Here is a 72,089-nt window from a genome sequence, read left to right on the forward strand (position 1 = left end):
AGGAGCACAGGGCTCAGGGGACACAGCCCAGGATCCGACCTTCTCCCGGGACAGGCAGAGGCCAGGAAGGCCCAGGACAGCAAGGACGCTCCTGCCCCAAGCTGAGCAGATCAGCGGCCCGCCCCCGAAGCATCCAGGCCCCTCCAGACCATGAGCTCTGTAGTTACAGCGGGATCTGAATCCAGGGCTCCAGACTGTCCGACGCCACTGTGGCTGCTCCTCCTGGGGCCTCACGGGGTAAACAACCCCCACTGAGCCCTGCACCAGGCAGGGGGCAGAGCAGCTCCCCCAAGTGCTAACACCTGAAAATCAGCACAACAGGCCCCTCCCCCAGAAGACCAGCTAGACGGACAAGTTCCAGGGGAAGTCAAGGGACTTAAAGTACAGAAAAAGAAGATACTCCCCCGTGTTTTTTTTCTTTTTTTTTTTTTTTTTGCTTTTTGATTTCTGTTTGCTTCCCCCACCCTTTTTTTCCTTTCTTTATTTTTCTTTCTCTTTTGCTTCTCTTTTTTTCTTTTTTTCTTCCTTTTTTCTTTTTTCTTTTACTCTTTTCTTTCCTTCTCTCTCTCTCTTTTTCTCCTTTTCCCAATACAACTTGATTTTGGCCACTACGCACTGAGCAAAATGACTAGAAGGAAAACCTCACCTCAAAAGAAAGAATCAGAAACAGCCCTCTCTCCCCAGAGTTACAAAATTTGGATTACAATTCAATGTCAGAAAGCCAAATCAGAAGCACTATTATAAAGCTACTGGTGACTCTATAATAAAGTATAAAGGACTCAAGAGACTTCATGACTGCAGAATATAGATCTAATCAGGCAGAAATTAAAAATCAATTGAATGAGATGCAATCCAAACTAGAAGCCCTAACGATGAGGGTTAACGAGGTGGAAGAAATAGTGAGTGACATAGAAGACAAGTTGATGACAAAGAAGGAAACTGAGGAAAAAAGAGACAAACAATTAAAAGACCATGAGGATAGATTAAGGGAAATACATGACAGCCTGAGGAAGAAAAACCTACGTTTTTTTTTTTTAATTTTTATTTATTTATGATAGTCACACACAGGTAGAGAGAGAGAGGCAGAGACACAGGCAGAGGGAAAAGCAGGCTCCATGCACCGGGAGCCCGACGTGGGATTCGATCCCGGGTCTCCAGGATCGCGCCCTGGGCCAAAGGCAGGCGCAAAACCGCTGCGCCACCCAGGGATCCCCAGAAAAACCTATGTTTAATTGGGGTTCCCGAGGACGCCAAAAGGGACAGAGATCCAGAATATGTATTTGAACAAATCATAGCTGAAAACTTTCCTAATCTAGGAAGGGAAACAGGCATTCAGATCCAGGAAATAGAGAGATCCCCCCTAAAATCAATAAAAACCGTTCAACACCTCGACATTTAATAGTTAAGTTGCAAATTCCAAAGATAAAGTGAAGATCCTTAAAACAGCCAGAGACAAGAAATCCCTGACCTTTATGGGAAGGAGTATTAGGGTAACAGCAGACCTCTCCACAGAGACCTGCAGGCCAGAAAGGGCTGGCAGGATATATTCAGAGTCCTAAATGAGAAAAACATGCAACCAAGAATACTTTATCCAGCAAGGCTCTCATTCAAAATGGAAGGAGAGATAAAGAGCTTCCAAGACAGCGAGCAACTGAAAGAATATGTGACCTCCAAACCAGATCTGCAAAAAATTTTAAGGGGGACTCTTAAAATTCCCCTTTGAGAAGAAGTCCAGTGGAACAATCCACAAAACCAAGGACTGAATAGATATCATGATGACACTAAACTCATATCTTTCAATAGTAACTCTGAACATGAACGGGCTTAATGACCTCATCAAAAGGCGCAGGGTGTTAGACTGGATAAAAAAGCAGGACACATCTATTTGCTGTCTACAAGAGACACATTTTAGACAGAAAGACACCTACAGCCTGAAAATAAAATGTTGGAGAACCATTTACAATTCAAATGGTCCTCAAAAGAAAGCAGGGTAGCCATCCTTATATCAGATAAACTAAAATTTACCCTGAAGACTGTAGTGAGAGCTGAATAGGGACACTATATCATACTTAAAGGATCTATCCAACAAGAGGACTTAACAATCCTCACAATATATATGCCCCGAATGTGGGAGCTGCCACATACATCAATCAATTAATAACCAAAATTAAGACATACTTAGATTATAATACACTTATACTTGGTGACTTCAATCTAGCACTTTCTACAATCGATAAATCTTCTAAACACAACATCTCTGAAGAAAAGAGAGCTTTAAATGATACACTGGACCAGATGGATTTCACAGATATCTACAGAACTTTACATCCAAACTCAACTGAATACACATACTTCTCACCTGCATACGGAACTTTCTCCAGAATAGACCACATACTGGGTCACAAACAGGGTCTGAACCGATACCAAAAGATGGGGATCATCCCCTGCATATTCTCAGACCATAATGCCTTGAAATTAGAACTAAAACACAACAAGAAGTTTGGAAGGCCTTCAAACATGTGGAGGTTAAGGACCATCCTGCTAAAAGATGAAAGGGTCAATCAGGAAATTAAGGAAGAATTAAAAAGTTCATGGAAACTAATGGGAATGAAGATACAAGAATTCAAAATCTTTGGGATGCAGCCAAAACAGTCCTGATGGGGAAATATATTGCAATACAAGCATCCATCCAAAAACTGGAAAGAACTCAAATACAAAAGCTAACCTTATACCTAAAGGAGCTCGAGAAAAAACAGCAACTAGATCCTACACCCAGCAGAAGAAGAGAGTTAATAAAGGTTCAAACAGAAATCAACGAAATCGAGACCAGAAGAACTGTGGAACAGATCAACAAAACCAGGCGTTGGTTCTTTGAAAGAATTAATAAGACAGTTAAACCATTAGCCAGCCTTACTAAAAGGAAGAGAGAGAATATCAAATTAATAAAATCATGAATGAGAAAGGAGAGATCACTACCAACACCAAGGAAGTACAAACGATTTTAAAAACATATTATGAACAGCTATACACCAATAAATTAGGCAATCTGGAAGAAATGGGCGTATTTCTGGAAAGCCACAAACTACCAAAACTGGAACAGGAAGAAATAGAAAGCCTGAACAGGCCAATAACCAGGGAGGAAATTGAAGAAGTCATCCAAAACCTCCCAAGACACAAAAGTCCAGGGCCAGAAGGCTTCCCAGGGGAATTCTATCAAACGATTAAAGAAGAAACCATACCTATTCTAATAAAGCTGTTTGGAAAGATAGAAAGAGATGGAGTACTTGCAAATTCATTCTATGAGGCGAGCATCACCTTAATTCCAAAACCAGACAAAGACCCCACCAAAAAGGAGAATTATAGACCAATATCCCTGATGAACATGGATGCAACAATTCTCAACAAGATACTAGCCAATCGGATCCAAGAGTACATTAAGAAAACAATCAATGTGATACATCATATCAGCAAGAGAAAAACCAAGAACGATATGATCCTCTCATTGGTTGCAGATAAAGCATTTGACAAAATACAGCATCCATTCCTGATCAAAACTCTTCACAGTGTAGGGATAGAGGGAACATTCCTCAACATCTTAAAAGCCATCTACAAAAAGCCCAGAGCAAATATCATTCTCAATGGGGAAGCACTGGGAGCCTTTCCCCTAAGATCAGGAACAAGACAGGGATGTCCACTCTCACCACTGCTATTCAACAAAGCATATTCTAGGACTGCTAGAAGTCCTAGCCTCAGCAATCAGACAGCACAAAGACATTAAAGGCATGCAAATTGGCAAGGAAGAAGTCAAATTTTACCTCTTTGCTGATGACATGATACTCTTCATAGAAAACCCAAAAGCCTCCACCCCAAGATTGGTAGAACTCATACAGCAATTCGGCAGTGTGGCAGGATACAAAATCAATGCCCAGAAGTCAGTGGCATTTCTATACACTAACAATGAGGCTGAAGAAAGAGAAATTAAGGAGTCATTCCCATTGACAATTGCACTCAAAAGCATAAGATACCTAGGAATAAACCTAACCAAAGAGGTAAAAACCCTATACCCTAAAAACTATAGAACTCTTCTGAAAGAATTTGAGGAAGACACAAAGAGATGGAAAATTATTCCATGCTCATGGATTGGATGAGTTAATATTGTGAAAATGTCAATGTTACCCAGGGCAATTTACACGTTTAATGCAATCCTTATCAAAATACCATGGACTTTCATCAGAGAGTTAGAACAAATTATTTTAAGATATGTGTAGAATCAGAAAAGACCCCAGATAATCAACGGAGTATTGAAAAAGAAAACCAGAGCCAGGGGCATCAGAGTGCCGCATTTCAAGTTGGACTACAAAGCTGTAGTCATCAAGACAGTGTGGTACTGGCACAAAAACAGACACATAGATCCATGGAACAGAATAGAGAATCCAGAAGTGGACCCTCAACTTTATGGTCAACTAATATTCGATCAAGCAGGAAAGACTATCCACTGGAAGAAAGACAGTCTCTTCAATAAATGGTGCTGGGAAAATTGGACATCCACATGCAGAAGAATGAAACTAGACCACTCTCTTTCACCATACACAAAGATAAACTCAAAATGGATGAAAGATCTAAATGTGAGATAGGATTCCATCAAAATCCTAGAGGAGAACACAGGCAACACCCTTTTTGAACTCGGCCATAGTAACTTCTTGCAAGATACATCCACTAAGGCAAAAGAAACAAAGGCAAAAATGAACTATTGTGACTTCATCAAGATAAGAAGCTTTTGCACAGCAAAGGATACAGTCAACAAAACTAAACGACCACCTACAGAATGGTAGAAGATATTTGCAAATGACATATAAGATAAAGGGCTAGTTTCCAAGATCTATAAAGAACTTATGAAATTCAACAGCAAAAGAAACAATTCAATCATGAAATGGGCATAAGACATGAACAGAAATCTCACAGAGGAAGACATAGACATGGCCAACACGCACATGAGAAAATGCTCTGCTCACTTGCCATCAGGGAAATCCAAATCAAAAGCACAATGAGATCCCACCTCACCCCAGTGATAATGGGGAAAATTAACAAGGCAGGAAACCACAAGTGTTGGAGAGGATGAGGAGAAAAGGGAACCCTCTTGCACTGTTGGTGAGAATGTGAACTGGTGCAGCCACTCTGGAAAACTGTGTGGAGGTTCCTCAAGGAGTTAAAAATAGATCTGCCCTATGACCCAGCAATTGCACTGTTGGGGATTTACCCCAAGGAGACAGATGCAATGAAACGCTGGGACACCTGCACCCCTATGTTTATAGCAGCAATGTCCACAATAGCCAAAGTGTGGAAGGAGCCTCAGTGTCCATCGAAAGATGAATGGATAAAGAAGATGTGGTTTATGTATACAATGGAATATTACTCAGCCATTAGAAATGACAAATACCCACCATTTGCTTCAACGTGGATGGAACTGCAGGGTATTATGCTGAGTGAAAGGAGTCAATCGGAGAAGGACAAACATTATATTCTCTTTTATTTGGGGAATATAAATAAGAGTGAAAGGGAATAGAAGGGAAGGGAGAAGAAATGGGTAGGAAATATCAGAAAGGGAGACAGAACATGAAGACTCCTAACTTTGGGAAATGAATTAGGGGCGGTGGAAAGGGAGGAGGGTGAGGAGTGGGGATGAATGTGTGACGGGCACTGAGGGGGGCATTTGACGGGATGAGCACTGGGTTTATTCTGTATGTTGGCAAATTGAACATAAATAAAAAATAAATTTATTATTAAAAAAAGAACCATAAAAAATAAAAATAAAACAATAAAAGGAACAATCTTTTATATGATAAATCCAACATCATCATATGTAAACCTCATTTACTATGGAATGTGTCTGTTTCCAGCTCATTAATTGAATAAAACTTATTTTCTCATTCTTGTAGGCAGTACTGTTCTGCAACTAATGAAATAATGTCTTTAGAAAAAATTTAAAAAAGATATAATGTGATAAAATAATTCCCTAAAACAATGGAATGACAATATGCTGTTAAAAAGATCAGTCACCAAAATATGAAGCTAAATTAGGAAGGATAAAACTAGGATGAGTAAGTGGGTATTCTTAAGATACCAAATCATTTGTTTACTAATATCTAGGTTGTTTTCTGTCATCTAATTAAATGACCCTAAAATTTTCAAGAAAAATTTTATATTGAAATCAAATAAATATCTAGATACTCTTTTTGCCTTTTTCCGTGTGATGGGAAACTCAACTAGTTTTGTTCTTTACAAAATATTTTACTCATGGCATCCTATGCCATTTTATTTATCTAAGCACTTATCTTGTATTATCTTCAAGGTTTAAGTAATTTACAAATTTTTATTTCAATTATTTAATCACATTAGTTTCAAGCGTACAACTCAGTGATTTGTGAGGTTTATACATTATGCTCCTTTCATCACAAATGTAGTTATTGCAGTATCATTGGTTTTATTCTGTGCTTTTTATTCTGTGACTTAATTTCATAACTGGAAGCCAGTATCTCCCTCTTACCTTCACCTATTTTGGCCAACTTTCCAAACTTCTCTTCTTTGGCAAACATTAGTTTACCTGTATTAAGAGGTCTGATTTGGCTCTTTGTTTTCTTATTAATTTGATATGTTTTGTTTTGTTTTTTGCTTTAGATTCCACTTATGAGTGGAATCATATGGTATTTGTCTTATTCACTCTGATGTATTCACTTAGTGTACTATCCTCTAGGTCCATCTATGTTATCTTAAATGGCATGATTTCTTTTTTTCATGGCTAAATAGTGTTCCACTGCATATATACATATTATATTTTCCTTATCAATTTATCTGTTGAAGGAAACAGGTTGCTTCCATATCTTGGCTATTGCAAATACTAATGCTATAAAATTAGTGGTGCATATATCTTTTTAAATTACTATTTTCATTTGCTTTGGGTAAATATCCAATAGTGAAAATATTGGATGACTTGGTGTTTCACTTCTTAATTTTTTTAAGGATCCTCCATACTATTTCCTATAGTGGCTGTACCATATTACATTCCCACAAGCAATGCACAAGGGTTAACTTTTCTCCACATCCTCACCAACTTATTATTTCTTGTATTATTTTAAACATTCTAATTGTTGTATGGTGATTTTAGCCATTCTGATAGGTGTGGGGTGATTTGTTAGTGTGGTTTTGATTTGCAATTTCCCTAATGATTAGTGAAGTGACCATCTTTTCATATATATGTTGGCCATCTGGATATCTTCCTTAAGAAAAGTCTATTCAGGTCCTCTCCCCATTTTTTAAATAAGATTGTTCATATTCTTGGTGTTGAGGTGTATAGGTTCTTTATATATTTTGCATTAACCCCTTATTAGATATATCATTAGGAAATTTTTCTTCTCACATTCAGTAGGTTTTTTTTGTTTTGTTGATGGTTTCCTTTGCTATGAAAAAGCTTTTTTTGATGTAGTCTCAGTAGTTTATTTTTGCTTTTGTTTTCCTTGCATTAGGAGACACACCTAGGAAAATGTTTCAGTGGCTGATGTGAGGAAATATATGACTGTGCTCTTTTCTAGGATTTTTATGGTTTCAGGACTCATATGTAGGTCTTTAATTCATTTGGAGTTTATTTTTCTGTATGATGTTAGAAAGTGGTCCAGATTAATTACTTAAATGTAGACATCCAGTTTTCCCAATACCATTTATTGAAGAGACTGTCTTTTCCCAATTGTATATTCTTGCCTAAATTGTAAGAGATTGACCATATAATTCTGGGTTTATTTCTGTAATCTATATTCTGTACAGTTGGTCTATGTGCATTTTTTGTGCCAGTTCTATACTATTTGATTACTACAGCTTTATAGTATATCTTGAAATTGGGGATTGTGATACTTCCAGTTTTGCTCTTCATTCTCAAGATTTCTTTGACTATTTAGTGTTTTCTGTTTCCATACAAATTTTAGTATTATTTGTTCTAGATTTGTGAGACATTCTGTTGGTATTTTGATAAGGCTTTCGTTGAATCTGTAGATCACTTTGAATAATACAGACATTATAACAATATTAGTTCTGTAAGTGAACATGGAATATCTTTCTACTTGTTTGCATCATCTTCAATTCTTTCATCAGTGTTTTATAGTTTTCAGAATATAGATCTTTCATCATTTTGGTTAAATTTATTCCTATGCATTTTTTTTCTCTTTGGTGTAATTCTAAATTGTGTGTGTGTGTGTGTGTGCATGTGTTTAATTCCTTTCTCTGCTACTTCATTGTTAAGGCATAGAAATTCTCCCAATTTCTGGGTATTAATTTTGTATCCTGCCACCTTTTAAATTTGCTCTTTGCATCTAGCAGTCATTTTGTGAAATCTTTAGGGATTCTATGCATTTTTCATGTCATTTGCAAATAGTGACAGTTTAACTTCTTTATTGATGTGAGAGCTTTTTATTACTTTTTTCTGATTGCTGTTCTAAGACATTTATCTTGAATAAAAGTGACAAGATTGGATATCCTTTCTCTCAATTTTTCATCATTGAGCATGATGTTAGCTGTGGATTTTACATATGTAACTTTTATTATATTGAGGCATGTTCCCTCTAACCATACTTTGTTAAGAGTTTTTATTATTAATGGATGCTGATTATAATCAAGTGGTTTTTCTGCATCTATTGGAATTTTTTTTGAGATTTTTATCTTTAATTTTGTTGATGTGGTGTATTATGTTGATTGACATGTAAATGTTGAACTATCCTTGCATCTCTGGAATAAATCTCACCTAATCATGGTGAATGATCTTTTTAATATATTACTGTACATGGTTTTCTAATATTTTTGAAGATTTCTGCATTTATGTTTGTCTGTAGTTTTCTTTTTCTGTGGTTTCTGCTTTTGGTATCAGGGTAATGCTTGTCTCATAGAATGTATTTGGAAGCTTTTCTCCCTCTCCTATATTTTCTGGTAGTTTGAGGAGAATAGGTATTAACTATTCTTTAAACATCTGGTGAATTCCCCTGTGAATCTGTTTGCTCTTGGACTTACTTTTTGATAGTATTTTTTATTACCAACTCATTTTTATTACTTGTAATCAGTCTATTCAGATTTTTTCTTAAATTTCTGGTTCAGATTTGGAAGATTGTAATTTTAGTTACTGTAATATTCAACTTTGATTGGTTTATTTTTTATTTTGTATCTCGTTTTGAAGGTTTTACTGAGGCCTTTTATTCTTTCTTCCAGCTCAGTGAATATCTTTGTGATCATTAGTTTAAACTCTTCTTAGGCATAATGCTTATCTTTTTTTTTTCATTTATTTGTTGTTCTTAGTGATTTTTCTTATTATTTTGGAACATATTCTTCCTTCTTACTACTTTGGTTGGCTTTTTTTATTTCTACAGTTTAGGTGAAATGGCTACTTCTACTAAAATTGAAGTTGCACTCTTGTGTCTAGTGTGTCCTATGTAGAATGTGTGTCTTTGGTGACTTTTGCTGGTGACCTGGAACTATAGCTGTATATACTAGCTACTTTTCTAAACTTTTATGGCTTTTTATAGAAAGAAGATAATAATAATAATAATAATAATAATAATAATAATAATAATTGACAATAATAATAACATTTTAAAAAGGAAAATAAAATAAGAAAAGAGAGAACAGAAATAAAATAACAAGAGAAAAGGAAAAGAAAACAAAACCAAAGTACAAAAATTAAAACAAGAAAAATTATAAAAATTTTAAAATAAATAAATATTCTTAAAAATATTTTTAATTAACACACACACACACACACACACAAAACACAAAACAGAACAAACAAATTAAACAAAAAGCAGCTTATTTTCTGTGTCCCAGTACCACAGAAGCTGTTGTGTTCTTGAAAAACCTAAGTTTGCTGATGTTGCAAGCTTAATACAAGGTGGACATTACACTGGTATCAGCTTTTATTTGAATGTATGTATTTATTTATTTATATGCAAAAGCGTTTACATTTTATTTAATTTCAATGCATTATAGCTAACACATAGTGTTATATAAGTTTCAGTTAAACAATATAGTAATTCAACAATTCCATACATCACCCAGTGCTCATCACAACAAATGCACTCCTCAATCCCCATCACCTATGTCACCCACTGCCCCCAACTTTCTTTTGATAACCATATAAATCTCTCATATCTTCTTTATCTATTAATCTATCAATAGACCCTAAGGCTGCCTCCATATTTGGCTATTGTAGATAATGCTGCTATAAACATAAGGAGATGAATGTATCCCTTGAATTAGTGTTTTCATATTTTTTGGGTAAATGTCAAAAAACAGAATTACTAGATCACATGGTAGTTCTATTTTTAGCGTCTTAAGGAACCATCATACTATTTTTCAGACTAGTTGTGACAGTTTTCATTCCCATCAACAGTGCATGAGTGTTCCTTTTTCTCCACATCTATACCAACACTTGTTGTTTCTTATGTTGTTTATTTTATGCATTCTGACAAATATGAAGTTGTATATATAGTTTACAAATAAAACTATGTATATGTATAACTGTATAATTTCATAACTATATCTAAAGTATAAATATATAATATTTGTGTTTAAATAATATAAATATATATATTTTATGATTTTCATTTCCCTGATGCTGAGTGATGTTGAGCATCTTTTCATGTGTCTGTTGGCCATCTGGATGATGTCTTCCTTGAAGAAAAGTCTGTTCATATCTTCTGTTCATTTTTTAATTCCATTATTTGTTTCTTAGGTGTTCAGTTGTATCTGTTCTTTATATACTTTGGAATAATAACACTTTATTTGATATGTCATTTGCAAATCTCTTCTCCAATTTCATAGGGTGCCTTTTAGTTATTTTGATTATTTACTTTATAGTGCAGAAGAAACTTTTTATTTTGATGTAGTCTCAATAGTTATTTTTCTTTTTATTTCCCTTGCCTCAGGAGATATATCTAGAAAAACGTTGGTACAGCTGATGTCAGAGACCTTACTCCCTGAGCTCTCTTCTAGGATTTTTATGGTTTCAGTCTCACATTCAAGTCTCTAACCTATTTTGAATTAACCTGTGTGTAGTATAAGGCAGTAGTCCAGTTTCATTACCTTGTATATAGCTGACCAGTTTTTCAATACCATTTGTGACTGTCTTTTTCACATCAGATATTCTTTCCTGCTTTATCTAAGATTCAATGTTAAAATTGGCTTCTAGGTTGTAGAGAAAACAGGATTCTCACTGCTCCTCCACCCTTTTTAACCCCTGTTTTTTCTTCCTTTTCTTCTTTATTTTCTGTGTCCAGTTGCAACCAGGGCTGATGTGGATGTGTGGACCTTGAGGATTGCTAAAGTAGAATCTCCTGGTGGTGACTAGACCACCAGTTTTGACATGGAGAACTGCCTGTTATGGCAGATCCTCCTGTTACAGCATCAGGAAACTTCTCTGTTTCTGGGCTTTTAAGTAGAGTGAGAGAGAGCATTTCCATAGCTTCTCACTTTTAAACCAAGCATTTTTAGTGTGTCCCATGAGACTGGGGCTGTTTTGGGTTTATGGACCCTGGGCTTTCTGAGGTCACAAGCTCACAGTGATGACCATATCTGAATGTTATAGGGTCTCAGTCCTGCTCCAGTTTCAATTTGAAAATGGAGTGGGGGTGTAGCTGTTCTGAAGGAAAGATTCTCGTCAGTTCTAAGGGGGAAAAACATCTTATTAATATAAAAATCTATTAGAAACAGAAAGAAAAAAGAGAAATAAATCTGCACATAGATAAGGGCAATAATAACCAGTAAAGGAGAATAAGACAAAGTTAAATCAAATAAGGTACTTATAACATCCAACCATATTAGCTGGGAAATCCCCTTGGAGAGAGCCAGGATGAAATCGTGATTGAGAAGCTTGGGTGTCTCAGTGAATGGGGGGGCAAGATGGTAGAGGAGGAGGGTCCCCAAGTCACCTGTTCCCACCAACTTACCTAGACAACTTTCAAATAATTCTGAAAACCTACAAATTCAACCTGAGATTTAAAGAGAGAATAGCTGGAATGCTACAGAGAGAAAGGTTTTCACTTCTAACAAGGTAGGAAGGTGAAAAAAATAAAAAAAGAATCAAGTGGGGGAGGGGCCTCCGGGAAAAGCTGGGCTAAGGCTGCGTGGCAAAAGCCTCCCAGTACAGGAAAGCCCAGTCCCGAGGGAAGAAGGAAATTTAAAAATCCACACCGGATTCTTTGAGAATGGAAAGGCACTTAGCAGGGAACTCAGGCAGAATCGCTGGAAGGGCAGTGGAGCCTCCATTTTCCTGGAGTCACTAATAGAGGAGGTACACCCTGGGGACAGCACACCACAGACTGTGGGCCGAACTCCATAAAGGGCTGAAGAAGAAGAAGAAGCCCAGGCGGCAGCTCCAGATGGAGGGGGCTGTGCCCTGCTACCTTCAGGAGCCAAGGCCCCGGAAGTGCGATTCCAGCCCCACAGGCTCTAGATCCCAGGGTGCCAAGTGGACACAGCCCAGGATCCTACACTCCCCCCCAGGACAGGTAGAGGTGGGAAGGACCCAGGACAGCGAGGACTCTCCTGCCACTGGGTGCCCCCAAGCTGTACAGATCAGCATCCCGCGCTCCCAGATCATCTAGGCCAGTACAGACTGGGAGACTGCAGTAGTTACTGTGGGGAGCTGACTCCAGGGCTTGAGAGCTGGTCACCGCCAGTATTGTTGTTTCTCCTTGTATCACCCTGTGCCTGGGATGCAGTAGGGCTGCCAGGGAACAGAGACCTCACAAGAAAAACAGCTGCCACTGAGCCGTGCACCTGGCAGGGGGCAGGGCAGCTTCCCGAGGTGTACACACCTGAGAATCAGCATAGCGGACCCCCATAAGACCAAATAGAAGAACAGGGAAAGAGCAAGTTCTTGAACCAAGCAACGCTGGAAAGCTCCAGGGTAAGTCAAGAGATTTACAGTATAAGGAACCAGAGAATACCTCTCCTTTTTTTTCTTCCCTTTTCCAGTACAACTTATTTTGATATCAGACTGTACATTTCCAATTTTTCTTTTGCTTTTCCCACCTTAACTACAATATTTTACCACATCTTCATTTTTAAGATTCTTCCTTTACGACTTTCATAATTCTACCATTACAGGTCTTGGGTCTAGGTTCCATTCAACATACTCAGCTTAATTTTGGGAGATATACAAGATATGTCTTTGTTTTGTTTTGTTTTGTGTTTTTTGTTTTCTCTTCCTCATTTTATTCTACAATGGCAGAAGTTAATACCTTCTAAAACATGACCAGCATGCACCCAGAACCAAGTGGTATACCATGCTGGTTCATTCTGAGAGATTCCTCATTCCCATTCTGCCCCCTCTTTTGTCTCATTTATGTTTTGGTGGTCAATGTTGGGGCCCTCTGCAACTATTTCTGGTTTATAAAAATTTTGGACTGAGCATCATCTAATACACAGAATTTAATATACTCAGAAACAAGGGGATCACTCTCTAAAACCCCTCAGATAGACTACATTCTCCCTCCACTACAACTTCTTCACCACCGCCATCTCCCAGTCCCCCGGTTTTTTTCTTCTTTTTTTTTCTGTTTTCTTTTACTTCTCTTCTTTAGGATTCTTTAGGATTCCGAGGCTTTTATTTTTTTCTATTTGTTTTAAAATTGGTTTTTCACTTTAGTGTTCCTTTTGTTTTACATTATTCTTATCTCTCTTTTCAATTTCTGCTCTCTGACCTCATCAGAATCATCTAGGGTGAAATTTACTTAGATCATGGTTATTATTCTTGATGCAAACCACTAACACAGCCACTCTGTACTGAGCATGATGACTAGAAAGAAGAACTCATAACAAAAGAAAGAATCAGAAACAGTATTCTCTGCCACAGGGTTACAGAACTTGGATTACAATTCAACATCAGAAAGCCAATTCAGAAGCACTATTATAAAGCTACTGGTGGCTATGGAAAAATGCATAAAGGATTCAAGAGACTTCATGACTACAGAATTTAGATCTAATTGGGCCAAAATTTAAAAACAATGAAATGCGATGCAATAAAAACTAGGGGTCCTAACGACGAGGGTTAATGAGGTATAAAAACAGTGAGTGACATAGAAGACAAGTTGATGACAAGGAAGGAAGCTGAGGAAAAAAGAGAAAAACAATTAAAAAATCATGAGGAAAGTTAATGGAAATAAATGACAGCCTCAGAAGGAAAAGTCTACATTTAATTGGGGCTCCAGAGGGCTCCAAGAGGGTCAGAGGTCCAGAAAGCATATTTGAAAAAAGTTATAGCTGAGAACTTCCCTACTTTGGGGAGGGAAACAGGCATTCAGATCCAGGAGATAGACAGGTACCCCCTTAAAATCAATAAAAACCGTTCAACATCTTGACATTGAATAGTGGAACTTGCAAATTCCAAAGATAAAGAGAAAATCCTTAAAGCAACAAGACACAAGACATCCCTAACTTATATGGGGAGAAATATTAGATTAACAGCAGACCTCTCTACAGCGACCTGACAGGCCAGAAAGGGCTGGCAAGATATATTCAAGGTCCTAAATGAGAAGAGCATGCAACCAAGAATACTTTACCCAGCAGTGCTGTCATTCAGAATAGAAGGAGAGATAAAGAGCTTCCAAGAGAGGCAGAAACTGAAAGAATATGGGACCAACAAACCAGCTCTGCAAGAAACATTAAGGGATCTATAAAGAACTTATTAAACTCAACACCAAAGAAACAAACAATCCAATCATGAAATGGGCAAAAGACATGAACAGAAATCTCACAGAGGAAGACATAGACATGGCCAACATGCATATGAGAAAATGCTCTGCATCACTTGCCATCAGGGAAATACAAATCAAAACCACAATGAGATACCACCTCACACCGGTGAGAATGGGGCAAATTAACAAGGCAGGAAACAACAAATGTTGGAGGGGATGCGGAGAAAAGGGAACCCTCTTACACTGTTGGTGGGAATGTGAACTGGTGCAGCCACTCTGGAAAACTGTGTGGAGGTTCCTCAAACAGTTAAAAATATACCTGCCCTACGACCCAGCAATTGCACTGTTGGGGATTTACCCCAAAGATACAAATGCAATGAAACGCCGGGACACCTGCACCCCGATGTTTCTAGCAGCAATGGCCACGATAACCAAACTGTGGAAGGAGCCTCGGTGTCCAACGAAAGATGAATGGATAAAGAAGATGTGGTTTATGTATACAATGGAATATTACTCAGCTATTAGAAATGACAAATACCCACCATTTGCTTCAACGTGGATGGAACTGGAGGGTATTATGCTGAGTGAAGTAAGTCAGTCGGAGAAGGACAAACATTATATGTTCTCATTCATTTGGGGAATATAAATAATAGTGAAAGGGAATATAAGGGAAGGGAGAAGAAATGTGTGGGAAATATCAGAAAGGGAGACAGAACGTAAAGACTGCTAACTCTGGGAAAAGAACTAGGGGTGGTAGAAGGGGAGGAGGGTCGGGGGTGGGAGTGAATGGGTGACGGGCACTTGGGGTTATTCTGTATGTTAGCAAATTGAACACCAATAAAAAATAAATAAAAAAAAAAGAAACATTAAGGGGAAATCTGTAAAAGAAAGAGGAAGTCCAAAGAAATAATCCACAAAACAGGGACTGAGTAGGTATTATGATGACACTAAATTCATATCTTTCAATAGTAACTCTGAACATGAATGGGCTTAAAGATCCTATCAAAACATGCATGGTTTCAGACTGGATAAAAAAGCAAGACCCATCTATTTGCTGTCTACAAGAGACTCATTTTAGATGTAAGGACACCTACAGCTTGAAAATGAAAGATTGGAGAAGCATTTACCATTCAAATGGTCCTCAAAAGAAAGCAGGGGTAGCCATACTCATATCAGATAAATTAAACTTTATCCCAAAGACTGTGGTGAGAGATGAAAAGGGACACGATATCATACTTAAAGGATGTATCCAACAAGAGGACCTAACAATCATGAATATTTATGCCCCGAAAGTGGGAGCTGCCAAGTATATCAATCAATTAATAACCAAAGTTAAGACATACTTATATAATGATACACTTATACTTGGAGACTTGAGCATGGCACTTTGTACAATTGATAGATCTTCTACACAACATGTCCAAAGAAATAAGAGCATTAAATGATACACTGGACCAATGGATTTCACAGATACTTGCAGAACTTTACATCCAAACATAACTGAATACTCATTCTTCTCAAGTGCACTTGGAACTTTCTCCATAATAGGCCACATACTGGGTCACAAATCAGCTCTGAACCAATACCAAAAGATTGAGATCGTACCCTGCATATTTTCAGACCATAGAGCTCTGAAACTAGAACTACACCGCAAGAAGAATTTTCAAAGGATTTCAATCACATGGAGGTGACCATCCTGCTAAAAGATGAAAGGGTCAATCAGGTAATTAGAAAAGAATTAAAAAGATTCATGGAAACTAATGATAATGAAGATACAACCATTCAAAATCTTTGGGATACAGTAAAAGTACTCCTGAGATTGAAATATTTCGCAATACAAGCATCCCTCAGAAAACTGAAAAAAACTCAAATACACAAGCTAATCTTGCACCTAAAGGAACTGGAGAAAGAGCAGCAAATAAAACCCACACCCAACAGAAGAAGAGACTTAATACATATCCGAATAGAAATCAATGTAATAGAGAGCAGAACTGTGGAACAGATTAACAAAACCAGGAGTTGGTTCTTTGAAAGAATTAATAAGATAGATAAACCATTAGCCAGCCTTATTAAAAACAAAGATAAAAGACTTAAATCAATCAAATCATGAATAAAAAGGGAGAGGTCACCACCAATACCAAGGAAATACAAATGATTTTAAAAACATATTAGGAGCAGCTATGCACCAATAAATTAGGCAATCTAGAATAAATGCACGCATTTCAGGAAAACCACAAACTACCAAACCTAGAATAGGAAGAAATAGAAAAACTGAACAGGCCAATAACCAGGAATACAATTGAAGCAGTCATCAAAAACCTTGCATGACACAAAGTCCAGGGCCAGTTGGCTTCCCAGGGGAATTCCATCAAACTTTCAAAGAAGAAACCATACCTATTCAACTAAAGCTGTTCTGAAATATAGAAAGAGATGAAATACTTCCAAACTTGTTTTATGAAGCCAGCATCACCTTAATTCCAAAACCAAAGACCCCAACAAAAAGGAGAATTATAGACCAATATCCCTGATCAACACAGATGCAAAAATTCTCAAAAACATACTAGTCAATAGGTTCCAACAGTACTTTAAGAAGATTATTCACCATGACCAAGTGGGATTTATCCCCAAGATGCAAGGCTGGTTCAACACTCAAAAAGTAATCAACGTGATAAATCATATCAACAAGAGAAAAACTAAGAACCATATGATCCTCTCAATAGATGCAGAGAAAGCATTTGACAAAATACAGCATCCATTCCTGATCAAAACTCTTCAGAGTGTAGGGATAGAGGGAACATTCCTTAGCATCTTAAAAGCCATCTACGAAAGCCCACAGCAAATAACATTCTCAATGGGGAAACACTGGGAGCCTTTCCCCTAACATCAGGATAGCAACAGGGCTCTACACTCTCACCGCTGCTATTGAGCATAGTCCTAGAAGTCCTAACCTCAGCAATCTGATAACAAAAAGAAATAAAAGGCATTCAAATTGGCAAAGAATAAGTCAAACTCTCCCTCTATGCAGAAGACATGATAGTGTCCATAGAAAACCAAAAAGACTATCCCAAGATTACTAGAACTCATACAGCAATGCAGCAGTGTGGCAGGATACAAAATCATTGCCCAGAAATCAGTAGCATTTCTATACACTAAAAATGAAAATGAAGAAAGAGTAATTAAGGAGTCAATCCCATTACAGTTGCATCCAAAAGCATAAGATATCTAGGACGAAACCTAACCAAAGAGGTAAAATATCTATACCCTAATAACTACAGAACACTTCTTTTTTTTCTTTCACTTTTTTCTTTATTTTTTATTGGAGTTCAATTTGCCAACATATAGCATAACACCCAGTGGTCATCCCATCAAGTGCCCCCTCAATGACCCTCACCCAGTCACCCCCACCCCCTGCCCACCTCCCTTTCCACCACCCCTTATTCATTTACCAGAGTGACTACAGAACACTTCTGAAAGAATTTGAGGAAGACACAAAGAGATGGGAAAATATTCCATGCTCATGAATTGGAAGAATTAATATTGTGAAAATGTCAATGCTACCCACGGCAATTTACACATTTAATGCAATCCTTATCAAAATACCATGTACTTTCTCCAGAGAGTTGGAACAAATCATCTTAAAATTTGTGTGGAAACAGAGAAGGCTCCGAATACTCAGAGGAATATTGAAAAAGAAAACCAGAGCCGGGGGTATCACTATGCCGGATTTTAGGTTGTACTACAAAGCTGTGATCATCAAGACTGTGTGGTTCCTGCACAGAAACAGACACATAGATCAATGGAACAGACTAGAGAACCCAGAAATGGGCCTTCAACTCTATGGTTAATTAATATTCCACAAAGCAGGAAAGACTATCGACTGGAAAAGGACAGTCTCTTCAATAAATGGTGTTGGGAAAATTGTACAGCCACCTGCAGAAGAATGAAACTAGACCATTCTCTTACACCATACACAAGGATAAACTCAAAATGGATGAAACATCTAAATGTGAGACAAGAATCCATCAAAATCCTAGAGGAGAGCACAGGTAACACCCTTTTTGAACTTGGCCACAGCAACTTCTTGCAAGATACATCCACGAAGGCAAGGGAAACAGAAGCCAACATAAATAATTGGGACTTCATCAAGATAAAAAGCTTCTGCACAGCAAAAGGAACAGTCAACAAAACTAAAAGACAACCTACAGAATGGGAGAAGATATTTGCAAATGACGTATCAGATAAAGGGCTAGTTTCCAAGATCTATAAAGACCTTATTAAACTCAACAACAAAGAAACAACCCAACATGAAATGGGCAAAATACATGAATGGAAATTTCACAGAGGAAGACATAGACATGACCAACAAGCACATGAGAAAATGCTCCGCATCACTTGCCATCAGGGAAATACAAATCAAATCCACGATGAGTTACCACCTCACACCAGTGAGAATGGTGAAAATTCACAAGACAGGAAACAACAAATGTTGGAGAGGCTGTGGAGAAAGGGGAACACTCCACTGTTGGTGGGTTGTGAACTGGTACAGCTCTTGTGGAAAACTGCGTGGATGCTCCCCAAAGAATTAAAAGTAGAACTACCCTAGGACCCAGCAATTGCACTGCTGGGGATTTGCCCCAAAGATACAGATGCAGTGAAATGGCAGTACACCTGCACTCCACTGTTTATAGCAGCAATGTCCACAATAGCCAAACTGTTGAAGGAGCCTCAATGTACATCGACAGATGAATGGATAAAGAAGATGTGGTATATGTATACAATGGAATATTAATCAGCCATTAGAAATGACAAATACTCAGCATTTGCTTCAACATGGATAGAACTAAAGGGTATTTTGCTGAGTGAAGTTAGTCGGAGAAGGACAAACATTTTATGGCCTCTTTCATTTGGGGAATATAAAAGTAGTGAAAGGCAATAAAGGGGAAATGAGAGAAAATGAGTAGCAAATATCAATGAGGGTGACAGAAAATGAGACTCTTAACTCTGGCAAAAGGACAAGGGGTAGTGGAATGGGCGGTGGACGGGGGGTTTGGCTGACTGGGTGACAGCAACTGAGGGGGGCACTTGATGGGATGATCACTGCGTATTATACTATATGTTGGCAAGTCAAACTCCAATAAAAAATATACAAAAAATTAAAAAAAAAGAACGAAGCCTGGGTGGAGTTTCCTCCCTTCAGTTGTGGCTTCTGACTGATAATTCCCATAAAGGATGTATTTATAAAGCAAATGACAGGGCTTTGAACTTAAACATTAGTTTGTCTACATGCAGTTTGGAGTGAGGTGCATCTCTATGTTATCATGTCTTTAAATATTCAAGGAGCCTGGGTTAGGCATGCTTGCCTCCCCTCCCAGATTCCTTGGTGGGTTGGTCAGCCCAGCCTGGAGCCAGAGGGGAGGTAAAGCAAGTTACAGCTCTTGGTTATCAGACAAGAAGGACCTATTTTGACCTGTAGGCCAGCTAATAGCAACTAATCAGACCCCAATGGTCACTTATGCAGCACAAGTTGCATAACAACTTGCTTTAAACAACATTCTTTAGCCTATCTGTATATATGGAGGTCATTGTTGTCATTTATGAAGACAAATCACTGAATACTCCATGCATACAATATGGTAACCTGTGACATTTCCTAGTTCCTCTGACCTAGAGATTGTTACTGCAGCAACTCCACTTTTTTGTGGAGTTCTAATGTTTCACTTATATGCCAGTTGCTCTTTTAAACCATGGCTTTTTTTTCTGAGTTCAACAACAAAGGAATTTGTTCCTAGTCCCTCAGTACTATACCTCCCCACTTACCATTCACAGAGGAGGACATGGAGATTTCCTTTGGTACCATGTCTCCATCTCTCTTGATGTTGTCTTGCCATTCTCTCTATCATTGGTTATGCAATAGCTGTTCGGTTAAGCCTCAGTTCTTCAGGAGGAATTGTTTTACTAATAGGTGTAACTTGTGTTCTTAGAGGAGGTGAATTCACAGTCTTCCTACAGCATCATCTTGGACTGAAACTCCCGGATTTTACAAATTTTGCAACAAAATCCCTGTGCATATATCTTTTTAAACTTGATTATTTCTTTAGGAAAATTCCTATAAGTAAAATTATTAGGTCAACTGATATGAAAATTCTAAGGCTTCTGATTTATACTGTCAAAGCACTTTCCAAAAATACAGTACCCAGTTATTTTCTCAAAATACGTGTTTTATTTTTTCCAAAATTTTCTATTTAAATTCTAGTTAATAAGCAAATGCAGTAATTTTTCAAACAACTAGCTCCTGGTTTCATTGATCAGGATTGGGATTCTTGGGATTCTTGTTGGTTTCCTTTTTTTCAATTTTTTAAAAAAATATTAATTAATTAATTTATTCATTCGTAAGAGATACGGAAAGAGAGGCAGAGACACAGGTGGAGGGAGAAGCAGGCTTCCTGTGGGGAACCAGATGTAGGACTTGATCCTGGACCCTGGGATCATGCCCTGAGCTGAAGGCAGATGCTCAACAAATGAGCCACCCAGGCATCCTGCTTTTCTTCACATTTTTATTTAAATTCTAGTTAGTTATCATAGTGTACTATTAGTTTCAGGAGTAAAATGTAGTGATTCATCACTTACAAATAATACCTAGTGCTCATCAAAATAAGTGCTCTTCTTATATCCATCAACCAATCTCTGTCACTTTTTCCCTTTTGTCTCTTTTTTTTCCTTCCTATATGTTCATCTGTTTTGTTTCCTAAATACAAATTTGAGCGAAATCATATTCTATAGGTGTTTCTCTGACTGACTTATTTTGCTTAGCATAATACCTTCCAGCACCATTCATATTGTTGCAAATAACAATTATTTCATCCTTTTTTAAGGCTGAGCAATATTCCAGTGTGTGTGTGTGTGTGTGTGTGTGTGTGTGTGTGTATCACATATTCTTTATCTATTCATCACTCAAAGGATACTTGTGCTGTTTACATAGTTTGGCTATTGTTGATAATACTGCTATAAACAATGGAATGGATATACTCCATCAAATCTGTATTTTTGTATCCTTTGGGTATATAGCTAGTAGTGCAATTGCAGGATCATAGGGTACTTCTATTTTTAAACTTCTAAGAAACCTCCAAAGTGTTTCCCAGAGTGGATGTACCAGTTTGCATTTGCAGCAACAGTGTAAGAGGGTTACACTTTCTCTGCATACTTGCCAACATCTGTTGTTTCAGATGTTGCTAATTATAGCCATTCTGATAGGTGTGAGGTGGTATCTCATTGTGGTTTTGATTTTTATTTCTCTAATGATGAGTGGTGTTGAACATCTTTTAATGTGTCTGTTGGCCATCTGGATTTCTTCTTTGGCAAATGTCTATGCATGACTTCTGCCCATTTTTTGACCATATTATTTGTTTTTTGGGTGTTGAGTTTAATCTAGTAAGAAGCACTATGGCCAAAGGGTGCCTTTATGGTTCAGTTGATTGACTCTTGATTTCAGCTCAAGTCATAATCTCAAGGTCTCTCTCTCTCTCTTTCTTTTTCTTTCTCTTCTCATTCTCTCTCTCAAAATAAATAAATAAATCTTTAAAAAATAACTGCTATGGACCAGGTCAAACAGATTCTGCCTGTGTTGTCCTCTGGGATTCTGATGGTTTCCTGTCCCACATTTAAGTCTTTCATATATTTTAAAATAATTTTTCTGTATGGTGTAAGAAAATGGCCCGGTTTCATTTTCTGCATATTGCTGTCCAATTTTCCCAACACCATTTGTGGAAGAGACTATCCTTTTTTCCGTCGGATATTCTTTCCTACTTTGTAGAAGATTAGTTCACCATATAGTTGTAGGTCCATTTCTGGGTTTTCTCTTCTGTTCCATTGGTGTATATGTGTGGTTTTTTGCTTGTACCATACTGTCTGGATGACTACCTTTGTAATACAGCTTGAAGTCTAGAACAGTGATTCCTGAAGATTTGTTTTTCTTTTTCAGGAAATTTTGGATATTCAAGGTCTTTTGTTGTACCATACAAGTTTTAGGATCTAGCTCTGAGAGAAATGCTGTTGATATTTTGATAGAGGTTGATTAAGTGTGCTGATTGCTTTGGGTAATAGATACCATTTTTAAAGTTTTTATTTATTTATTCATGAGAGACACACAAAGAAAGAGAGAGGCAGAGACACAGGAAGAGGGAGAAGCAGGCTCCATGCAGGGAGTCTGATGTGGAACTCAATCCCAAGACTCCAGGATCATGCCCTGGGCCTAAGGTAGGCGCTAAACCTCTAAGCCACCCAGGGATCCAGTGTAATAGAAACCTTTTAGCAATGTTTGCTATTCCAATCCATGAGTATTAAATGCTTTATAATTTCTTTGTTTCTTTTTAAATTTCTTTCAAAAATGTTTTATAATTTTCAGAATATAGATCTTTTACCTCATTGGTCATATATATTGCTATGTATCTTACCATTTTTTGTTACAATTGTAAATGGGATTGTTTCCTTGACTTCTTTTTCCACTAGCTTTATAATTGGTGTGTATAGATGAACAGATTTCTCTATCACTCTCTAAAATAAATAAATAAAATCCTTTTTTAAAAAAAAAAAAAAGGAGAGGGATCCCTGGGTGGCGCAGTGGTTTGGCGCCTGCCTTTAGCCCAGGGCACGATCCTGGAGACCCGGGATCGAATCCCACGTCGGGCTCCCGGTGCACGGAGCCTGCTTCTCCCTCTGCCTGTGTCTCTGCCTCTCTGTCTCTCTCTCTCTCTCTGTGACTATCATAAATAAATAAAGAAAAAAATATTTAAAAAAAAAAAGGAGGACTTTTTGAGTGGGAAAGGCCAAAAGTGACAAAGACTAGAAGAAAGACAACCTCCAGAAACAATGACTTTATAGGTAATACAACAGCACTAAATTCATATCTATCAATAGTCACTCTGAATGTAAATGGACTAACTTCTCCAATCAAAGACCTAGGGTATTAGAATGTATAAAAAAGAAGACCCATCTATATTCTGACTACAAGAGACTCATTTTAGAGCTAAAGTCACCTGCATATTGAAGGTGAGGGGATGGAGAACCATCTACCCTGCTAATAGACATTGAAAGAAAGCTGGAGTAGGCATACATATATCAAGAAAACTAAATCTTAAATGAAAGATTGTAACAAGAGATAAAGAAAGGCATTATATTATAATTAAGGTATCTATCCATCAAGATGAACTAATAATTGTAAATTTGCTACCAACATGAGAGCAACCAAATATATAAAATAATAACAAACTTAAACAAACTCATTAATAATAATACAATTATAGTAACAAATTTTAACAACCTAATTACAGAAATGGGCAGATCATCTAAGAGAAAATCAATACAGAAACAATGACTTTGAATAACACACTGCCCACATGGATTTAACAGATATATTCAGAACATTTCATCCTAGAACAGCAAAATACACATTCTTTTCAAGTGCACATGGAATATTCATCAGAACTGATCACATACTGGGTCACAAATCACGCCTCAAGAAGTACAGAAAGATTGAGACCATATGATGCATATTTTCAGACCACAATATTATGAAACTTGAAGTCAATCACAAGAAAAAAAAGGAAAGACCACAAATAACTTGAAAAGTAACATCTTACTAAAGAATGAATGGGTTAACTATGAAAATAAAGGAAAATAAAAATGCATGGAAACAAGTGATAATAAAAACTCAACGGCCCAAAACTTGGGGAAACAGCAAAAGTGGTTCTAAGAGGAAAGTTTATTGCAATACAGCCCTACCTCAAGAAGAAAGAAAAGTCTCAAATACACAAACTAACGTTACACATACAGGAAATAGAAAATGAACAGCAAATAAAGTGTAATGCCAGCAGAAGAAGGGAAATAAAACAAAAATAGAGCAGCAATTAATGATACAACAACAAAAAAGAGTAGAACAGATTATTGAAACTAATAGCCATCTCTTCAAAAGAATTAATAAAATTGATAAACCTCTAGCCAGACTTATCAAAAAGAAAGAAAAAAAACAAATATATAAAACGCAAATAAAAGAGGAGAGATCAACACCACAGAAATACAAACAATTATGAAAGAATATTTTGAAAAATTATATGCCAAAAAACTGGTCAATCTATAAGAAATGAACAAATTCCTAGAAACATACAAACTTCCAAACTGAAATATTAAGAAATAGAACAGTCCCATAACCAGCAAAAAAATTGAATTGGTAATAAAAAAAAAATCTCCCAACAAACAAAAGTCCCAGACCAGATGGCTTTTCATGGACATTCTACCAAATATGTAATGAAGAGTTTATGCTTATTCTTCTCAAATTATTTCAAAATATAGAAATGGGATGAAAACTTCCTAATTCATAATATAAGGCCAGCATTACCTTGATTCCAACACCAAACAAAAACCCCATTAAAAGTAGAATTTAAAGCCAATATCCCTGATGAACAGAGATGCAAATCTTTTCAACCAGATACTAGCAAATTGAATCCAAAATACATTAAAAACATTATTGACTACCATCAAGTGGGATTTGTTTCTGGACTGCAGAAGTGGCTCAATACTCACAAATCAATCAATGTGATACACTACATTAAAAAAAGAAAAGATAAGAACTATATGATCTTCTCAACAGATGCAGTAAAAGGACTTGACAAAGTAAAAGATTTATGATAAAAATCCTCCAACAAAGTACGGGTAGAGGGAACACCCCTCAGCATCATAAAGGCCATATATGAAAGAACACAGCAAATATCATCCTCAATTGGGAAAGAGTGAGAGCTTTTCCTCTAAGGTCAAGACAAGACAGGGGTATGCACTGTCATTGATTCAATTTAACATAGTACTATAAGAACTAGTCTTAGCAACAAGACAATAACAATAAATAAAAGCATTAAAATCAACAAGGAAGAAGTCAAACTTACACTATTTGCAGACAACATAGAAAATCTAGAGGAAGACTCCATCTAATATTGCTAGAACTAATACAGAAAATTCAGAAAATTCACAGGATATAAAACAGATGAGAATATGAGTGGAGGGAGGGCCAGAGTTCAAGGGTGAAAGATAATCTCAAGCAGACACCCTGGTGAGCACAGAGCCCAGTGCTGGGCTCAATCTCATAATCTTGGGTTCATGGCCTGAGCCAAAATCAAAAGTTGTATAATTAACCAAATAAGCCACCCAGGTTCCCTAAAGAGTCCCCTTTAATATTTCTTGTAGGGCTGGTTTGGTGTTCACAATATCCTTTACCTGTTGTTTGTCTGGGAAACTCTTTATCTTCCCTTCTTTCCTGAATGACAGCCTTGTTGTATAACACAGTCTTGGCTGCATATTTTTTCCCATTCAGCATGTTGAATATATCATGTCACTGTCTTCTGGCCTTTTAGGTTTCTGTGAAGCTATCTGCTACTAAATGGACTTGTCTTCTCTTGTAGGTTAGGGGCTTCTTTTCCCTTGCTGCTTTCAGGATTATTTCTTTCTCTCTGAATTTTGCAAATTTTATCGTGATGTGTCTTGGTGTTGGCTAGCTTTCGCTGATTTTTATGGGAGTTCTCTGAGCCTCTTGGATTTCAAAGTTTGTTTCTTTCCCCAGATTAGGGAATTCTTCAGTTATAAGTTTTTCCAATAAACCCATCTTTCTCTCTCTTCTTCTGGGACTCCTATGATACAAATGTTGTTACATATTATGGAGTTGCTGAGTTTCTTAAGTCTACATTTATGATCTAATATTTTTATTTACCTCTTCTATAAGATAATCTTATCTTATATATTACATATTTGTTTCTCTGCTCTTCTATCCTTGTGATCTGTACAACCAGTAGGTTTTACATCTTGATTATAGCTTTTTTTTTTCACCTGACTAGTTTTTAGGTATTTTATCTCTGTGGTAAGGGTCTCTCTGTTTTTTTCTATGATTTTTTTTTCAAGCCAGCTAGTATCCTTATGGTTATTTCACTTTTTATGATTCTTTAAAATTCTGGTTCAAAAATATTACTTATATCTATTTTTAAAGATTTTATTTATTTATTTGTAGATTTATTTTATATTTTTTTAAAGATTTATTTATTTATTTATTTATTTATTTATTTATTTATTTATTTATTTATGAGACAAAGAGCAAGTGAACATAAGCAGGAGGAGTGACAGAGGCAGAGGGAGAAGCAGTTTCCCTACTGAGAAGGAAGCCTAATGCAGGGCTTCATCCCACGATCCTGGGATCATGACCTGAGATGAAAGCAAGATGCTTAATCAACTGAGGCACCCAGAGGCACCTACTTATTTCTATTTTGATTAGCTTTTTGGCCATGACCTCTTCTTGTTTCTTTTGGGGTGTGTTTCTCCATCATAGCATTTCACCTAGTTCTCTGACTTTGGTGTGTTAGGAAAGCCTGTGCCTGTTCCTATTTCCAGTAGAGCTGAAGTTTTGCAACACTATGATCAGTAGACCTAATGAATTTGTGGAGTTTGTGTTGGTCTTGTGGCAAAAGGGCCTGATGTTGCTTTGTCTTTCAATTCCACTTGCCATATTAAAAAAGGCACCTACAAAGTAAAAGGATATTGGGCTTGATCTAAGTCTCTGAAGTCTCTGAGGTGTGTTCTTTGCTTCTCACTGAAGTCTGTCCCTGCTGATGGGAGTGGTGGAAAATGATGACAGCCTGCTTACTTTGAAGTGAGGAGTTCATGTTCACCACTGTTCAGGAATCCCTCCCAGAAGAGTAAACAATCTTCCCTCTTGTGTCCCAGGCTTCCATTAGATCCCTGCCATCACCTCTTGGTGTCCATGCCATCTGTCTGGTGAAGTGGCACAGTGCTCCTGTTTTTATCTGAGGAGTTCAGCTAGGTTTCAAAACTCCAAAAAACTCCAAATTTTAAGTACTCCATGCAGTGCACACCAAACTAACCTCGGGGTGGGGGGGTGTCTCACTGCACTATGTCTGGTACTGTTTTGTCCCAGAAAAGCATTCACAGACCACATAGGGCTTGGATTTTATGATAAAGTGTAGAAAAAAGCCAGAATCTGGGATAGCTAACCTCATTAGGTGTCTTTACTTGTATGCTAATACATGAAGTAGCTCACCGATGTCTGCTGACCCTTTTGTCCTCTGAGAGGTAGTGCCACCTCTTCAGGAAGGGGAACTCTCTCTTCCAGCATGACCCAGTGGATCCTCAGAGCACCATGTCTGCTGCTGCCCTCTGCCCTCCTCCACAGGAGCATTGTTATGCCCACCAAGCTGAATCCTGGCAATGATGTGGACAGAACTTTTTTTTAGAAAAAAGTTCAGATTCTCAGCTCTGCTGCTTCTAAAAAAATGCGATAATTAGCTCTTCTCATTTTCCTAGTCAATGTTTTGAGGAAGTATTTTTCTTGTGCATTCCCCCAGCATGCTGCTTTCTCTCTTCCTCTCTTTTCCCTCTCTCTCTCCCCGACCATGATCAGTGCTTACTCCCCTCCATAGCACCTAGGATTCTTCTGTCCCCCAAATCACATCACTGCACCTCAAAATGTGACCTTTTTTCTCCGTTTAGTTGTACAGTTTTTCCTCCCAGTCCTCAGATCGATCTCCTGGGTGTTCAGAATGAATTGATGATTATCGAGCTGTATTCAAGAGACAAGACAAGCATAAAGCCTCCCTCCTACCCTTCCATTTTAACTCCTAACTCAGTCCATGTATATTTAAAGGAAATATTGATAGGGATGTGCTTACTGCTCTTTGGTAATTGTTTTTTTGGTTGTTTTTGTAGTTTTCTTTCTTCTTTGATTCTTATCTTCCTCTCTTTCTTTATGGCTTGATGATTTTCATTAGTAGTATGCTTATATTCCTTTTAATTTATTGTTTTCGATATTTACTATAGGTATTTTTATTTGTGGTTATGATGAGGCTTTTATATGACAATTTATAACACTTTATTTTTGTTGATATTTAAGTTTTATATCATTATAAAGCTCACCATTATTACTGCCCTCCATGTTTAATGTTAAGATGTCACATTTTACAGTTTTATCTTGTGTATTTCTTAGCTAATTATTGCAATTTTATTTATTTTCCCTACTTTCATTTTTTCCCTTTCATACTGGCTTTATAAATGTTTAATCCCCTACCTTTACTGCATACTTACATTTTTAGCAAAATTTATTCTTTCATATGTGCTGTTTTTACTAATTAGCATTCTTTCTTTTCAGTCTATATGTACCTAAGTCACATGTAGTTTAAGGCTGGTTTAGTAGTGATGAACTTCTTTAGCTTTTGTTTATCTGGAACATTTTCTTCTTCACTTCTAAAGATAACTTTGCTGGGTCAAGTATTCTTGCTTAATTTTTTTTCAGTATTTTTAATATATCATGTCAATCTCTTCTGGCTTTCAACGATTCTGCTGAAATATCTGCTGGAGTCTTAGGTGGTTCCCTTGTATTTATCAAATTATTTTATCTTGTTGCTTTAATATTTTCACTTTGTCTTAACTTTTACCATTTTAATTATGTGTTTTGATGGGTCCCTTTGGATATCTCTTATTTGGAACTCTCTTGGCTTCCTGGGTCTAAATACTGTTTCTTATCCCAGATTAAAAAGGTTTTTAGCCATTATTTTTTCAAATAAAATTTCTGTCCCTTTTCTCTCTTTTATCTTTAGGATGCCTATTCTGCAAATGTTGATATGCTTGTTGTTGTCCCATAGGTCCCTTAAGTTATTTTCACCTTTTTTTATTCTTTTTTTTTCTCTTTTGCTAATCTGATTGGTTTAGTTCCACTGCCTTGTCTTTGAGATGACTTATCCTTTTTTTCTCCCTGCTTCATGTGGTCTTTTGTTGAATGCCTCTAGTATGTTTCACTGCAGTTATGGTATTCTTCAGCTTTGTAACTTATTTCTCTGTTTCTTTATTCTGCTCAATTCCCTATGGTGGTTTTTATATAGTATATGAAAAAGTCAATTTTTCTGTCTTGAGGGAGTGCCCTCATGTTGAAGATTAACCATGCCATTCAACCTTATTTCATCTCTGGGTTGTCTCTTAAACCATTGTGCCTGTCCAAGAAGACTATTACATTTTTGTAAAAGATTTTATTTATTTATTTATTTATTTATTTATTTATTTATTTATTGAGAGAGAGAGAGATAGGCAGAGAGAGAAGCAGGCTTCAGGCAGGAAGCCTGATGTGGGACTCAATCCTGGAGTCCTGGGATCATGCCCTGAGCCAAAGGCAGACGCTCAATCACTGAGGCACCCAGGCATCCCAACTATTACATTTTTAATAGCTGTCATTAGTGAAGATGTACGATGATTTACCAGTGTTCAAAACAGCAGGATTTTAACATCTATGTTCAGGCTGACTAGAAGTTAAACCCTCGGACACCAGCTTTTAAAATTATGAAAATATATGCAGTACTTTGGGACCACAAATACTGCCCCATTGGCCACAGTATCTAAGTTATCTGGAGGTGTTCCCTGGTGGCAGTTATGGAATTTGGGACTTCAGATAATTTCATAAGTACTTTTCTGAATCATATCAGGGAAGTGAAGCAAGGTAGAAAGAGAGAACCAAGGTGATGTCTACATTATGTGTTCCTTGAGAGTAGCTATTTAGGTCACTAAATGTATGCCAAAGCTGAAGCCTGACTCTCCAGAACAATCAAAGAAGACTTCTTCACCAAAAACAGGAGTTATGCCTTAGTCTGGTGTCTGTGCAGTGCCCTGAGTATTGTAGCTTGGTAAGAACCATTATTCTGATTGCTACCATTCTATGGGACTCAAGAATGCAAGCCCCCAGACACCAGAGACAGGCAATAAAGGAGTTTCCCCTGAGTAGGAGCCACAATACCAGGGCACAAGATATAAAAATTAGAGTGACAGAAGCATGTTCATCTTCTCTCTATCTGACACAGATACTCTGGAGGATGGTAGAGGATAAGGGTAAAAGAGTGTCCACCTTCTGAGGTCTCTAGCAAAGATTACAGTAAGCACCTAGGTTCATGTTTAATTAAAAGCCTTTCTCTCAGGGTGCACTCATGATGATTAAGGACTAGGCCTCCTTCACAGAAAGAACAAGCTCCTAGACCTGTTTCTTCTTGTCTTGCCATAGGGCAGCTTCTCCACTACGTACAGTGCTACAAAACAAAGACCTGTTTCTTCTTGTCCTGCCATAGGGCAGCTTCTCCACTAGGTACAATGCTACAAAACCAATGATTATAACACTCACTAGCCACTAGAGCCAAATTATGTAGAGGTATCCCCTGCCAGCAGTTGCAAAAATTGTCATGCCAGTTAGAGGTATGAGCTCCTTTCTCAGTGCCACAAATTATTACAGTCCCATGGGACCAGGAACTCAAGGACCTCTGGCTTCCAGATCCAGGTGATCAAAAAGCCTCCCATAGAAAGTAGCCACAAAAATTGGAAAACCAGACACATGTAAAAGGTCCTAATGGTAACATCTTGCAAGGCAAAATGTCACAACCATAATGTGGATGTTGATATGATCTATTCACTTCATTCAGGTTTCACTAGTTTTACCTAGACATATATGTGTATTTCCTATGTAATTAATTACATGCATAGATTTATGTAACCAACATCACAGGCATAACACAGTACAGTCTGTCATCACAAGTTCTTGTGTTACTCTAATAACAACATCCAATCCCATCCCCACTTCTAACCTCTAACCCCTAGAAACTACTAATCTATTTTCCATTTCTCTAAATTTGCAATTTCAAAATGTTATTAAAATATGCAATTTAGGGGTATTGAGGTTTTTTCATCTAGCATTTCCTAAAGATTCACCCAAGTTGTGTCTGTATCAATAATTTGTTGTATTTTAAAATATTTTATTTATGTATTTATTTACTTGAGAGAGAGAAAGAGCAGAGAGAGAGAAAGCATGAGTGGGAGAAGAGAAGAAAGGAGAGAGAGGGACAAGCAGACTCTGCACTGAGCACAGAGTGTGGAGCCCAATTAATTGCTAAGGAAGTGGTTTTCTTTGGTATAGATGTGCCACATTTTAAAAAATCAGCCAGTATAAAATATCTAATTTATTTCCATTTTATGGTTGAACTGAATAAATCTGCTATGAATATTAATGTAAAGAATTTTGTGTAAACATACATTTCCACATCTTAGGGATAAATGTCAACTTTTCATTTACTGGATCATATGGTAATTGCATATTAATTTTGTGAATAGCTGTCAAGGTGTTCCAATAGTTATTCTATTGTTATACTATTTTGCATTCCCAAAATCAATGTCTGAGTAATTTAATTTCTGTGCATCCTTGATAGAATTTCATATTTTCACTATTTTTTAACAATTTTTATAGCTAACAATGTTTAGCATCTATTCTTGGTTTTACATGCCTTCAGTTTTTCCTCTTCAATGTGATTTATTTTTATTGTCCAATTGGATATTTTGTTTTTACTGTTGACTTACAAAAGTTCTTTATATATTATAGACACTAACCTTTTGGTGGATATGCATTTTTCAAATATTTTAGCACAGTATGAATCTTTTTTCATTCTATTAAAAGGGTTTTTCACAAGGCAAAATTCAACAATTTTTATGACGTCCAAACTGTCAATTTTCCCTTTTAAGAATTGTATTTTGGTGTTATATCAAAGAACCTTTTGCATAGGCAAGTTTCTAAAATTTTCTACTATACTGTCTCTTTTAGAGTTTATACTTCTACATTTTATATTTAAATCTATCATACATTTTGAATTAAATTATAAAATTTGGCTATATATACTCAATTGCATTAATACCATTTTTAAAGATTTAATTTCTTTATTCATCACATACACACACACACACACACACACACACAGGCAGAAGCATAGGCAGAATGAGGAGAATCAGGCTCCATGCAGGGAACCCAATGTGGGACTTGATCCTGGAACTTCGGGATCATGCCCTGAGCCGTAGGCAGAAGCTCAACCACTGAGCCAGCCAGGTATCCCAACTTTAATACCGTTTGTTAAAAGGTCGATCCCTTTCTCATTAAATTACTTTTGCATCTTTGTAAAAAAATAATCTGGGCATATTAATGTGGTTTTTTTCTAGATTTTTTCTTCTGGTCCATTGACCTATTTGTCTATGCCTCTAACAATACCACAATGGCTTGGATGCAGTAAATATATAGTAATTATCAATATTGAGTAGAATAGTTCCTCAAAATTTATTATACTTTTCTAAAGATTTTATTTATTTATTAGAGAAACAGAGATAGATGGAGAGACATGGGCAGAAGGAGAAGCAGGCTCCCTGCATTAAGCCTAACAGGGGACTCAATCCCAGGATCCCGGGATCATGACCTGAGCCAAAGGCAGATGCTCAATAACTGAGCCACCCAAGTGCCCCTATTATACTTTTTAAAGATTATTTTAGCTATTCTAAGACTTATTATAATTTCTATATATTTTATAATAATTTTTCTACATAAAAAAGTTGTTAGAATGTTGATATGAAGTTCATTAGAGCTATAGATCACTTCGGAAAGAATTTACACTAACATGCTGAGTATTCTGACTCATGATTGTGGTATGTCTATTTATGAAATTCTTTTCTCTCTTTCTCTCTCTCTCTCTTTTTCCTCTTCCTAAAAGACTTAAAAGAAGGGAAGGGAGAAGAAATGGGTAGGAAATATCAGAAACGGAGACAGAACATGAAGACTCCTAACTCTGGGAAACAAATTAGGGGCGGTGGAAGGGGAGGAGTGCAGGGGGTGGGGGTGAATGGGTGACGGGCACTGAGGGGGGGCATTTGACGGGATGAGCACTGGGTGTTATTCTGTATGTTGGCAAATTGAACACCAATAAAAAATAAATTTATTATTTAAAAAAATTAAAAGAATTAGATTCTAGACTTGAAACCAATTTGACTTGAAGTCTCTATCTTTACAATCTCTTCTATAGCTAATGATCTATTAAAGTTTTCTAATTCATACTTAACAAATTTTATTACATATATTTTCCTAGGCAAATCACGTTGGCAATTTAGATTTTCAAATTCAGTAAGATAGAACATTTTCATGAGTTTTTAATTTTTTATCATAAGTGTACTTTTGAATCTCTATCCCCTGTTTCACCCTTCACCCCACTCATCTTTCTTCTGGTAACCATTAGTTTTCCTCTATAGGTAATACTCTGTTTCTTGATTTGTCTTTCTCTCCCTTTCTTTCCCTTTGCTCATTTGTTTCTTAAATTCCACTTTTGAGTAAAATTATATAGTTTTTGTTTTTCTGTGACTTATTTTGCTTAGCATTATAATCCCTAACTTTACACATTGTTGCAAATAATAACATTAATTTTTATGTCTAATATTCAGATATAGATAAATGATATATTAGATAGATGATAGATCATTTATTTATCCTCTCATCTATAGCTGGACACTTGGGCTGTTTCCATAATTTGGCTATTGTAAATAATGCTGCAATAAATATAAGGATGCATGTATCCCTTTGAATCAGTGTTCTTGTATATTTTGGATAAATATAAAGCTTATAATGTGATTACTGGATCATAGGGTAGCCCTATTTTGTATATTTTTAGGAAACTGAATACTGTTTTCCACAGTAGCTGCACAAGTTTGCATTCCACAAAAAAAGTTCACAAGGGTTCCCTTTTGTCCACATTCTTAGCAACACTTGTTTCTTGTGTTGTTGATTTTAGTCGTTTTGATAAGTGTGAGATGATATCTCATTGTAGTTTTGACTTGCATTTCCTAATGACGAACAATATTGAACATCTCTTGATGTGTCTTTTGAATATTTGTCAGTCTTCTTTGGAAAAATGTCCGTTAATATCTTTTGCCCATTTTTTAATTGGATTATTTGGCTTTTGGGTGTTGATTTGCATAGGTTTGTTATATATTTTGGATATTAACTTTTTATCAGATATGTAGTTTACATTTTATTTTTATTTTGTGGGTTGCTCTATAGTTTTATTGACTATGTCCTTTACTACGCAGAAGCTTTTTAGTTTGATATAGTCCCAATATTATTTTTGCTTTTATTTCTCTTGTCTTAGGAGACATATCTAAGTAAATGTTTCTATGGTTGATTCTAGAGTCTTTACTGCCTGTGCTCTCTTCAGTGATTTTTGTAGTATCTGGTTTCACATATAGGTGTTTAATTCATTTTGAGTTTATTTTTGTGAATGGAATAATTGTCCAGTTTTCCTAGAACAATTTGTTGAAGAGGCTGCTTTTCCCATTAGATATCCATTTTTCCTTAGCTAAAGATTAATTGGCCATATAATTGTGTTTTTAATAAGTTTTCTGTTCTATTCCATTGATCTATGTGTCTATTTTTATCCCAGTACCATACTGTTATAATTATCACTGCTTTGTAATATGACTTGAAATCTGGCTTTGTGATACCTCAATTTGCCTTTCTTTTTTAAAATTGCCTTGTTTATTTGAGGTCTTTTGTGTTTCCACACAAATTGTAATATTGTTTATTCTAGTTCTGTGAAAAATGCTGTTTTTTTTTTCTGTTGGTATTTTGACAGAGATTGCATTAAATGTGTAGACTGCTTTGGGAAGTATACACATTTTAAAATATTTGTTCTTTGAACCCATGAGCATGGAATGGCTTTCCATTTCTTTCATCAGAGTTACCTGCAGAAAGCAGCAGAGAACCCATGATGGCTGCTGAACTTATTTACACCAAGCCACACTTTGATAGTCTATGGAGACCACCTTTCTCAATCAAGCATGCCTCAGTCCCAGTGTAGTGGGCTTTTCCCCAGAAGACCAGCACAATCCACTACCCACACCATATCTCTAAAATCTGGACTTTTAAAAGTCAGCAGTCGTGGCTGCAATACAGAATGGAGGACACTGTGCTGCTCCTAGAGAGAAAGCAGGCAAATATCCCAAGGGCAGAAAATGTGGAAACAGTGATCTGAAAAATGCCTGGGTCAAATAAGAAGATTAATTGTTCTATTAATTAGTGCTTCCCATAGAGGTAGCATTCATGGAGATGTTCCTCCAGGAACAAAGATGCGATCTGGGAACATTTCCCTTACCTGCCCCTCAGCCTAAATTCAGAGCCATCAGTAAGAAGCAGAACAACATACACACTGGATGCTTGACTTTCTTATACCAAGCTCCATCTCCTGTGTTCTGGAGAGAAAGGCCTTCTCAGTCAAGCTTGCCTGAGTCCCAGTGTGGCAAGACACTCCCCTGGCAGACTGGCACAAACTCCTGCCCATGCCATGTATTCCATTCAGAGAGCTCTGCAGGGCCTCAGTTTTAGTGGAGGTGGTGTCAGGTATTATTTAACAAGCAGACCAGGGCACATTTAGGTAAAACTTGCCACATTCAGGCTAGAGACCAAACATTACTCATAGTAGACAAGGAGAGCTGTTACAGACAACTGGCCTGAAAGGAAAGATTAGCCAAATAATCAGCAGAGCACATGCAGCACACATAAGATAAACTTCCTGAAGCACTAAGCCCTGAGCATTATGTGACTTTTTCCTCATAAAGCCATTACTAGCCAAGAGACAAAACTGGCTTCATTTACATACAGAAAAAGGTGGAGATGTAGACAAAAGTGCACACAGAGAAATTTATCCCAAATGAAAGAACAAGATAAGGCCATAGCTAGAGATCTAAGCTAAACAGATATAATAGCATGCCTGATGGAAAATTTAAGATAAAGGTCACAAGGATACTCACTGAGTTTGAGAAAAGAAGATAAGACATCAGTGAGACCCTTACCACAGAGATAAAAGAGTTTTAAAAAAGGATCCATCAGAGATGAAGTTGCAATAAATTAGATTTGAAGCAAGCTTGGTGCAAGAAGGAGGCTGGAAGAAGCAGAAGAACAATTTGGTAACATAGAAGTCAAAATAATGGAAAACAATGGAGCTTATCTTGAGTATTATATAATTTTCAGAATACAAGTCTTTTACTTCTTTGGATAAGTTTATTACTAGAAATTGTATTGTTTCTTGGTACAATTGTAAATGGGATTATTTTCTTTTTATTTCCACTGCTTCATTATTAGCATATAGAAATGCAACCAATTTCTATACTTTGACTTTGTATCTTGTAACTTCAATGAATTCATTTGTCTTCAATGAAGACAATTCATTGTCTTCAAACTTCACTTTCTCATGAAGTTTTTGGATATTCTATATATAGTATCATTTCATGTGCAAACAGGGAAATTTCACTTCTTCCTTGACAATTTAGATACTATTTATTTCTTTTTTAAAAATATTTTTAAATTTTATTTATTTATTTATTCATTTACTTATTTATTTAATTCATGAGAGAGAGAGGCAAAGACACAGGCAGAGGGAGAAGCAGGCTCCATGCAGGGAGCCAGATGCGGGACTTGATCCCTGGTCTCCAGGATCACGTCCTGGGCTGAAGGCAGGCGCTCAACTGCTGAGCCACCCAGGGATCCCCAAAATTTTATTTATTTATTCATGAGAGACACACAGAGAGAGGCAGAGACATAGGCAGAGGAAGAGGTAGGCTTCTTACAGGGAGCCCAAAGTGGGACTCGATCCCTGGAACCAGAATCATGTCCTGAGCAAAAGGCAGACACTCAACTACTGAGCCACTCAGGTATCCCTGGATACTTTTTATTTCTTTATCTTGTCTACTTTCTGTGGGTGGACTTCCAGTACAATTTGTACAATAAAAGTAGTGATAGTGGATAACATTATCTTGCTCCTGGCCTTAGGGAAAAATGCTCTCAGTTTTTCTCCATTGAATTTGATGCAGGTTTTTTCATATAAGGCTTTCTTTTTTAACGTTGAGGTTTGTTTCTTCTTTACCTACTTTGCAGAAGCTTTTTATCACGATTGGATGTAGTTTGTCGAATGTGTTTTTCTGAATGTATTCAAACGATAATTTGTTTTTTACCCTTTTTTTCTTATTGCTATGATATATCACAGTGATTGTTTTATGGATTTTGAACTAACTTTCAATCCCGGGAAGAAATTACCCTTTATCTTGGTGGATTATTTTTTAATGTATTGTTGGATTCAGATTGCTATTATATTTTTAAGTATTTTTGAATTTATGTTGATGAAAGATATTGTCTTGTAGTTCTCATATTTAGTGGTATCTGTATGTGGTTGTGGTATCAAAGTGATACATACTTTGATACATGTATGATGTACATACATACAAAAGATACATACTTTTCTCATGGAATGAATTTGGAAGTTTTCCTTGCACCTGTATATTTTGGAACAGTTTGAGTAAATATTAACTCTTCTTTAAATGTTTGGGAGAGTGAAGTCCTCAATGTCACTCAGTACAAGAACTCCCCCAGGAAGTGCAACGTGAGGCTACTGCCCTGGAACCCCACTGTGAGCCACTTCATCTGACCAGACAAGCAGAGTGCTGCTCATTCCACTTTGTGCTCTGCTCCTGTGCCCTCCTGAGCCCACAATAAAGGCCAATCTTTCATCTTCGAAATCAACCAGTCAATACATGCATACATATATACATACATACATACATACATACATACATACATAAAAAATGTTTGGAAGAATTCACCTGTGAAGCTATCTGGTCCTGGACGTCCTTTAGTTAGGATTTTTAAATTATCATTACTGATGCAATTTCAATGCTGGTAACTACTCTGTTCAAATTTGCTATTTCTGCCTGCTTTAGTTTTGATAGGTTATACGTTCCTGGGATTTACAATATTTTTTTTAGGTTGTCCAAATTGTTGGCATATAGGTTTTCATAACATTCACTTATACGTGTTTCTATTTCCATATATATATATATATATATATATATATATATATATATATATATTCAATTTGCCAACATATAGCATAACACCCAGGGCTCATCACATCAAGTGCCCCATTCAGTGCCCATAGAAAATGCTATTTTATAACCTCTCCACAAATTGGCATAAGATACAGACATTTTCACAAGGCATATCTAACAAACAATTAGAGATCTGGTGGTTCCAATGGTTTTGCTTCATGCATTTTCTACAGCATCTAGTTTATGTGCTGCCAAAGTGAGCATTCATAACATTTTTTTATTTTTATAAATTTATTTTTAATTGGTGTTCAATTTGCCAACATATAAAATAACTCCCAGTGCTCATCCCATGAAGTGCTCCCATCAGTGCCCCTCACCCGGACACCCCACCCCCGCCCACCTCCCCTTCCACCACCCCCAGTTGGTTTCCTAGAGTTAGGAGACTCTCATGTTCTGTCTCCCTCCCTGATATTTCTCACTCATTTTTTCTCCTTTCACCTTTATTCCCTTTCACTATTTTTTATATTCCCCAAATGAATGAGACCATATAACGTTTGTCCTTCTCTGATTGACTTATTTCACTCAGCACAATACCCTCCAGTTCCATGCACATCGAAGCAAATGGTGAGTATTTGTCATTTCTAATGGCTGAGTAATATTCCACTGTATAAATAAACCAAATCTTCTTTATCCATTCATCATTCGATGACCCGAGGCTCCTTCCACAGTTTGGCTATTGTGGACATTGCTGCTATAAACATCGGGGTGCAGGTGTCCCGGCATTTCATTGCATCTGTATCTTTGGGGTAAATCCACAGCAGTGCAATTACTGGGTTGTAGGGCAGATCTATTTTTAACTCTGAGGAACCTCCACACAGTTTTCCAGAGTGGCTGCACCAGTTCACATTCTCACCAAGAGTGCAAGAGGGTTTCCCTTTCTCCACATCCTCTACAACACTTGTGGTTTCCTACCTTGTTAATTTTCCCCATACTCACTGGTGTGAGGTGGTATCTCATTGTGGTCTTGATCTGTATTTCCCAGATGGCAAGTGATGCAGAGCTTGTGATGCATGTGCTTGTTGGCCATGTCTATGTCTTCCTCTGTGAGATTTCTGTTCATGTCTTTTGCCCATTTCATGATTGGATTTTTTGTTTCCTTGGTGTTGAGTTTAATAAGTTCTTAATAGATGTTGGAAACTAGCCCTTTATCTGATATGTCATTTGGAAATATCTTCTCCCATTCTGTAGGTTGTCTTTTAGTTTTGTTGACTGTATCCTTTGCTGTGCAAAACTTCTTATCTTGATGGAGTCCCAATAATTCATTTTTGCTTTTTTTTCTCTTGCCTTTGTGGATATATCTTGCAAGAAGTTAGTGTGGCCGAGTTCAAAAAGGGTGTTGCCTGTGTTCTCCTCTAGGATTTTGATGGAAACTTGTCTCACATTTAGATCTTTCATCCATTTTGAGTTTATCTTTGTGTATGGTGAAAGAGAGTGGTCTAGTTTCATTTTTCTGCATGTGGATGTCCAATTTTCCCACCAACATTTTTTGAAGAGACTGTCTTTTATCCAGGGGATAGTGTTTCCTCCTTTGTCGAATATTAGTTGACCATAAAGTTGAGCGTCCCCTTCTGGATTCTCTATTCTATTCCATTGATCTATGTGTCTTTGTGCCAGTACCACACTGTCTTGATGACCACAGCTTTACAAACAACCTGAAATCTGGCATTGTGATGCCCCTAGCTCTGGTTTTCTTTCTTATAATTCCCCTGGCTATTCAGGGTCTTTTCAGATTCCACACAAATCTTAAAATAACTTGTTCCAACTCTGTGAAGAAAGTCCATGGTATTTTGATAGGGATTGCATTAAACGTGTAAATTGCCCTGGGTAACATTGACATTTTCACATTATTAATTGTTCCACTCCATGAGCATGGAATATTTTTCCATCTCTTTGTGTCTTCCTCAATTTCTTTCAGAAGTGTTCTGTAGTTTTTAGGGAATAGATCCTTTACCTCTGTGGTTAGGTTTATTCCTAGGTATATTATGCTTTTGGGTGCAATTGTCAATGGGATTGCCTCCTTAATTTCTCTTTCTTCAGTCTCATTGTTAGTGTATAGAAATGCCACTGACTTCTGGGCATTGATTTTGTATACTGCCACACTGCCAAATGGCTGGATGAGTTCTAGCAATCTTGGGGTGGAGGCTTCTGGGTTTTCTAGGTATCATGTCATCGGCGAAGACGGAGAGTTGGACTTCTTCTTTGCCAATTTGAATGCCTTTTATTTCTTTTTGTTGCCTGATTCCTTAGGCTAGTACTTCTAGTACTCTATTGAATAGCAGTGGTGAGAGTGGACATCCCTGTTTTGTTCCTGATCTTAGGGGAAAGGCTTCCAGTGCTTCCCCATTGAGAATGATATTTGCTGTGGGCTTTTCGTAGATGGCTTTTAAGAAGTTGAGGAATGCTCCCTCTATCCCAACATTCTGAAGAGTTTTGATCAGGAATGGATGCTGTATTTTGTCAAATGCTTTCTCTGCATCTATTGAAAAGATCATATGGTTCTCGTTTTTTCTTTTGCTGATATGATGAATCACATTTATGGTTTTACAAGTGTTGAACCAGCCTTGTGTCCCAGGAATAAATCCCACTTGGTCATGGTGAATAATCTTCTTAATGCATTGTTGTACCCTATTGGCTAGTATCTTGTTGAGAATTTTTGCATCCATGTTCATCAGGGATATTGGTCTATAATTCTCCTTTTTGGTGGGGTCTTTGTCCGGTTTTGGAATTAAGGTGAAGCTCTTCTCATAGAATGAGTTTGGAAACATTGCATCTCTTTCTATCTTTCCAAACAGCTTTAGTAGAATAGGTATGGTTTCTTCTTTAACATTTGATAGAATTCCCCAAGGAAGTCATCTGGCCCTGGACTTTTGTGTCTTGGGAGGTTGTTGAGGACTGTTTCAATTTCTTCCATGGTTATTGGCCTGTTCAGGTTTTCTATTTCTTCCAGTTACAGTTTTGGTAGTTTGTGTTTTTTTTCAGAAATACGTCCATTTCTTCTAGATTGCTAATTTATTGGCGTATAACTGTTCATAATATGATTCTAAAATTGATTGTATTTCCTTTGTGTTGGTAGTGATCTCTCATTTCTCCTTCATGATTTCATTAATTTGAGTCTTCTCTCTCTTCTTTTTAATACGGCTGGCTAATGGTTTATCTATCTTATTAATTCTTTCAAAGAATCAACTCCTGGTTTTGTTGATCTGTTCCACAGTTCTTCTGGTCTCGATTTCATTGAGTTCTGCTCGAATCTTTATTAAGTCTCTTCATCTGCTGGTTGTAGGATCTATTTGCTGTGTTTTCTCTAGCTCCTTTAAGTGTAAAGTTAACTTTGTATTTGAGTTCTTTCCAATTTTTGGATGACTGCTTGTATTGTGATGTATTTCCCCTCAGGACTGCTTTTCCTGTATCCCAATGATTTGGAATTGTTGTATCTTCATTCTTATTAGTTTCCATGAATCTTTTTAATTCTTCTCTAATTTCCTTGTTGACCCATTCATCTTTTAGCAGGATGGTCCTTAACTTCCACGTGTTTGAAATCCTTCGAAACTTCTTTTTGTGATTTAGCTCTAATGTCAAGGCATTATGGTCTGAGAATGTGCAGGGGACGATCTCAAACTTTTGGTATCGGTTCTGACCTGATTCGTGACACACTATGTGGTCTACTCTTGAGAAAGTTCCTTGTGCAACTTGAGAAGAATGTGTATTTAGTTGCAATTGGATGTAACGTTCTGTAGATATCTGTGAAATCCATGTCGTCCTGTGTGTCATTTAAAGCTCTTGTTTCTTTGTTGATGTTGTGATTAGAATACCTATTAAGTGTAGAAAGCGCTACATTGAAATCACCAAGTATAAGTGTATTATTATCTAAGTATGTCTTAACTCTAGTTAATAATTGATTGATATATTTGGCAGCTCCCACATTTGAGGCATAAATATTGATGATTGTTAAGTCCTTTTCTTTGTTAAATCGTTTAAGTATGATATAGTGTCCCTCTTCATCTCTCCCTATAGTCTACAGGATAAACTTTAGTTTATCTGATATAAGGATGCCTACCCCTGCTTTCTTTTGAGGACCAGTTGAATGATAAATGGTTCTCCAATCTTTTATTTTCAGGCTGTAGGTGTCCTTCTGTCTAAAATTAGTCTCTTGTAGACAGCAAATAGATGGGTCCTGCTTTTTATCCAGTCTGAAATCCTGTGCCTTTTGATGGGGTCATTAAGCCCATTCATGTTCAGAATTACTATTGCAAGATATGAGTTTAGTGTCATCATGATACCTATTCAGTCCTTGTTTTTGTGGATTGTTCCATTGGACGTCCTCTTAAAGGGGAATTTTAAGAATCCCCCTTAAAATTTCTTGCAGAGGTGGTTTGGAAGTCACATGTTCTTTCAGTTCCTGACTGTCTTGGAAGCTCTTTATCTCTCCTTCCATTCTGAATGAGAGCCTTGCTGCATAAAGTATTCTTGGTTGCATGTTCTTCTCATTTAGGACCCTGAATATATCCTGCCAGCCCTTTCTGGCCTGCCAGGTCTCTGTGGGGAGGTCTGCTATTACCCTAATACTCCTCCCCATAAAGGTCAGGGATTTCTTGTCTCTTGCTGCTTTAAGGATCTCTGTTTATCTTTGGAATTTGCAAGCTTAACTATTAAATGTCGAGTTGTTGAATGGTTTTTATTGATTTTCGGGGGGGATCTCTCTATTTCCTGGGTCTGAATGCCTGTTTCCCTTCCCAGATTAGGAAATTTTTCGGCTATTATTTGTTCAAATACACATTCTGGATCTCTGTCTCTTTCGGCGCCTCGGGAATCCCAATTAAATGTAGGTTTTTCTTCCTCAGGCTGTCATTTATTTCCCTTAATCTATCCTCATGGTCTTTTGTTTGTCTTTTTTTCCTCAGTTTCCCTCTTTGCCATCAACTTGTCTTCTATGTTACTCACTCATTCTTCCGCCTCATTAATCCTTGTCGTTAGGACTTCTAGTTTGGATTGCATCTCATTCAATTGATTTTTAATTTCTGCCTGATTAGATCTGAATTCTGCAGTCATGAAGGCTCTTGAGTCCTTTATGCTTTTTTCTAGAGCCACCAGTAGGTTTATAATTCTGCTTCTGAATTGGCTTTCTGACATTGAATTTTAATCCAAATTTTGTAACTCTGTGGGAGAGAGGACCGTTTCTGATTCTTTCTTTTGAGGTGAATTTTTCCTTGTAGTCATTTTGCTTAGTGCAGAGTGGCCCAAAACAACTTGTATTGGGAAAAGGAGAAAAAAGAGAGAAGAGAAGGAAGAAAAGAAAAAGAAAAAAAGGAAGAAAAATAAAGAAGAAAAGAAAAACAATATGGGGGGAAGCAAACAGAAATCAAAAAACAAAAAACAGGGGGGGAAGTATCCTCTGATTCGGTTTCCTGTAAATCCCTGGACTTCCCCCTTATCTTTCCAGTGCTGCTTGGTCAATAATTTTCTTTTTCTCCTGTTGGTCTAGGTGGTCTTCTGTGGAGCCTGCTGTGCTGATTTTCAGGTGTTATCACTTGGGTGAGCTGCTCATCCCCCAGCCTGGTTCAGTGCTCCGTGAAGGTTTTTTAACCTGTTTATCCTATGAGGCTACCGTGAGTCTCAGTGGGGGTTGTTTATCCTGTGAGGCCCCAGGAGGAACAATAACACTAACACAGGTCAGCTCTCCAGCCCTGGATTCAGCTCCCCAGTAACTATGGAGCTCTCAGTCCACAGAGGCCTGGATGCTCTGGGGGCAGGGCCGCTGATCTGCTCAGCTCTGGGCCTCCCGGAGGCTGGAGCGTCCTTGCTGTCCTGTGCCCTCCCGGCCTCTGCTTTGTCCTGGGGGAGCGCCCGATCTTGCGCAGTGTCCCCGGCGCCCTGTGCTCCCGGGCCTGCCCTGTTGGTATCACGCTCCTGGCGGTGCAGCTCCCTCTGCATGGAGCCTCTGCCAGAGCCGCCTCCGAGCTGCTCCCGGGTCCAGCTGTGTGCGCCCTGCAGAGTTTTAGGGAGCTTGGCCACAGGCTGTGGCGCGCTCTCCCTGGGGCGCAGGTGCTCCGTTACTGTCCCTGGGAGCCTGAGGGCATCCCCGCCCTCCTGGGATCCTGCTCCAACGCCCTGCGATCACCTTTCCATCCGGGAAGATTGGTGAAGCTCCTGCTTCTCCGGGACGGGGCTTTCCTGTCCTGGGGACACTCACCTGGGCCTTCGCCTGGCTCCTTGCGGGGCCCCTCCCCCTTGGATGCCTTTTGTTTATTTCTTTTTTTCCCTCATCTTCCTACCTTGATAGAAGCGCAAACTCTTCTCACTGTAGCATTCCAGCTCTTCTCTCTTTAAATCTCAGGCTGAATTCGTAGGTTTTCAGGATGATTTGAAAGTTATCTAGGTAATTTGGTGGGGACAGGTGACTTGGGGACCCTACTCTTCAGCCATCTTGCCCCTCTTCCTCCTTGTTTTTATTTCCATGACGTTTGTTGTTATTGCTCTACTTTCATGAGTAATTTTGTTTGTTTAGGTCTTCTCCCCCCCCCCCCCCGGATGAGTCTAGCTTGAGGTTTATCAATTTTCATGATCTTTTCAAAGAACGAGGCCTTGTTGTGATTGATCTCATTTATTATTTTTTTTTGTTTTTATGTCATTTATTTTGACAATAATCTTTATTATGCCTTCTGCTGGCTTGAGGCTTCATTTATGTTGTTTTTTTATTTCCATTTGGTATAAGATTAGGTTGTTTGAGATTTTTCTTGCTTCTTGAGCTAAGCCTTTACTGTTGTATATGTCCCTCTCACAACCTTTCTGCTACATCCCTACGATTGTGGACCACTGTGTTTTCTTTTTGTTGTTGTTGTTGTTGTTGTTTAAAGATATTTATTTGTTTATTTATTTATTTGATATAGGAAGGGAGTAAGAGAGAGAGCATGAATGGAGGTGGGTAGAAGATAGGGTGAAGCAAGATCCCCACTGAGCGAGGAGTAGAATGTGGGGCTCAATCCCAGGACACTGGAATCATGACCTGAGCTGAAGAAAGACACTTAACAAACTGAAACACCCAGATGCCCTGGACCACTGTGTTTTCATTTTAATTTGTTTCCATGTAATTTTTTGCTTTCCACTTCATTGCTTGGTTGACTCATTATTTAGTAACATGTTATTTAACTTCCATGTGTTTGTTCTCTTTCTAGATTTGTTATTGTGTTGTATTTTAATTTCATAGTGTTGTGGTCAGAAGAAATTCTTGGTATGGTTTTGATATTTTTTAATTTGTTGAGACTTTTTTGTGGCCTAATATGCAATCCGTTGTGGAAAATGATCCATTTGTTGCTTTAGTGTGGTATGTTCTGAATATGTCTACCAAGACCAACTGATCGAGTGTGTCATTCAATGCCATTGTTTTCTTGCTGATTTTCTCTTTGATCTGTCCATCAAAGAAAGTGAGGTGCTGAACTCAGAGAGCTAGAACAAATAACCCTAAATTTTTTTAAAAGATTTTATTTATTTATTCATGAGAGACACACAGAGAAGAGAGAGAGGCAGAGACACAGGCAGAGGGAGAAGCAGGCTCCATGCAGGGAGCCTGATGTGGGACTTGATCCCAGGATCCCAGGATCACGCCCTGGGCTGAAGGCACACTAAACCTCTGAGCCACACAGGCTGCCCAACCCTAAAATTTGTATGGAACCACAAAAGACCACAAGCAATCTTGAAAAAGAAAATCTGGGTGCATTACAATTTCAACATTCAATTTGTATTACAAACCTGTAGTCATATAGATAATATGTACTGGCACTGACATAAATCTTTGGAATGGAATAGAAAACCCAAATACGGACCCTTAACCATATGGTTAACTAATCTTTAACAAAGTAGGAAAGACTGTACAATGGGAAAAATATGGTTTATTAAACAAATAGCATTCAGAAATCTGGTTAGTTATATGCAAAAGCATAAAACTGAGGCACTTTCTTACATAACACACAAAAATAAATACAAAATGGATGAAAGACCTAACATTGAGACAGAAAACCATTAAAATTTTACAGGAAACACAGGCAGTAATCTTGACATTGTAGTACCCACTTCTCTCTAAATGGGTCTCCAGAGGCAAGGGACATAAAAACAAAAATAAACTACTTTGACTACATCAAAATAAAAAGCTTCTTCACAATGTAGAAAATAATCAATAAAACTAAAAGCCAATCTATGGAATGGGAAAAAATATTTGTGAATGATATTTCTGGTGAAAGGTTAAGTATCCAAAATCTATAAAGAACTTATCAAACTCACACCCCATAAAAGAATAATCCAATTAAAAATTTGCAAAAGTCATAAATAGACATTTTCCCAAAGAAGACATACAGATGGCAGACACATGAAAAGATGCTCAACCTCACTTATCATCAGGGAAATACGAGTAAAAACAACCATGAGCTATCACCTCATATCTAACAGAATGGCTAAAATCAACAACAGAAGAAACAATAGGAGTTGGCCAGATTGTGGATGTAGGGGAACCTTCTTACAATGTTGGTATTGGTAGCAATGCAAAATGGTGCAGCCTTTCTCAAAAATAGTATGGAGATTCCTCAAAAAGTTAAAAATAGAGCTATATTATGATCCAGCAATTCCACTACCAGGTATTTATCCAAAAAATACCAAATACTAATTCAAAAGGATTCATGCACCCCTATTTTTATAGCAGTTTTATTTTCAATAACTAATTCATGGGAACAATCCAAGGTTCCATGTACTGATGAATGGATAAGGAAAATGTGATTTGTACATACAATGGAATGTTATCCAGCCATAAAAAATGAAATCATCCCAGTTAAAATTACATGGATAGAGCTAGAGAGTATTACTCAAGCTGAAATAATTGTCAGAGAAAGACAAATACAATATGATTTCACTTGCATGTGGAATTTAAGAAACAAAATAAATGAGTAAAGAGGGATAGAGAAACCAGGAAACAGACTCTTAACTATAGAGTTAGCAGATGGGATTTGGGAGACAATGGTTAAAGAGGTGATGAGGATTAAGTAATGCACTAGTTGTGATGAGCACCAGGTATTGCATGGAAGTGTAGAATCTCTATGTTGTACTTTAATGTTAAATTGCATGTTATCTAACTGGAATTCGAAAAACAGTAGTTATCATAAATATACTCACTGGAGTTGAAAAATAGTGCAGGACACCAGTGAGAGTATTATCACAGAGATCAAAAGGAAGTAAACAGAGATGTGGAACACAATAAATTAAATTAAAAACATGCTTGGAATAAATAGTAGGGTAGAGGAAGGAGAGGGATGCATTAATGACCTGGAAGACAGAGTAATGAAAAATAATCAAGGTGAGCAAATGAGAAGAAAAAAAATATACAAAATGAGAATAACCTTAAGAAACTCAGTTACTCAAGTGCAATAATACTTACATTATACAGTTCCCAGAAGAAGAGAGAGAAAAAGGGGCAGAAATTTTATTTCAAGTAGTAATAGCTGAAAACTTCCTTAATCTGGGGAAAGAAGGAGATATCCAGATATAAGAGGCACAGAGATTCCTCCAATCAACCCAGAGAAGTCCACATCAAGACACATAGCAATTAAAATGGCAAAAAGAAGTGATTAAGAAAAATATGTAAAATCAGCAAGAGAAAAGGTGACAGTTACACACAAAGGAAACCCCATAAAGTTAGCAGCCACTTTTTTCAGCAGAATCTTTGCAGGCCAGAACAGAGTGGCACGATATATTCAAAGTGCCGAAAAAAAATCTTCAGCAAAGAATGATCTATCCATCAAGGATAGTATTAAGAATAACAGAAATAAAGAGTTTCTCAAACAAAAAGTAGAGGAGTTCATGACCATTAAGAAAACCCTTAAAAAACTATTAAAGGGGCGCTTTGCTTGTAAAGGGAAGACCATAAGTGAGAATATGAAAAGAAAGAACACAAAAGTAGTAAAAATAGGTATTTGTGTAAAATCCAGTTAAGGAATTCATAAAACAAAATGATGTAAAAATATAAATCATGTCATTAAAATGCGGAGGTTACAGGGGTAAAGAATGGGTTCAAATTCAAGTGATCATCAACTTAGTATAGATGACTATATGTAGAAAATGTAATATACAAATCTAATGGTAACCAGGAATCAAAAACAAATAATATATATGCAAAGAATAAAGAGAGAGGGATCTAATTATATCATTAAAGAAAGTCAGCAAACCATGAAAGAGTAAGAGAAGAAAGGATTAGAGAAAAACTATTAAAAAACACAAAAAAGGTACAAAAATGACAATAAATACATATCTATCAAAATTACTTTTAATGTAAATGGCCTAAATGCTCTCATTAAAAGACAATAAGTTGACATAGTGGGTTAAAAAAAAAAAACAAGACACATCTATATGAGTCCTACAAGAAACTCATTTCAGACCTAAGGACCCCTGCAGATAAAAAAGTAACAGGATAAAGATATATTTATCATGCAAATGGATGTCAAAAGAAAACCAGAGTATCAATACTTATATTGGACAAATAGACTTTAAAACAAAGACTGTGACAAGATACAAAAAGAAAAACACATAATAATAAAGAGGACAATCCAACCAGAAGATATAAGAATTATAAATATTTATGCTCCCAACATAGGGGCACCCAAATACATAAAACAGTTAACAAACACAAAGGAAATAATAGTTATACAATAATAGTAGGGACTTTAACACCCTAGTTACATCAATGAACAGATCATCCACAAAGAAAATAAAAAAGGAAACAGTGGCCTTGGATGACACACTGAGCCAAATGGACTTAAAAGATATATTCAGAACATTCCATCCTAAAATAATAGAATATATTTTATTTAATGTGCAAATGGAACATTCTCCAGAACAGATCACATATTAGGCCACAAAACAAGTATCACCAAATTTAAAAAAGACCAAAATCATACAATGCATATTTTTTTCTTACCCGAACACTATGAAACCAAAAAGCAACCACAAGAACAAATCTGAAAAGAGCACAAACACATAGAAGAGAAATACAAGCAACTTAACAATGAATCAGTCAATCAAGAAATCAAAGAAGAAATCAAAACTTACATAGAAAAAAAATGAGAATGAAAACACAGTGGTCCAAAATCTTTGATATGATGGGAAAATAGTTGTAAAAGGAAAGGTTATAGCAACATGGGCCCACCTCACAAAGCAAGAAAAATCTCAAATAAACAACCTAACCTTACACCTAATGTACACTTACACTGTAATGAAGATAGAAAAAAAAGAATAACAAATAAAACCTGAAACAAACAGAAGGAAGGAAATAAAAAAAAATATTGGAGCAGAAATAGATGACCTAAAAACAAACAAAAAGAGTAGAACAGAGCAATTAAATTGGCAGGTGGTTCCTTGAAAAGATTTATAAAATTCATAAACCTGTAGCCAGATTCATTAAAACAAGCAAACAAACAAAAAACAGGAGAGGACTCAATAAAACCACAAATTAAAGAGAAGAAATAACAAAGACCACAAAAATACAAAAGACTATAATAGAATATTATGAAAATATATATGCCAACCTAGAACAAATGGATACAACCTAGAACAAATGGATAAATTCCTAGAATGGCAAAACCTACCAAATCTGAATTAAAAAGAAATACAACAGACTGCTGAACAGACTGCTTATCAGCAATGAATTGATTAGTAATCAAAAACTTCCCAATTAACAAAACTCAAGGACCAGAAAGTTTCAGAGGCATCTTTTACCAAGTATTTAAAGAAGGGTTATAAAAAAGAGAGAAGGCTGAGCAAGAAGGTAGAGGAGTAGGGGTTCTTAACTCACCTGGCCCCACCAACTTACCTAGATAACATTCAAACCATCCTGAAAACCTACAATTCGACCTGAGATTTAAAGAGAGAATAGCTGGAATGCTACAGAGAGAAGGGTTTTCACATCTAACAAGGTAGGAAGGCAGAAAAAAAAAAGAATCAAGTGATCAAGTGGGGGACCAGCACTGCAAGGAGCTGGGTTACAGCTAGGTGGTGAAAGGCTCCAGGACAGACAAGCTCAGGCCTGGAGAAGAGGGAACTTAAAAAAATCCACACCGGATTCTTCCCAGATCGAAAAGCGCTTGGCAGGAAAATTGAGCCAAATCACAGAAGGGGCAGTGAAGCCTAAAGTTTCTCAGAGTTTGGAGGGAGTGCGCCTGGGGGAAACAGCGCCACAAACTGGGCCCATCTCTGTAAAGGGCTGGAGTGCACACCTGGCAGGGCATCTAGGAGAAGCCGGTGGGTCAGGTGGGAGACTCTGGAAGGAGGAATCTCTGCCCTCTTTCCTGTGGGAGCACACACCCTGGAAGCGCAATTCCAGCAGCGCAGGGCCCCGGATTTCAGGGTGCCGAGCCAACACAGTCCATGATTCTGAATTCCCCCTGGGACAGGAAGCAACAAGGACACAGGACAGCAAGGACTCTCCTGCTGCTGGGTGCCGCCAAGCTGTGCATATCCGTGCATGTGCGCCGCCCGGGAGCATCTAAGCCAGAGCGGACTCGGAGACTGCATCAGTTACTGCTGGGAGCTGACTCCAGGGCTGGAGACATGGCCCCTGCCAGTGCTGTTGTTCCTCCTTTTGTCACACTGTGCCTGGGAGAGGCGGGACTGCGAGGGAAGAGAAAGCTCATGGGGTAAACAGCTCCCACTGAGCCCAGCACCTGGCAGGGGTCAGGGCAGCTCCCCCAGGTACATACACCTAAGAACCAGCACAGCAGGCCCCTCCCCAGAAGACCATGTGGAAGAACAGGGGAAGAACAAGTTCTTGACCAAGTAGCACTGGAAAGCTCCAGGGCAAGTCGAGGGATTTACCGTATATAAAACCGGAGGGTACCAATCCTATTTTATTTTCTTCCTTTTTCCAGTACAACTCGTTTTTATATCAGACTGTAAATTTCCATTTTTTCTCTTTTCTCACCTTAACTACAATATTTTACCACCTCTTCCCTTGAGACTTTCATACTTCTACAATTACATGACTTACATATATTTTCCACATCTAGATTCCTTTTAACATACTCAACTTAAATTTCGGAAATATATGATACTTTTTTTTGTTTGTTTTGTTTTGTGTTTTTGGTTTCCTCTGCCTCGTTTTGTTCTACAATGGCAGAAGTTAATACCTTCTAAAACATGACCATCATGCACCCAGAACCAAGTAGTATACCATGCTGGTTCATTCTGTGAGTTTCCTTATTCCCATTCTGCCCACCTCTTTTTATCTCATTTATGTTTTGGTGGTCAATTTTATAGTTCTCTACAAATATTTCTGATTTATATAAATTTGGGACTGAGCATCTTTTAACATACAGAACTTAATATACTCAAAACCAAGAGAATCACCCTCTAGGACACCTTCTCCCTCCACTACAACTTCAACACCACCACCATCTCCCAGTCCCCCCCTTTTTTTCTTCTCTTTTTTTTTCTCCTTTTTCTTTTTCTTTGCTTCTTTGGGATTATTGGCCTTTTATTTTTTACAACTTTGTTTTAAAATTTGTTTTTCACTATACTGGTGTTTTTTCTTTATTTCGTTCTAATCTTTTTTTTTTTCAATTTCTGGTCTTTGACCCTGGCAGAATCATCTAAGGGGAAATTTACTTAGGTCGTGATTGATATTCTTGACTCAGCCTGCTCATACACCCACTCTGCACTGAGCAAAATGACTAGAAAGAAGAACTCACCACAAAAGAAAGAATCTGAAACAGTACTCTCTGCCACAGAGTTACAGAACTTGGATTACAATTCAATGTCAGAAAGCCAATTCAGAAGCATATTATAAAGCTACTGCTGGCTCTGGCAAAAAGCACAAAGGATTCAACAGACCTCATGACAGCAGATTTATTTCTAATCAGACCAAAATTAAAAATCAATTAAATGAGATGCAATCCAAACTGGAGGTCCTAACAATGAGGGTTAATGAAGTAGAAGAAAGAGTTTGTGACATAGAAGACAAGTTGATGGCAAGGAAGGAAGCTGAGGAAAAAAAAAGAGAAAAACAATTAAAGACCATGAGGAAAGGTTAAGGGAAATAAATGATAGCCTCAGAAGGAAAAATCTGCATATAATTGGGGTTCCAGAGAGCGCCGAGAGGGACAGAGGGACAGAAAGTATATCTGAACAAATGATAGTGGAGAACTTCCTAATTTAGGGAGGGAAACAGACATTCAGATACAGGAGATAGAGAGGTTCCCACCAAAATCAATAAAAAACATTCAACACCTCTACATGTAATAGTGAAACTTGCAAATTCCAAAGATAAAGAGAAAATCCTTAAACCAGCAAGAGACAAGAGAGCCCTAACTTAAATGAGGAGAAATGTAAGAATAACAGCAGACATCTCCACAGAAACCTGGCAGGCCAGAAAGGGCTGGTAGGATATATTCAGGTTACTAAATGATAAGAACATGCAACAAGAATTCTTTATCCAGCAAGGCTGTCATTCAGAATAGGAGAGATAAAGAGCTTTCAAGATAGTCAGAAACTAAAAGAATATGTGACCATCAAAACAGTTCTGCAAAAAATATTAAGGGTGACCCTGTAAAAGAAATAGGAAGCCCAAAGAAATAATCCACAAAAACAGGGACTAAATAGGTATTATGATGACACTAAATTCATACCTTTCAATATTAACTCTGAACGTGAATGGGATAAATGATCCCATCAAAAGATGCAGGGTTTCAGACTGGATGAAAGAGCAATACCCATCTATTTGTTGTCTCCAAAAGACTCATTTGAGACCTATGGACACCTCCAGCCTTGAAAATGAAAGGTTGGAGAACTATTTACCATTCAATGGTCTTCAAAAGAAAGCTTGGGTAGCAATCATCTTATCAGATAAATTAAAGTATATCTCAAAGACTGTAGTAATAGATGAAGAGGGGCATTATATCATACTTAAAGGGCATATCCAACAAGAAGAGCTAACAATCATGATATTTAGGCTCCTAATGTGGGACTGCCAAGTATATCAATCAATTAATAACCAAAGTAAAGACATACTTAGATAATAATACACTAAGAGTAGGAGACTTCAACATGGCACTTTCTGTAAGGGACAGATTTTCTAAGCACAACATGACCAAAGAAATAAGACCTGTATATGGTACACTGCACCAGATGGATTTCAGAGATATATACAGAAATTTCCATCTGAACACAACTGAATGCACATTGTTCTCAAGTGCACATGGAACTTTCTCGAGAATAGACCACATACTGGGTCACAAATGATGTCTCAAACAATACCAAAGATTGGGATTGTCCCCTGCATATTTTCAGACAACAATGCTTTGAAACTAGAACTCAATCACAAGAAGAAACTTAGAAGGAACTCAAACACGTGGAGGTTAAAAAGCTGCCTGATAAAGGTGAATGGATCAACCAGGAAATTAGAGCAGAATTAAAAATATTCAAGAAACTAATTAAAATAAATATACAATGGTTCAAAATCTTTGGGATACAGCAAAAGCAGTCCTAAGAGGGAAATACATCGCAATACAAGTATCCCTTAAAAAATTAGAAAAAAAAAATATACAAGGTACCTCTCACCTAAAGGAACTGGAGAAAGAACAGCAAATAAAACCTACACCCAGCAGAAGAAGAAAGTTAATAAAGACACAAGCAGAATAAGTTTGAAATAGAGACCAGAAGAACTGGAGAACAGATCAACAAAACCAGGAGTTGGTTCTTTGAAAGAATTAATAAGAGATAAAACCATTAGCCAGCCTTATTAAAAAGAGAAAAGACTTAAATTAATAAAATCACAAATGAAAAGGAGAGATAAAAAAAAATAAAATAAAATAAAATAAAAGGAGAGATCACAGCCAATACAAAAGAAATACAAATGATTTTTAAAATGTAATATGAGCATCTGTATGCCAATAAATTAGGCAATCTATAAGAAATGGATGCATTTCTGGAAAACCACAAACTACCAAAACTGAAACAGGAAGAAATAGAAAACCTGGACAGGCCAATAACCAAGGAGGAAATTCAAGCAGTCATCAAAAACCTTCCAAGACACAAAAGTTTGGGGCCAGATGGCTTCCCAGGCAAATTCTATCAAACATATAAGGAAGAAATAATACCTATTCTACTAAAGGTGTCCCAAAAGATAGAAAGAGATGGTATACTTCCAAACTTGTTCTATGAAGCCAGCATCACCTTAAACCAGACAAAAAGCCCACCAAAAAGGGGAATTATAGACCAATATCCCTGATGAACACAGATGCAAAAATTCTCACCAAGATACAAGCTAATAGGATCCAAAGGTACATGAAGAAGATTATTCACCGTGAACAAGTGGGATTTATCCCCGGGATGCAAGGTTGATTCAATACTTGTAAAACAATCAACGTGATAGGTAATATCAACAAGAGAAAAAAAAAACAAGAACCATATGATCCTCTCAGTAAATGCAGAGAAAGCATTTGACAAAATACAGCATCTATTCCTGATCAAAACTCTTCAGAATGTAGGCATAGACGGAACATTTCTTAGCATCTTAAAAGCCATCTAGATGATGAGAAGATGGTCCGCTTCACTGGCCATCAGGGAAGTACAAATCAAATCCTCAAAGAGATACCTCTCACACAAGTATCTCATTGAATGGTGAATATTAACAAGACAGGAAACAACAAATGTTGGAGAGAATGTGGAGAAAGGGAACCCTCTTGCACTGTTGGTGGGAATGTGAACTGGTACAGCCACTCTGGAAAACTGTGTGGATATTCCTCAAAGAGTTAAAAATAGAACTACCCTATGACCCAGCAATTGCACTACTGGAGATTTACCCCAAAGATACAGATGCAGTGAAACATAGGACACCTGCACCCCAATGTTTACAGCAGCACTGTCCACAGTAACCAAACTGTGGAAGGAGCCTCGTTGCCCATTGAAAGATGAATGGATAAAGAAGATGTGGTATATATATACAATGGGATATTACTCACCCAGTAGAAATGACGAATACCCACCTTTGCTTCGACATGGGTGGAACTGGGGGTCTCATGCTGAGTGAAGTAAGTCAATAGAATAAGCAGAAATATCATATGGTTTCACTCATATGGGCAATATAAAAAATAGTGAAAGAGATTATAGGAGAAAGGAGAGAAAATCAGTGGGAAAAGTCATAGAGGGTTTCAATACATGAGCAACTCCTAACTCTGGGAAATGAACAAGGGGTAGTGGGAGGTGAGGTGGGCAGGGGCATGGGGTGACTGGGTGATGGGCACTGAGGGGGGCACTTGACTGATGAGCACGTGGTGCTACACTGAATGTTGGCAAATCTAACTCCAATAAAAAATATACATATAAAAATGAATTTTTAAAATTCACTTAAAGAAAAAAATAATCAAACCTAGGTTTAGAAACTCCAGCAACAATCCTCTCCTGCCTCCTCCCTCTTTGGGACCTTTGTACTAATGCTCAATAAACTTTGCTTTGCTGCAAAAAAAAAAAAAAAAAACATTAAAAAACCATAAAATGATTCAAGTCAGATACAGAGCATTCTCAGTTTAAAACATAATTAAACTGGGAACCAATAAAATTAAAACCTATAGAAAATCTCCAAACATTTCAAAGGTTACAAAAAGTAGATCTTCCTAAAGTGTTCTCTAAAACAATATATATTTTCTTATATAACTCACTACCTTCTGAGCGTATATTTGTAGCATTATTAATGTTTGCATTTCTATTATCAATCTGTTCAAAGGTATCATAGCTTGTACTGTCATGCCCCTTAAAATTCTTTCAGCCTCCACTCATTGCACAACTCCAAAGCCACATCTGTCTTTTAGTTATTCATTATAATGGCATCTTACCTCCAGGTACCAAATATATATAAGTTTTCTATTGCTACACAGAAAACTACCACAAAGTTAGTGACTAAAAATAACACCATTATAAGCTCACAGTTCTGTACATTAAATATCTAAGCCTAAAGCTACTGGGTCCTCTGCTCAGGGATATGACATAATTTTATAAAACTAAAATGATGATGTTCGCCTTTTTGAAAAAGTTGACCACTCACAGAGATAGAAATAAGACTTATTTTGGGTCATCTGGATGGTTCAGTCAATTAAGCAACCAGCTCTTGATCTCAGCTCAGGTCTTGTTTGACTTCCTAGTCACTCTTAGTTAATACAGTCCTACAGTCACTTTACGTACCATTTTCTGAAAGAAGTGTAATTAACATATAGTGCTATATTAGTTTCAGTGGGAAGATACAATAATTCAACAATTTTACATATTTTTCAGTGTTCATAAATATAGATGTACACTTTTTTCCAAGTATATATTTAAATTCCAGTAAGATAAAATACAGTGTAATATTAGTTTCAGGTGTAGAATTTAATTATTAACCACTTACATAAGACACCCAGTGCTCATCGCAAGTGCCCTTCTTAATATCCATCACATATTTAATGCATCTGCATGCCCAGCTTCTTCACTATAGTTAAGGGTCTGTTTCCTGGTTTGCCTCTCATTTTTTCCACTATATTCATTTGTTCGGTTTCTTAAATTCTAGGTGTAAATAAAATTGTACGGTATTTGTCTTTCTCTGACAGATTTATTTCACTTAGCATAATGCTAGAGCTCCATTCACATCATTGAAAATGGCCAAGCATTCATCATTTTTTATGGCTGAGTAATACTGTATAAATTTTATATTTAAATTCTAGTTAGTAGGGCAGCCAGGGTGGCTCAGCAGTTTACCACCGCCTTCAGTGGAGGGTGTGATCCTGGAGACCCGGGATAGAATCCCACGTTGGGCTCCCTACATGGAGCCTGCTTTCTCCCTCTGCCTGTGTCTGTGCCTCTTTCTCTGTGTGTGTGTGTGTGTGTGTGTGTGTGTGTTTCTCATGAACAAATAAATAAAATCTTTAATAAATACATAAATAAATTTTAGTAAGCATATTGGGCAATATTAGTTTCAGGAGTAAAATTTAGTTATTAATCACTTACATATTATACCCAATGCTTATCACAAGTACTCTCCTCAAATCACCAATTTAGCCTGTCCCCTGCCCACCTCCCTTCCATCAATGATCAGTTTGTTCCCCACAATTAAGAGTCTCTTTTATGGATTATCTCACTATTTCCCCCCATGTTCATCTGTTTTGTTTCTTAAATTCCACAAGTTAGTGAATTCATACGGTATTTGTCTCTTAATGATTTATATCACTTGGCATAATACATTCTAGCTTCATCCATGTCATTGCAAATGGCAAGATTTCATTCTTTTTGTTAGCTGAGTAATATTCCATGGAATATATACTAATTCTTTATCCATTAATCAGTCAATGGACATTTGGGATCATTCCGTAAATTGGTTATTGCTACTAATGTTGCTATAAACATCTGGATGTATAAGACCCTTTAATCGATATTTTTGTATTGTTTGGGTAAATAGTAGTGAACATGCTGGATTGAAGGGTAGTTCTATTTTTAGTTTTTTTTTTAATTTTTATTTATTTATGATAGTCACACACAGAGAGAGAGAGAGGCAGAGACACAGGCAGAGGGAGAAGCAGGCTCCATGCACCGGGAGCCCGACGTGGGATTCGATCCAGGGTCCCCCGGATCGCGCCCTGGGCCAAAGGCAGGCGCCAAACCGCTGCGCCACCCAGGGATCCCTATTTTTAGTTTTTTGATGAAACTCCATACTGTTTTTCAGAGTGGATGCACATGTTTGCATTATCACCAACACTGTAAAAGAACCTCCCCTTCTCCACATCCTCACCAACATCTGCTGTGTCCTGTGCTGTTAATTTTAGCCTAACTGACAGGTGTGATGTGGTATGTCATTTTGGTTTTGATATGAATTTCCCTGATGATGACTAATGTTGAGATTTTTTTCATGCTTTTGGTAGCAATCTGTATGTATCCTTTGGAAAAATGTCTATTCATGTCCTCTGCCCATTTCTTAACTGGATTATGGTTTTTTGGGGTGTTGAGTTTGATAAGTTCTTTATAGATTTTGGATACTAACCTTTTCTCAGATATGTAACTTGCAAATATATTCTCCCATTTTGAAGGTGAAATTTAGCTTTATTGATGGTTTCCTCCACTGTGCAGAAGCTTTTAACATTGGTGAAGTTCCAAACATTCATTTTTGCTTTTGTTTCCCTTGCCTCTGGAGACATGTCTGGTAAGAAGTTGCTTCAACCAACATCAAATAAGTTGCTGCTTGTATTTTCCTCTAGGATTTTTATGGTTTCTAGTATCCTATTTATGTATGTCATCCATTTTTAATTTGTTTTTGTTCCAGTTTCCTTCTTCTGCATGTTGCAGTCCAATTTTCCCAAAATGATTTGTAGAAGAGACTTTTTCCATTGGACGTTCTTTCCTGCTTTGTCGAATATAGTTCACCATACAGTTGTGGATACATTTCTGGGTTTTCTATTCTGTTCCATTGATCTTTGTGTCTGTTTTTATGCCAGTACCATAAAGTCTTGATGAATACAGCTTTATAATATAACCTGAAGTCTACAATTACGAGGTTTAAACCTTTGCTTTTGGTTTTCAAGATTGTTGTGGCTGTTCTGGGTATTTTGTGGTTGCACACAAATATTAGGATTGTTTTTTCTAGCCCTGTGAAGAATGCTGGTGGTATTTTCATACAGATAACATTAAATCTGATAATTGCTTTGGGTGGTATAGACATTTAGCAATGTTTGTTCCTCCAATCCATAAGCATGGATTGTTTTCCATTTATTTGCATCATCTTCAACTTCCTTTATAAGTGTTATTTGCTTTTAAGAGTACAGATCTTTTACATCTTTTATTAGGTTTATTCTTATGTATCTTAAGGTATTTGTTGCAATTGTAAACGGGACTGATTTCATGATTTGTCTTTTGGCTGCTTCAGTATTGTTGTATAGAAATGCAACAAATTTCTGTACAGTGATTTTGTATTCTGTGACCTTACTGTATTAATATATTAGTCCTGTGTGTGTGTGTGTGTTTTTTTTTTTTTGCTGGAGTCTTTCTTGTTTTCTAAATAAAATATGTCATCTGTGAATAGTGAAAGTTTGACTTCTTCCTTGCCAATTTGGATGCATTTTATTTATTTATTTATTTATTTATTTATTTATTTATTTATTTAGTGTCTGATTGCTGTGGCTAGGACTTCCAGTACTGTGTTAAATAACAGTGCTTTGAGAAGATATCCCTGTCCTGTTGTTGAAAATAGAGGAAAATCTCTCAGTTTTTCCCCATTGAGGATGATATTAGTAGTGTTTTTGTGTGTGGCCTTCATGATGTTTAGATATGTTTCTCACTTTGTTGAAAATCTTCATCAAGAATTGATGCTGTACTTTGTCAAATGCTTTTTCTGCATCTATTGAGATCATATGATTCTTATCCTTTCTGTTGTTAATGTGGTGTATAACATTGATTGCTTTGTGAATATTGAACCTCCCATGCACTTGAGGAATGAACCTTACTTAATCATGGTGAATGAATCTTTTAATGTATTGTTGGGTTCCAGATGCAAGTATCTTCTTGAGAATTTTTGCATTTCTTTTCTTTTTTTTTTTTTATTGGTGTTCAATTTACTAACATACAGAATAACACCCAGTGCCCGTCACCCATTCACTCCCACCCCCCGCCCTCCTCCCCTTCTACCACCCCTAGTTCGTTTCCCAGAGTTAGCAGTCTTTACGTTCTGTCTCCCTTTCTGATATTTCCCACACATTTCTTCTCCCTTCCCTTATTTTCCCTTTCACTATTATTTATATTCCCCAAATGAATGAGAACATATAATGTTTGTCCTTCTCCGACTGACTTACTTCACTCAGCATAATACCCTCCAGTTCCATCCACGTTGAAGCAAATGGTGGGTATTTGTCATTTCTAATAGCTGAGTAATATTCCATTGTATACATAAACCACATCTTCTTTATCCATTCATCTTTCGTTGGACACCGAGGCTCCTTCCACAGTTTGGCTATCGTGGCCATTGCTGCTAGAAACATCGGGGTGCAGGTGTCCCGGCGTTTCATTGCATTTGTATCTTTGGGGTAAATCCCCAACAGTGCAATTGCTGGGTCGTAGGGCAGGTATATTTTTAACTGTTTGAGGAACCTCCACACAGTTATATTGGCCTATAATTCTTCTTTCTGGCCAGGTCTTTGTCTGGTTTTGGAATCAAGGTAATGCTGACCTGGAAGAATGAGTTTGGAAGTTATCAGTTCATTTTTACTTTTTGAACCAGTTTGAGAAGAATAGATATTAACTTTTCTTTAACTGGTAGAGATACCCCTGGAAAGATAGGTGGTCATGTACTCCTGTTTGCTGGAAGATTTTTGATTACACATTGCATTTCTTTGCTCATTATTGGTCTGCTCAGGTTTTCTATTTCTTCCTGTTTCAGTTTCCATAGTTTATGTTTTCATAAATATATCCATTTTTTCCAGACTGCTCAATTAGTTGGCATATAATTTTCATAATATTCTCTTATAATTGTTTGTATTTCTGTGGTGTTGTTTGTGATCTCTACTCTCTCATTCGAGATTGCATTTATTTGGTTCCATTCTCATTTCTTTTTGATAAGTTTGACTAGGGGATTATCAATTTTGGTAATTATGTCAAAGAATCAGTTCCCAGCTTCATTGATTTATTGTATTGGTTTTTTGTTGTTGTTGTTGTTTTGTTTTCCTGTTTCTATAACATTTATTTCTGCTCTGATCTTTATTTTCCCCTTGTTATGATGGATTTTGACCTCATTTATTGTTCTTTTTCTAGCTCCTGTAGGTATAAGGTAAAGTCATTTATTTGAGATTTTGCTTGCTTCTTAATTTGAGCCTGTATTACTATATACTTCCCTCCTATGACCTCTTTGTTGCATCCAAAAGGATTTAGACGATCATGGTTTCATTTTAATTTGTTCCCATGTATTTTTTATTTCTTCTTTAATCTTCTGGTTAATTCATTCATTCTTGGGACACCTGAGTGCCTCAGTGGTTGAGCGTCTGCCTTTGGCTCAGGGTGTGATCCCAGGATCCAGGATCGAGTGCCATATTGGGCTCCCTACATGGAGCCTGCTTCTCCCTCTGCTTATGTCTCTGCTTCTCTCTGTGTGTCTCTCATGAATAAATAAATAAAAGCTTTAAAGAAAATTCATTCATTCTTTATTAGCATGTTGTTTAACCTCCATGTATTCATGATCTATCCAAAATTTCTCTTGTGATTGAGCTCAGGTTTCACAGCATTGTGGTTGAAAACTACATATGGTATGATCTCATTTTTTTTGGGTATTTGTTGAGGCTTGATTTGTGATCCACTATGTGATCTATCTGGGCAATATTTCAAGCACACCTGAAGAGAATTTTTATTCTACTGTTTTAGGATGAAATGTTCTGAATATATTTATTTAATCCATCTGGTCCAGTGAATCATTCAAAGCCATTGTTTCTTTGTTAGTTTTCTGCTTAAATGATGTAAGTTGATGTAAGTCGATGTAAGTTGCTTTTTAAAGTCGCCTACTATTATGGTATTATTACCAATGAGTTTCTTTGTTTTTATTTTATATATTTGGGTGCTTCCAAGTTGGGGGAATGAATATTTATAAATGTTAAATCTTGTTGGATACACTTCTTTATCATGATATATTGTCCATATTCATCTCTTGTTACATTATTTGGGTTAAAATCTAGTTTGTTGGGATCCCTGGGTGGCTCAGCGATTTGGCGCCTGCCTTTGGCCCAGGGCATGATCCTGGAGACCCAGGATCGAGTCCCACATCAGGCTCCCTGCATGGAGTCTGCTTCTCCCTCTGCCTGTCTCTGCCTCTCTCTCTATCTCTCTCTCTCTCTGTCTCTCATGAATACATAAATATAATATTTTTAAAAATAAATAAATTAAATTAAAATGTAATTTGTGTGATGTAAGTATTGCTACTCTGGGTTTCCTTTGTCATCCATTAGCATGATAAATTGTCCTCTATCCCCTCACTTTCAATTTGCAGGTGTCTTTAGGTCTAAAATGAGTTTTTTGTAGGGACACCTGAGTGGCTTAGTCAGCTAGGCTAAGGCATCTGCCTTTGATTCAGGTCATGATCATGACCTGCATGGGGCTCCCTGCTCAATAGGGAGTCTGTTTCTCTCCCTCTCCCCATCCTCCCTTCTCATGAGTTCTCTCTCTTTCTCTCTCTCTCTCTCTCTCTCTGTGTTTCACACTCTCTCAAAATAAATAAATAAAATATTAAAAAATAAAATGAATCTCATAGACAACATGCAGATAGATACTGCTTTTTTAAAATATATATTCTGACATCATATGTCTTTTGATTACTCCATTTACTTTCAGAGTAATCATTGATAGATGTGTACTCTTCGCAATTGTATTACTTGTTTTTTCAATGTTTCTAGAGATTTTCTCTGTTACTTTCCAGTCTTTGTCACCTTTGGTCTTTCCTTCCAACTTAAATTGTCCCCTTTAATATTTCTCGCAGGACTGGTTTTGTAACATGAACTCTTTTATATTTGTCTCAGAAACTCTTAATCTCTCCTTCTTTTTTCATGTATATTTTTATTGTAGTTCAATTTGCCAACATATAGTATAGCACCCAGTGCTCATCCTGTCAAGTGCCCCGCTCAGTGCCCATCACCCAGTCACCCCATTCCCCTGCCCACCTCCCTTTCCACTACCCCTTGTTTGTTTCCCACAGTTAGGAGTCTCTCATGCTCTGTCACCCTCTCTGATATTTCCCACTCATTTTTTTCCTTCCTTCTATAATCCCTCCTTTTGTTTTGAATAATAGTCTTATTTTTCACATTCAGCACATTCAGTATATCATGCCACTCCCTTTTGGGTTGCCAAGTTTTTGTAAAGATCTTCAGCTAGCCTTATGGGTTGTCCCTTGTAAGTTAGAGATTTCTTTTGTCTTACTCCTTTTTATGATTTTTTTTCTTTATGAGTATATTTTATAAATGTAACTACAGTATATCTTGGTGTTTGTTTGCTTCTGTTGATTTTGATGGAAGTTCTCTGTGCTTTCTGTATTTGGATATCTTCTTCCTTCCCCAGATTAGGGAAATTTTCAGCTATTATTTCCTCAAATAAACTTTCTTCTTTTCTCTCTCTTCTTGGACTCCCAGTATATAATTGTTATTACATTTCATTAAGTCACTGAGTTTATGTCTACTTTCCTGATCCAAGATTTTTTTCTCTATTTTGCTCAACTTCATTATTTTCCATAGTTTTACCTTTTATATAATGTATTCATTTATCTGCTTCTTCTATCCTTGTGGTCACTATATCCCATCTGTTTCAAATCTTAGTTATTGCATTTTTCATTTCTGCCTGATTGTTTTTCAGCTTTTTATCTCTACAGTGATGGTCACGCTGATGTCTTCCATGATTTTCTCAAGACTAACAAGTATTCTTATTGTCACTGTTTTAAATTCTCCAACAGACATAATACTTATATCTCTTTCAATTTTATCTCTAGCCATGACTTTTTCTTTCTTTTGGAATGAATTGCTCCATCTTAGCATCTTGTCTAGGTATCTGTCTTCTTTTTTTTGTGTTAGGAAATCCTGTTATGTTTCCTGCTTCTGAGAGTAATGTCATTATGAAGAAGAGGTTATATAGTGTCTAAGGCCTAGCCCTTAATAGAATGTCTCTGTTGTTTGATGCATACACTCTGCTGCTGTGTTTTGGCTGCTCTATCCCTCAGGTCAATTGTCTACAGAGGTTCTCCTTGCCTACAGTAGGCAGTGTTTGGATCTTGGACCTAATGTGGTGAGTTTTAACTAGGGATGCTCTGGCCTGCTTTAAAAAATGAGATCTGATGCTACTTCCACTGGAACTGAAGCATTGCAGAACTATGTGGTCAGTGTACATGGTGTAAGTCGGGGTTCTGCTGGCCTTCTGTGGATGGAGCCAGCTGGGCTGGTCCTCAGGCAGACTTGCCAGAGAAAGGCAGCAGCATCAGAGAGCATGGGGTGGTACTTAGTGTAAGCATGTTAGGCAGCCCCTATTGGCACTGTGTTATTTACTGCAGTTGGTTTATGCTGAGGGGTGAGGGGGAAGGAATTGGCACCAGCCAGCTCCATTTGCTCCTAGAAAGGAGATTCCATGCCGGCTGCTCTCAGAGAAGCACCTCCAGAAGAGTGAATATTTTCCATTTACGTGTTCAGGTTGCATTTTCAGGTTTCAGTTTTTATTCTGTCAGTTTTGGAGTTCTTTGCCTACCTGGAGCAGTGCAGTACACTTTGGGGTCTATCCCAACCAACTCTGCTGACTTTCAAAACTCCAAAATTTAGGGACCTGGTGTGGCAGGGAACTGCACTGGTCCTCTTTGGGAAGGTCTTACAATGCTGACTGATGCAGGTTTCTCAAAGAAGGAAATTGCTCTAGAGTTCAGGAATGTGGACAAAGCAGATTTAACAGCCAGTGTCTGGGTTCGTCTTGTTCATCAGTTGCTTATGACCTTAAGCAGAGGAGTGGAAGTGGGAAATGGTGCACACTGGCACTTTTGTCCCCAGGAAGGCAGCTCTGCTAATGCCACCTCTCACAGATGTGCTCTAAGAAGAGCAAACAGTATCTCCCTATGTGCTTTAGGTGATCCTTAGCACAGTCCACTCCTTGGTAGCTTTCCTTTCTATTTTTCCAGGAGTAAGGCACCACCCTTAGGGCTCTATCCCAGGCAAAAACAGCCAACCTCTAAAGCTCCAGTCTTCAAGCCCCACTAGGTGCAAAAATTCACAAAAATCAGGCCCTCCCGTTTTCCCAGCCAAAGGCTCTGGAGATATGTTCTCTTTGTGTGTTTCCCTGTGCACTCCACTTTATCTCCCCCTTCTCATGACCAGGGCTCCCTCCCCTCTGCAGGACCTGTAATCCATTCCTACCCCAAACCACATGCCCTATCTTCCTCTATGTACCCTGTTCTTTCCCTCTAGTTGTGCAGTTTGCTTTGTCAGTCTGCAGGTTGAAATCTTGGGTACTCAGAATTATTTTGTAGTTATCTAGTTGTAGATATATAGTTATCTAGCTCATCTATCTATCAGGGGATGAGGTCCTCCTAGTACACTGCTGTCTTGTATTTCAAGATAAGTGTACTCTTAATTCCCTTTATGTATTTTGCCCATTCCCCCACCCACCTTTAAACTGGTAAAGACCAGTTTGTTTTCTGTTTTAAGAGTTCCATTGTTGTCTATTTTTGTATGTTTGTTTGATCTTTTTTTTTCTTTCTTAAATTCCACCTATGAGTGAAATCATATGGTGTTTCTCTTTCTCTGACTTATTTCACTCAGCATTATACCCTCTAGGTCCACCCATGTTGTTGAAAAAAGCATGATTTTATTCATTTTTTGATGGCTGAACAATATTAAATATATTATTTTTTCCACCGTGACTCCACCAATTTGCATTCCCATCAACACTGTGTAAGTATTCTTTTTCTCTACATCCTCACCAACATGTGCAACTTCTTGTTTTTTTTAATCTTTTTATTTTAGCTATTCTGTCAGGTGTAAAGTGATATCTCATTGTGTTTTTAATCTGCATTTCTCTGATGATTAATGATATTCAGCCTTTTTCATGTGTTTGCCATCTGCATGTATTCTTTGAAAGAATATCCATTCATATTCTATGCTCATTTTTAGTTTGGTTATTTTCTGTTGTTGAGTTATATAGATTCTTTATTTATAGTTGTGTTTTTTCTTTTCTTCAAATTTTTATTTAAGTTATATTTAAATGGGGCACCTGAGTGTCTCGGTCAGTTGAGCACCTGACTCTTGGCTTTGGCTTAGATCATGAATTCAGGGTCTTGAGAATAAGCCCTGTGTCAGGCTCTGCACTCAGCAGGGAGTCTGCTCAAGATTCTCTCTCTCTCTCTCCCTCTCTCTCTCTCCCTCTCTCTCTCTCCCCCCCCCACTCCCTTCAAATAAATAAATAAATCTTTACAAAATAAATTATAGTTAATTAACATACAGTGCAATCTTGGATTATGGAGAATTTAGTGATTCATCACTAACGTATAACATCCAGTGTTCATCATTACAAGTGCCCTTCTAATACCCATCACCCATTTAGCTCATACCCCACCTACCTACCTCCATCCTGGATACATTTGTTCCGAATATCTTCTCCCATGCAGTAGTTTTCATTTCTGTAATTTAAAAATGTTCAATTGGTTTAGAATAAACAAACATTACAAGAGTATTCAAAAAAAGCTTTTCCATTTTTTTTAAGTTAGACACTTTGTAAAAAGTCACCTGCCTTTGGGGGAAGAGGTATTGTTACCATCTTATATTTTTCTTTTTGCTCTTCTCTCAATCTCTATGTGATCTTTCTGGATCATTAAGGATGCTTGAATAACACATTCTTTGAATGTAAATGGCACATTCTTGATTCATATGCAATCTGTAAAAACTTTTATATCATCATTGTATCCATAGGGTTTATTAGTTATGTAAACAGCTTTTGGTTAAATATTATATTCAAAATCTTTTAGGGTGATCCATCTTAAAACTCACATGAGTAAATAATGTTCACTACCTTCAAGCTTTCAGGAGAAAAAAAATGTACTATTTGACTCATATTTTCTAGACCTGGTAGATGTTTAAAGCTAATATAAAACTATCTTTTATGGTTCATGGAATGTTTAAAATTTTGGAGTCCTCCCCTCATTCCTTGCTTTAATCTCATCTGTTCCTTTGACTCAAAGAAATATAATTTATGCCAGTAGTTAATTATTTGTTCCACAGATATAGAAATCAATTTTTAAAAGTCTATCTTAGCTTTATTGATGCTATTGCTCAATTGAACAGGATCTACAAGTCACACACTGACATGCTGTATATTTCAGGATTCTGTGGGGGCACACACCATCCAACATAGTTCTTGCTCTTACATGATTGCTTTATGGCTAGGCATTATTATCTTGATTTTCCAGGAAGACTTCATCATCACTCAAATTTGTCTTTCTCACTGTAAAAAAATATCCATAACATTCTCAACATTGTCTCATGGAAGCTTCACAATCTTGACTTGAAGTAGGAGTATCTAATCTTACCTTTTGGAAGGATAGCATTCACAGCTCAGATGTCTCAGAAAATACCATCCTCAAATCCTTGACCTATCTGTAAAATTCCATGCAACCAGGCATTGTTTAAATATTATTTTGAAATTCCTTCAAGATAATATCTCTCAAAATTCACTTTGGTGTATAATACTTGTTTCTTCAAGACTTAGTCAAAATCAAGGCAACGACGAATTCAAGGAGTTAAGTCAGCAGTATTGCAGAAGGTATTCAGCTATGGTCCTCACACAGACAGAGAAATTTGGCACCATTCATGGAAAATAATTCATTTTGTAGGAGCTTTAGGATCCATATAGGAAGTTCTAAATCCTGGGTATAGCCCCAAACCAAGTAAAGATGCTTTGAGAAGGTAAATACATACCCCTGGTAGTAAACTCACTGACCATGGATGTGGCTGCAGACATGGAAGAAACATCTACCTGTGGACTTGGTTTCAATGCAACTTGTCTGTGGTCCTGCCACCAGTTTTACATGACCACAGACCCAACAGAAACCACATCTTTTCAAGACACTAATAACAGGTGCACCGATTATGGACCAAACTGTGGGTTCAGAGATACAACCATCCCCCTATAGACCAGTTGAAAACCCACATATATGCAGTACCAGAGACAGTCTCACTCACTCACAATAATTTCAATACCCACACCAACCTCTTTCCAGAGGAACAGTCCCCCATCCATGGATCCAACTTCAGTCCCAGGGAAGGCCCAAATACCCCATGGTCCTGGTAACAGCTCCATCTACCCATACAGACCAGATGAAGTTCTGCCAGAATGCCCATGGACATAGCTCCCATCTGACACACTGATGGATTCAACAGCTTAGCTCAATGATCCCAGGAGTAGGCCGACCCATGAACATTGTCAACTGGCTAGCTCACAAACCCTGATAACCAACGAGCTCATAACTTATGACTGAACTGACTGGTGAAGGTCTTTACCTACTCAAATTAGTCTGTGAAGACTAGAAGATATTACTATTCCTATAAATGCACAGACACTTACACAAGGCTACAGGGACCATAAAGAATAGCTAAAATCAGCAACACAGGAAATGACACGTGTTGATAAAGATGTGGAGAAAGGGAAAAGGTCTTGCACTGATGGTGGGAATGCAAACTGGTATAGCCATTCTGGAAAACATTATGGAGGTTCTTTAAAAAAAATTAAAGAAACAGTATGGACGTTCTTTAAGAAAAAGTTAAACATGAGGGGATCCCTGTGTGGCTCAGCGGTTTAGCTCTTGCCTTTGGCTCAGGGCTTGATCCTGAATCCTGGGATCGAGTCCCACATCGGGCTCCCTGCATGCAGCCTCCTTCTCCCTCTGCCTGTGTCTCTGCCTCTCTCTCTCTCTCTCTCTCTCATGAATAAATAAATAAAATCTTTAAAAAAAGTTAAACATGAAACTACTCTAGCAATTGCATTGTAAACATTTACCCAAAGAATACAAAAACACTAATTCAAAGGGCTATATGCACGCCAACTTTATACCAGTATTATCTATAATAGCCAAACTATAGAAACATAACAAGTGTCCATCAACTTTATCCAACTTCTGGATAAAGAAGTGATATACAAAATTATATACATAACATATTATATATATTATACAATATCCTTGAAAAGATTCAAGCTTGCATGATACAACTAAAGAAATAATTGATGATATAGCAATAAACCCTAAAGAAATGTAGATCAATAAACTTCTTGACAACAACTCAAAATAATCATCACAATGAGCTACAAAAACACACATAAGCAACTAAACAAATACAGGAAAACAATATAGGAACAAATGAGAAAAAATACAAATGTATAAATCTTAATGATAAAAATAAAGGCAAACATTGAATATTGAAGTACTAGAATGCTAACATGCTATAATAACATGCTATAATAACTTTTATAATAACATGCTATAAATAACTTTTAACACTAGCATATAAATTTAAAGATAGAAGTAGAAAGAATAAGCATAGCCATATACATTTATTAATGGAGACAAAACATAGATTGAAGTAAATTCTGAAATTAATTCCAAAAAATTATATATGAAGAATAAAATATATAGTTTCTATATGGATTTCAAGTTAAGTTTTTATCATCTTACTTATTTGGGGTTTATAAATTTGTTTTGAATTTTTTAAATTATTTTTTATATTTTATTTTTTTGAAGTTCAATTTGCCAACATATAGCATATCACCCAGTGGTCATCCCATCAAGTGTCCCCTTCAGTGCCCATCACCCAGTTGCCCCATCCACCAGCCCACTTCCCCTTCCACTACCCCTTGTTCATTTCCCAGAGTTAGGAGTCTCTGATGTTCTGTCACCCTCTCTGATTTTTCCCACTCATTTTCTCTCCTTTCCCCTATAATCTCCTTCACTATTTTTTGTATTGCCCATATAAGTGAAACCATATACTGTTTCTCCTTCTTCAATTGACTTACTTCATTTAGCATAATACCCTCCAGTTCCATCCACATTTAAGCAAATGGTGGGTACTCGTCATTTCAACTGGCTGAGTAATATTGCAATGTATATATACCAAATCTTTCTTCCCCATTCATCTTTTGATGGACACTGAGGCTCCTTCCACAGTTTGGTTACTGTGGACACTGATGCTATAAACATTGGAGTGCAGGTGCCTCAGTTTTTCACTGCATCTGTACCTTTGGGGTAAATACCCAATAGTCCAATTGCTGGTTCATAGGGCAGCTCTATTTTTAACTCTACACGGCATTCCACAGTGGCTGTACCAGTTAACATTCCCACCAAAAGTGCAAGAGGGTTTCCCTTTCTCCACATCTTCTCCAACATTTGTTGTTTCCTGTCTTGTGAAATTTCACCATTCTCACTGGTGTCAGGTGGTATCTCACCGTGGTTTTAATTGCGATTTCCCTGATGGCAAGTAATGCGAAGTATTTTCTCAAGTGCTTGTTGACCATGTGTATGTCTTCTTTGGTGAAATTTCTGTTCATGTTTTTTGCCCATTTCATGATCGGATTGTTTGTTTCTTTGTTGTTGAGTTTAATAAGTTCTTTTTTTTTAATTTTTTATTTATTTATGATAGTCACAGAGAGAGAGAGAGAGAGGCAGAGACACAGGCAGAGGGAGAAGCAGGCTCCATGCACCGGGAGCCCGACGTGGGATTCGATCCTGGGTCTCCAGGATCGTGCCCTGGGCCAAAGGCAGGCGCTAAACCGCTGCGCCACCCAGGGATCCCAATAAGTTCTTTATAGATCTTGGATACTAGCCCTTTATCAGATAGGTCATTTGCAAATATCTTCTCCCATTTGGTAGGTTGTCTTTTAGTGTTTTTGACTCTTTCTTTTACTGTGCAGAAGCTTTTTATCTTGATGAAGTCTTAATAATTCATTTTGGCTTCTGTTTCCCTTGCCTTAATGGATGTATCTTGCAAAAAGTTACCTTGGCTGAGTTCAAAAAGAGTATAGTCTGTGTTCTCTAGGATTTTGATGGATTCTTGTCTCACATTTAGATCCTTCATCCATTTTGAGTTTATCTTTGTGTATGGTGTGAGAGAATGGTCTAGTTTCATTCTTCTGCACATGGATCTCCAATTTTCCCAGGACCATTTATTGAAGAGACTGTGTTTTTCCGTAGATAGTCTTTCCTGCTTTGTCGAATAATAGCTGACCATAGAGTTGAGGGCCCATTTCTGGGTTCTCTATGCTATTACACTGATCTGTGTGTCTGTTTTTGTGCCAGAACCACACTGTCTTGATGACCACAGCTTTGTAGTACAACTTGAAATGTGGCACTCTGATGCCCCCGGCTCTGGTTTTCTTTTTCAATATTCCGTTGGTTATTCAGGGTCTTTTCTGATTCCACACACATCTTAAATGATTTGATACAACTCTGTGAAGAAAATCCAAGGTATTTTGATAGGGATTGCATTAAATGTGTAAATTTCCCTGGGTAACATTGACATTTTCACATTATTAATTGTTCCACTCCATGAGCATGGAATATTTTTCCTGCTTTCTGTGTCATCCTCAATTTCTTTCAGAAGTGTTCTGTATTTTTTAGGGTATAGATACTAACCTCTTAGGTTAGGTTTATTCCTAGGTATCTTATGCATTTGGATGCAATTGTAAATGGGATTGACTCCTTCATTTCTCTTTCTTCAGTCTGATTGTTAGTGTATAGAAATGCCACTGACTTCTGGGCATTGATTTTCTATCCTGCCACACTGTCAAATTGCTGGATGAGTTCTAGCAATCTTGGGGTGGAGGCTTTTGGGTTTTCTATGTAGAGTATCGTGTCATTGGCAAAGAGGGAGACTTTGACTTCTTCTCTGCCAATTTGAATGCCTTTTATTTTTTTTGTTGTTGTTGTCTGATTGCTGAGGCTAGGACTTCTAGTAATATGTTGAATAGCAGTGGTGAGAGTGGACATCCTTGTCTTGTTCCTGATCTTAGGTAAAAGGCTCCCAGTGCTTACCCTTG

This window comes from Canis aureus, chromosome X (genome assembly GCF_053574225.1).
Source record: "Canis aureus isolate CA01 chromosome X, VMU_Caureus_v.1.0, whole genome shotgun sequence".
Classification (NCBI taxonomy): Eukaryota; Metazoa; Chordata; class Mammalia; order Carnivora; family Canidae; genus Canis; species Canis aureus.